The sequence below is a fragment of the Argentina anserina genome, chromosome 1, assembly GCF_933775445.1.
Source record: "Argentina anserina chromosome 1, drPotAnse1.1, whole genome shotgun sequence".
NCBI lineage: Eukaryota > Viridiplantae > Streptophyta > Magnoliopsida > Rosales > Rosaceae > Argentina > Argentina anserina.
Window position 1 is genome coordinate 13697331 of NC_065872.1, and position 61579 is coordinate 13758909.

At 38.8% G+C, this 61579-nt stretch overlaps 8 protein-coding genes across 13 annotated transcripts; 3 read left to right on the forward strand and 5 right to left on the reverse strand.

Moving 5' to 3' along the window:
* Positions 1-14263: 14263 nt before the first annotated feature.
* LOC126797613 (DNA topoisomerase 6 subunit A) lies at positions 14264-15795 on the reverse strand. The gene has a single exon (XM_050524279.1). It carries the CDS (start codon positions 15745-15747, stop codon positions 14479-14481), a length of 1269 nt encoding a protein of 422 aa, XP_050380236.1. The 5' UTR covers positions 15748-15795; the 3' UTR covers positions 14264-14478.
* Positions 15796-21107: 5312 nt separating this feature from the next.
* LOC126802279 (uncharacterized) lies at positions 21108-23524 on the forward strand. Its single transcript, XM_050529889.1, has 3 exons — positions 21108-21239; positions 21282-22807; positions 22897-23524. The coding sequence occupies exons 1-3, from the start codon at positions 21108-21110 to the stop codon at positions 23522-23524; spliced, it is 2286 nt and encodes a 761-aa protein (XP_050385846.1).
* Positions 23525-37377: 13853 nt separating this feature from the next.
* Positions 37378-39260, reverse strand: LOC126797648 (nudix hydrolase 26, chloroplastic-like). Of its 2 annotated transcripts, XM_050524338.1 has the most exons (4): positions 39182-39260; positions 38087-38839; positions 37664-37778; positions 37378-37553 (listed from the first exon to the last, which is right to left on the reverse strand). In XM_050524338.1, exons 2-4 carry the CDS (start codon positions 38599-38601, stop codon positions 37488-37490), a joined length of 696 nt encoding a protein of 231 aa, XP_050380295.1. In that variant the 5' UTR covers positions 38602-38839; positions 39182-39260; the 3' UTR covers positions 37378-37487. The 2 variants fall into 2 exon arrangements, with proteins under 2 accessions (XP_050380295.1, XP_050380289.1); XM_050524332.1 differs by lacking the exon at positions 39182-39260 and having other exon boundaries at positions 38087-39167.
* A 582-nt stretch (positions 39261-39842) lies between these two features.
* LOC126797599 (DNA polymerase alpha catalytic subunit) lies at positions 39843-49917 on the reverse strand. 2 transcript variants are annotated; one of them, XM_050524268.1, is made up of 31 exons: positions 48749-49917; positions 48457-48627; positions 48271-48354; positions 48058-48132; positions 47786-47850; positions 47502-47592; positions 47211-47399; positions 46846-47009; positions 46617-46731; positions 45532-45711; positions 45300-45413; positions 44668-44787; positions 44247-44564; positions 44047-44139; positions 43785-43903; positions 43597-43669; positions 43414-43470; positions 43196-43288; positions 42722-42844; positions 42549-42646; positions 42393-42438; positions 42139-42252; positions 41954-42037; positions 41729-41839; positions 41541-41630; positions 41384-41457; positions 40821-41040; positions 40603-40656; positions 40395-40514; positions 40228-40302; positions 39843-40127 (listed from the first exon to the last, which is right to left on the reverse strand). In XM_050524268.1, the coding sequence occupies exons 1-31, from the start codon at positions 49880-49882 to the stop codon at positions 39981-39983; spliced, it is 4611 nt and encodes a 1536-aa protein (XP_050380225.1). In that variant the 5' UTR covers positions 49883-49917; the 3' UTR covers positions 39843-39980. The 2 variants fall into 2 exon arrangements, with proteins under 2 accessions (XP_050380225.1, XP_050380215.1); XM_050524258.1 differs by having other exon boundaries at positions 42115-42252.
* A 241-nt stretch (positions 49918-50158) lies between these two features.
* On the forward strand, positions 50159-53846 carry LOC126797621 (uncharacterized). 3 transcript variants are annotated; one of them, XM_050524291.1, is made up of 8 exons: positions 50159-50225; positions 51029-51132; positions 51221-51304; positions 51393-51490; positions 51589-51881; positions 52469-52703; positions 52884-53088; positions 53224-53846. In XM_050524291.1, exons 2-8 carry the CDS (start codon positions 51040-51042, stop codon positions 53329-53331), a joined length of 1116 nt encoding a protein of 371 aa, XP_050380248.1. In that variant the 5' UTR covers positions 50159-50225; positions 51029-51039; the 3' UTR covers positions 53332-53846. The 3 variants fall into 3 exon arrangements, with proteins under 3 accessions (XP_050380248.1, XP_050380257.1, XP_050380265.1); XM_050524300.1 differs by having other exon boundaries at positions 50169-50225; positions 51032-51132; XM_050524308.1 differs by having other exon boundaries at positions 50181-50225; positions 51008-51132.
* A 298-nt stretch (positions 53847-54144) lies between these two features.
* On the reverse strand, positions 54145-56103 carry LOC126797664 (DNA-directed RNA polymerase II subunit 4). The gene is made up of 6 exons (XM_050524350.1): positions 55941-56103; positions 55744-55846; positions 55495-55572; positions 54989-55022; positions 54838-54906; positions 54145-54406 (listed from the first exon to the last, which is right to left on the reverse strand). Exons 1-6 carry the CDS (start codon positions 55987-55989, stop codon positions 54329-54331), a joined length of 411 nt encoding a protein of 136 aa, XP_050380307.1. The 5' UTR covers positions 55990-56103; the 3' UTR covers positions 54145-54328.
* Positions 56104-57520: 1417 nt separating this feature from the next.
* LOC126802288 (uncharacterized) lies at positions 57521-58260 on the forward strand. The gene is made up of 2 exons (XM_050529899.1): positions 57521-57765; positions 58071-58260. Exons 1-2 carry the CDS (start codon positions 57521-57523, stop codon positions 58258-58260), a joined length of 435 nt encoding a protein of 144 aa, XP_050385856.1.
* Positions 58261-58591: 331 nt separating this feature from the next.
* LOC126797673 (uncharacterized protein At5g64816) lies at positions 58592-60108 on the reverse strand. Of its 2 annotated transcripts, none has more exons than XM_050524366.1 (2): positions 60033-60108; positions 58592-59132 (listed from the first exon to the last, which is right to left on the reverse strand). In XM_050524366.1, exon 2 carries the CDS (start codon positions 59073-59075, stop codon positions 58698-58700), a length of 378 nt encoding a protein of 125 aa, XP_050380323.1. In that variant the 5' UTR covers positions 59076-59132; positions 60033-60108; the 3' UTR covers positions 58592-58697. The 2 variants fall into 2 exon arrangements, with proteins under 2 accessions (XP_050380323.1, XP_050380315.1); XM_050524358.1 differs by having other exon boundaries at positions 58592-59154; positions 60033-60088.
* Positions 60109-61579: the final 1471 nt, after the last annotated feature.

The following is a 61579-nucleotide window of genomic DNA, read 5'->3' on the forward strand; positions in this document are numbered from 1 at the left end:
GCTCTCAACATATCTTCAATTACCTGATTCACCATTTATGTATGTCCATCAATTTGAGGATGAAATGTTGTACTCATATCCAAGGTAGTACCCAAAGCCTTTTGTAAACTACCCCAGAACTTCGAAGTGAAACGTGCATCTTGATCAGAAACAGGTGCACCATGTAGTCTTACTATCGCATGCACATATAACTTCCCTAACACATCCACTGAGTACTTCATCGATACCGGAAAAAAGTGTGCTGACTTTGTTAGTCGATTAACAATCACCCATATTGCGTCGTGACCCTTCTTGAACTTAGGCAGTCCTGCCACAAAGTCCATTGAAATTTGCTCCCACTTCCAAAGAGGAATAGGCAATGGGTTCAACATGCCAACGGGTCGCTGATACTCTGCCTTCACTAGCTGACAAGTAAGACACTTTGATACGAACTCTGCCACGTCTTTCTTCATCTCATTCCACCAGAATTGCCTACGGAGGTCTTCATACATCTTGATGCTCCTTAGGGGCACTGTATAACAAGATCGGTGTGTTGCACGAAGGATCTCCTCTTTGAGATCTGCATAATCTAGAACACACAATCTTTTCCCAAACCTCAAACCTCCCTCAGATCTAACTCTCCACTCAGATGGACATTCATCAAGCGAATCTACCACGAGATCTGCCAACTTAGCTCGTGAGAATCTATCTTGTGCCTAACCCTGAATGATCATTGTGATTAGTGTAGGTTGCATTGCGACACTACCAAGAAAAACCGTTGGTTCTTTTCCTGATTGCACAAGATCGAACTTAGATGCCATCTCGAGCATAAGCCATTTTTGAATCATAAGAGAAGCTATCATACCCCTCGGTTTCCTACTCAGTGCATCGGCAACCACATTACTTTTCCAAAATGATACTCCAAGGTGAAGTCATAATCCTTAAGGAGTTTCATCCATCTCTTCTGTCTCATATTCAATTCCTTCTGTGAGAACAGATACTTCAAACTCTTATGATAAAAAAAAGAGTTGAAATTTCTTACCATACAAGTAATGCCTCCAAATTTTGAAGGCAAAAACAACTACAGCAAGCTCTAAATCGTGAGTAGGGTAGTTCTTCTCATGAACCTTTAACTGTCTAGAGCCATAAGCAACCACACCTCCATGCTGCACCAACACGCACCCTAAGCCTTGATGCGAAACATCACTATAAATGACATAACCACCCCCACTAGTGGGAATTGTCAACACTGGAGCCGTAGTCAATCTAGTCTTTAGTTTGTTGAATGCCTCCTCACATGTTTCTATCCACACAAACTGAACATCCTTCTTGGTCAACTTGGTCAAAGGCGATGCAATACTAGAAAACCCTTCAATGAATCTCTGGTAGTAACATGCCAACCCAAGAAAACTACGAATCTCTGTAACAGTCTTTGGACGACTCCAACTCTTCACTCCATCCACCTTTGATGGATCTACTAACACGCCATCATTCGAGACCGCATTACCAATGAACTCAACTTCTTCCTTCCAAAACTCACACTTCTCAAGCTTTGCATACAATCTTGCTTCCTTTAGAGTTTGCAGCACAATTCTCAGATGTACCACATGCTCCTCTTGGGACTTGGCGTATATCAGGATGTCATCAACAAACACTACTATAAACTCATCCAAGTATTGACTAAAGATTGGTTCATCAAACTCATAAAAACGGCAGGTGCATTTTTCAGACCAAAGGGCATGACAACAAACTCATAGTGTCCATACCTGGTCCTGAAAGTCGTCTTTGAGATATTTTCCTCTTTCACCTTGAGTTGATGGTAACCGGTTCTCAGATCAATCTTAGAGAATACTGTAGCCCCTCTAAGCTGATCGAACAAGTCATCAATCCTAGGCAAATGATACATATTCTTAATGGTCACCTTATTCAATTCCCTATAGTCCACACACAACCGCAGGGAACGATCCTTCTTTTTTACGAACAACACCGGTGCACCCCAAGGTGAGACACTAGGTCTAATGAACCCTTGGTCCAATAACCCATTTATCTGCACTTTCAACTCCTTAAACTCGTTCTATCCCATCCTATAAGGCGCCTTCGACATAGGTGTTGTACCGGGTATAACATCAATGCAGAAATCAACAACTCTCTGAGGAAGTAAACCCGGTATCTCTTGAAACACCTTACTATACTCGGATACCACAACAATGTCTGCGATATCTACTTCCCTATCCACAAACTCCACATGTGCCAAGACTCCTGCTCTTATGGGATTATCTCAGTTGAGACAACGATAATAAAAAACTGGCTCCCCGGGATGATGGAATAACACTACCATGTCAAAACAATCTATCAAAACATGTTGTGGCATCAACCAATCAATTCCTAAGATCACATCATAGGTGTGGTCCAGAATCACTATCAAGGAAGCAGAGAATTCTCTACCTCCGATCACAATAGGATAAGCCTTGCATATTGTCTCAAGCTCGAGAGACACTCCCAGAGGTGAAGTGACACATAAAGAGCTTCCAAGAGATGTAGGAATTAAACATAACACCTCCACTATCGAACTAGCAATAAAAGAGTGTGATGCTCCTGTATCAAACAATACTCTAGCAAGGTAGTCAAAATAAGATAAGGTACATTCCACTATTGTGTCCCGCTACCCACCGCAAACACTCTAGCTTGGCCCGCAAATAACTGCCTCTACTGATGTTCATGTCTACCCTGCTGAGGTCGGGTGCAGTCTCTAGCCATATGTCCCATTTACCCACACCTGAAACAGCCTGCCTTCCTCGGCTTCAGGCAAGCTGTGGCATAGTGACTTATTTCACCGTAAACGAAACACTTTACTGATGTTAACTGCTTGACAGGTGCAGCCCTAGCATATGGAGATGCCACCTTAGCTGGAGTCTGGTAATAGGTCCTCGGCCTCTTCCAAGATCCACTCTTCGGTCCCGCAGACCCACTGCCTGAACTGATTGCCTTCCCTTTACCTCGAGCATACCTAGACTCCACATCGCCTCCTCAAGTCTTATTCGTCTGTTCCAAATTCAGGGCACTCTCACACACCAGCTCATTGGTAAACATACAAAGTGTCGATATGATAGTCTTGTACTCTTGCCTAAGTCCCCGTAGGAACTTCTGAACCAAGCAGGTCACACTCATTGGCCTAACAAACTGATACAACTGTGTAAAATGGGACTCATACTCCCTGACGGTCATACCCCCCCCCCCCCCCCCGCACCAGATCAAGGAACTCAAGTTCCAGTTCCTCCTGCACCGTAGATGGAAAGTACTTTTCTCGAAAGAGTGTCACAAAACCCTCCCAAGTCAGAGTTAACACATCCACAGTCCGTCTTGTGCTCTTCCACCAATCCATAACATCATCCTTTATGAAGAATGTGGTTATCATCCTCTTCTCGATCTTCGAGCACATCACCATCTCAAAGTAGGTCTCCATACTCTCGATGCAATGATCCGCCACCATATGATCCAGACTCCCATGAAATGATGGCCCTGACAGACTACTGATGTCCTTAATCAGCTTAAGCACACGACCCTCGTCTCTAACGACAGCCTCGTGGTCAACCTGCTCGACCGGTGGTGCCTCTTCTTCATAGAGGTTCTCCACATTGTGGACTCGACGTCCACCCCTAGCTCGGCCTCAGCCTCTCGCACGGCCATTCTCTAAATTCATCACCTTGAAACATTTAAACACTTAGTCAATACATGTAAAATCTTGGACCCAAATAAAATAGATCCAACATATATTAACCAAGATATTTGGAGGGAAGATGAATCATTGAAGTATTATCACAACACTTTTTTTAGAGGACCAAACCTTAAGGTGTGCCTCCTAACACTCTTGCGTACCCAGTGTCATATCAAACCGAAGAGCATGTGACGGGGATCCGCTGCAGTCGGGCCATCGCTCCTGGATGATATTGATAGATCACCAAATACGCAACCTACGCTCTGAAACCAACTGACACGATCCCGAAATTTCGAATGATAAAAATTCGAATTCGAAGCCGAAGCCATGATAACTCTAAAACAATCTCAAATATAATGAAATCATCTTACATTAATAGTGTATCGAAACTAAGTTCACAATACGACTCAGTTGACTTGAATAATACATTACCAGTTTATACACTCAAGTATTAAAACAAATAAAAATGTAAAATTCACTCAATCCTCACCACAAACTGACTAAAGAAATCTTCAGAAATCTACAGAGTAAGCCCTCCGAATCTGCTAACCCGGTAAGCTTTTCAGCCTGTATGAGTAAACTAACATTATAACATACATCGCATACAAAGGAAATATGACAGATAACATTTAAAGATAAGCGTACTCATGAGACACTGGACGGCACATCTGATTGTCCAATATTGTTTAAAATATGTATACTCATGAGATATTGGGCAACCCATATGTTACCCAATATCATTTAAAAACATGGGTACTCATGAGACCCAAGTACCCATATGTTACCCCTCATGCAGTACACCGACAGACACTGGGCACCCCATCTGTTACCCAGTATCACTGAAAATATGGGTACTCATGAGACCCAGACAACCCATCTGTTACCCCTCATGCAGTACACCGACAGACATACTAAATCTCTAACTGATCGTAACTGATACCCGGCCAAGGCTTGGTTCCAATTTAATGCCAACAACGTTCGAAGACCAGAAAACGTTTTAATAAGACTCAATGTTAAAACCACGTACAATATAACAATCCACACATGTTATTGTACTATAACTAAGCGACTCTTGCACAATAATATATATATATTGACACTCCAATAATCCATTATACCGGTAGGTACGTTATCTCCCTTCCAGTCTCATCCGCCACAATTAATTGAAAACAATACAATCTCATAATTTAAATAAAAACGGTAACATTATATAATATAGCAACTCATATATATGTATCGTATTTACCATTTTCGTACACATACACAATCCACTATATTATATAAAGGTCACAGTTCACTCTTTTTAATAAATCAAACATATAAGTCACCTCCAAGGGTAGACTTGTCATAGTGAGATTTACTGACATTCACCATAGTCCATAATCACTAAAACCTTTTAAATTCATTTATTAAAATATCGTTTCACTTGCTCATGAACTGTAGATGATCAAGTTCACGTAATTTAAACCAAAACATATTTTTAGAACAATTTATATAAGCTAGTGATGCAATGATTATGTTAACAACCCAAACTAAATTCAATAATTATAACACTACATCGATCATGATGATCATTGTGAGGTTTACTCAACTTAATCTCAAGTGACGATTCATTACAGCTAAAAAAACACTATTCATAAATTTTTGTTCATGAAACGATGTTCATGAAAAATTGTTCAGAAACACTGTTCACATGGGACTCACGCGCCGCCCAAACAGGCGCGCGTGACCTCACACGCAGCCCCCCCCCCAAAACTCCGTCATTTCTCTTCCTACACCGTCCTAGATCGATAGCCGATCCCCTGCCACCCTCACCTACTCCCACGCGCCGCCACAGACGGCGGCACGCGTGCCACCATCACCTCTGCCCAAACCTCCTCCAATCAACGTACTCGCAACATAAAAAATGTAGATCACAAAGAGAGAGAGACACAACCATACCTTTAGTTCGTCCCAAACCGGTCGGAAAATGCTGGAATCGCCATCGTAAGATCCCGAATTGGGATTTGAAGATCGGAGCTGAAGCGACTCGATTTGAGCCTCACCGCCGGTGCAATCGCGCCTAGTAGGAGGAAGGAGGACTCGTTGTCGTAGCCTCGAGCTCCAGCGTTGCCGGCGACGTCTTTTTCGTCGGTGCCACAGCTGCTCTCTCACGACGTCAACTGAGACACAGCTCGGGGTGGGTCGCCGCTACCACAGATCGACGTGGCTCGGCCGTGCGGTCCCAACGACACCGGCAGTGTCGTGCACGGTGGTCGGAAGAGGGAGATCGCCTATGGAGAAGTCGCGGAGGATGTGAGGGTCGGGGGAGAAGAGAGAGAAAGCTGCGGGAAAAAATTTCTTGTTTTGGAAAGTTTCCAAAATGTCATTTTATAACCTTTCAAGATCGGAAACCAACTTCCGTTGATAATAACTTCTGCATATGACATCCGATTAAAGTGTGTTGCATGTCCACGAACTTGTATCGACGAACTCTACAACTTTCATGAGGGAAGTTTTCAAAGACGAGCGACGGAATAAAAGTCAACTCTCGAGCCACAGAAAACGTAACGTTTTTCAACTTAAATTTCTGAAATCAATTTCGTTCCGCCTGACATCGATGAGAATGCGATTTACTCAAATGACCAAACTTAATAATTTACCAGAATTATACAAATTTGAAACCCGAAAATTCGGGGTATTACAGATAGTATGAATCATTTTTATTCCTTAGTTGTCATCGCTCTTTCAGCAAAATTATTACCGGCGATTGGGACTCAGATAGATCATAGATGACCAACGAAATCGCTCTTTCAGGAACTTGCAACGCACACTACTAGCGAAAGGGTTAAATGGCACAGCACCAGAAAACCATATGTGCCCAAGGAAGGAATAATAGCTAAATAGGGACATACACTAGTTTTTAGTAGCAAACATGAGGTGATCATTGAAAATGACTCTGATATTACTTTGTCCGTGCCTAAAGAAGGCTTCAGGAACATAAAAGGGACAGACGTCTGTTCCCAAAGTTACGAATAACCATTTCAGATGGTATCAATCCGTCTCCAAATGGTCACAAAGTCTCTCATTATATATTTTCTTACTTTTTTTTTCATTTTCTTCATTTTGTTTGTGCCCAAATAGGACTTGTGGAATAAGAAAGGGACGAATGAAATTATAGTTTGTCCCAAGGTGAGTAGTAAAATTTTAAATGTGATATTGATTCGTTCCCAAATGGGTACAAACTCTCTCCTCTTTTTTTTTGCAATTAAGCCTTTTTTGCTGCTTAATTGACCTTAATTAAGGAACCTTTATTGCATTAGGCCATGGTGGGGTGTTGAATGCTAGGTTTAGTCATGGATGTCGATCTGAACATTTGGTACTAAGTACGTAGAGCGTTATTAAACAATTCCTCGCTTAATTAGTCGACGACTTCGGCCCTCTTTCTTAGTCTTCTTCTATCTGTTTATTAAAGGTCGGAACCTTGCTATAAATACACATATACATTCAGGAATAGAATTCATTATGCACTGCCCAGGTCAGTCATTTCATTAGAGCTAGGCAGATATATATTATATACATTCAGTGATTGAGATACCGAGCTAGATATATGGAGGTGGGCAGCATCATCGGAGCAGTCATCGGGGCTATTGCTGTAGCTTTTGCTTGTTTCGCGTGAGTATATTTTTTTCCTTGTGAATTCAAAACTAGTTATTTCGAGTGTCATCCTCTTAGTTCTTATTTGCGAATGTTGGCGTACGTGCAGTTGCTGGGTTACCTGTTGCGATAAATCACCAAACCGCAGAAGGGAATCTAAGATGGCTTATTATCAGCGAAGGGGAATAAGATTGTTCTAGTGAAGTTGGACGAATTCGAATGTCGTCGATCGATGATCTCTTTTCGTACTTGCAATAAATAAAAACTATCTTTTGATTCTCTGATGATCTTTCATTTGAGTTTGGCTTGGTGTTAGTGTTTCGACTTTTTTCCTTAATGTATGATGTTGTCAGTTTGTCACAATAAACTTTGATCGTTGCATCAGGCTTTTCAGGCATTTTTCGTTTGGCAATTTTTTATCACTGCATGTTAAATTTCTATTTTTCTTTCATTATAAGAAAAATCTCTAAACAACAAAGGAGACTCTAGCAGGCCAGTTCCTTGCTCCAATATCGATCCTAATTATGATAATAGCACAGTGGCGATAGAATCTAGCAGACTACAACATAATATAGTGATCAGTAATCTGCCGGCAAGATAGTCAGGACTCAGGACTATTGACCCTGCAATCAGATAGAAAGCTTACGCGAAGCATGCGTAATTTTCACTCCCAACTCCGTGAAAGTAATTGATCACATCATTTAACCTTTGCCTAAAATTTTGTACAACATTATCACTCATGCTTGAGATACTCATGAGTCGTAAGTTACTGTTTCTCATATAATAAGGAATACACTTTTTTTTTCAAGAATGGGTTTTTGCGGCAAATTAATTTTTGAGTTGAGGTTGTGAGTATGCTCTAGCGATATTAGTGTAGCGTAACTAAGCTCTCACCAAAACTTTTTGTAACAAAATTTTTTTTTAAATACCGGAAGGAGAAGAAGAATATTGAGTCTAAATCCTTAATTAAAATATACATAAAAAGAGCGTCTTGAAATATGAAGTCTGTACATATCAAATAAATTATTCCAATATCAATTTCGTCGTTCCAATAATTGTTTTTAATTGGTATTGTACTCATATTCGAGGAAGATAAAGCTGTGGTTTATTTGCTTTGATATAGTGATGGCATGATCCAAAAAAAGTCAATATGCAACTCGACTTCAACGTAATAGTTACCAAACACACGCATTCCTACTTCCTATGTTGCGAATCTTGCCCGCAAGGATAAACAAGAACTTTACTTTGCCAGTAGGGCGTACCAACCATCTTATGAAGCAATAACTCGATCAACGCCTAAGCGCACGTTGAATGCACATTAATTTTAATACAACGCAAAATTATGGCATATATATATACACATATATTTTAGTTAGTTCGCTTCGAAAGTCTTAAGAGACAAGCCATGTGAACCAAATATATACTGTATGTGAGCTCTTAATTTTTTTTATATATTCACATTTATGTTAGATGTGAATTCACATCTATCAATTTAGTTCTCAATAATATTGTTAGGAAGCGCGAAGCCCCCATGTGATGACAGTAAAATTATAAGTGTACAACTTGCTATCTTGATCGATAGAATGGGCAAAAACTATATTTCTTTCCCTGGGAGAACATGCAGTAGCTTATAAAACTAGTTTGACATTCTTTCTCTTTCTGATTAAGAAAGACTAGACTGAGCTCTCGGACAGTCAGTCAAGTAATGACTATTGGACTGAGCTTCCTATTATCAGCCAGGTTCAATTACAAAAGGTGTTGCCCAGGAGCAAAGTTTAAAGAAGTAACCAAATAGTAAATCTTCTAGAAGAAGGGAGATATCAAAGAACAAGCAGTTGTCCACCTATGAACAAACTCAATATCTTGGTTTATCATCCTCTCAGATCAGGTACAGTATACAGTTTTTTGTAACCTATAAAATCAGAAATCAAATGATTACCCTGAAACATAGCCGAAAATCGTTGACTGATTATACCAAACTGGGTACTTGCACAAATAATGCAGATATAGACCAAAAATAAGAGAGAAACTCAAAATAAATGCATACAACTGGGTGTGAATTAGTCTTCAGAAATGCAATAGTAAGGGCATTTGTACAACAGTGCAATGGCACATTACACAGCCAAAATAAACTACATTCTCTCATAAAACAAAGGAAAATGAAATGCAGTATATAGGCACGAATACATAATCCACGACGGCTTAGTTGGAAACCTTCATACTTTATCCCTACAGACTACCTTTTGGCCTTCAACGTATTTATACATGTTGTAATAACCCGAATTTTTAGAAACTAAATGTCGAGTATTTTCAAAGTGTTAAACTTGTGAAATTAATTCAAGACGACAATTGGAGGTTTGCGACATTTCGAAACGGAAACGTTCTCGGATCGTTTAATTAGAAAACGTAACGTATAGATCGACTTTTATTCCGTCGCTCGGTTGCGAAAACTTCCTTCACGAAAGTCGTAGAGCTCATCGATACGAGTTCGTGGACACATCACGCGTTCGAATCGGACGTCGAACGCGAAAGTTATTAACGTCGGAAGTTTGTTTCCGATTTTGGAAATAGTATAAAAAGAAGGAAAAGAGATTAAAAATTAGTTTTTTTTCCAAAAATCAGCTCGGGGTACTGTTCACCCGAGCTCGGGTACTGTTCACCCGACCCAAAAACCTTCTCCGGCCGATTTCTCCACCATCTGACGTCGGCTCGTGTCGTCCCACCTATCAAACTGACGGGCTCGACGAGCTCCATCTTTTGGGCTACGCCTTGCACTCCGGCGACAACCACACACAGTGTAGCAACCGCCGGAAGTTACTGCTGTGGCGGTGCCGCCTCCTCCGGCTACCATGGCTCGAGATTCTTGGGGGGTTTTGCTTGTCTCAGTCCCAGCAACATTCCCACAAAAGGAATCGAGCCAAATCGAAATGTAAGTACCCGAATCAAAATTTCAATTTCTAGGGTTTGTGAATAGTGCCGAATATATGTTCTTCGTTGTTTGGACTGTTTAGGCTCGGATTTAGAACTTGGTGTCAACTAGGAAGTTGTTGGAAATGTTGTTTAGGTTGTGGTGGTGAAATTTGGTGATGATTGGTGGCGGTCGGTGAACAGTAACGCCGCATGAATAGTGACTGTGAATAGTACCAACGCATGAATAGTACCTGTGAATAGTAACTCCGCATGAATAGTGATATGTAACAGTAACTGTGAATAGTGAACTGTAACAGTAATTTGAACAGTGGCATGGTAAAACAGTAACTATGAACAGTGTTTTGGTAAAACAGTAACTGTGAACAGTGATTAGTAACATGAATAGTGTTCAGTGAACAATGTTTTTATGAACAACACTTAGCTGTGCTGAACTCGTTACCTGATATTTTAAGTATCATTTTCTAAGCATTTATCGTGCTATTAGGTGACTGACGAAACGAGTGAGGAAATTACTTTCATGGTCGTGGAAGTTGCACGCAGGAAAGAAGGTGAGTAAAATCTCACTTATTTACGAATCTACCCTTGCGGTGATTCCAAGATTTTTGCAAGAGTTTTTAATATTGAATTACGACACGTATACAATATAGTGGATTACGTATATATCGTATAAATGGTAATAAGTACATATATATATAGTTTGCTATATTATATACTGTTATGAATTCATTGGAATTGGTCATTTCGAATGACGAGAATTAAATGTTGAGCATGTGATGTGATTTTTGTACAATATGAGGTGTGATTATTGTACGTGGTTTTAACATGAGTTTGTTAAAATGTTTTGTCTTCGGACGAGTTTTGTCTTCGGACGAGTTTTTGTCTTCGGACGTGTTTATGAAATATGACATGTATACGATATAATGGATTATATATATATTGTATAAATGGTAAATATGTACATATATATATATATAGTTTGCTATATAATATACTGTTATGATTTTATCGTGATTTATGTCATTTTGATGACGAGATTTAAATATCGAGCATGTGATTTTGATTTGTACAATATGATGTGAGATTATTGTACGTGATTTTAACATTGAGTTTGTTAAAATGTTGATTTGTCTTCGGACATGATTTTTGGTACAATATGATGTGAGATTATTGTACGTGATTTTAACATTGAGATTGTTAAAATGTTGATTTGTCTTCGGACATGATTTTTGGTACAATATGATGTGAGATTATTGTACGTGATTTTTAACATTGAGATTGTTAAAATGTTGATTTGTCTTCAGACGTGATTGGTACAATATGATGTGAGATTATTGTACGTGTTTGGCAAGTCGGAACCTAGCCTTTGGCCGGGCGAAAGTTACGATACAGTTAGAGCTCTAGTCTGTCTGCCTTAGTACTGCATGTGAGGTAACGGGTGGTTATCTGCTCATGGGTACTCAGATTGTTTTGGATGTTGGGTAGCGGGTGGCTATCCAATATCAGCGGTGTATTACGAGAGGGGTAACAGATGTGTACCAGCGTTCTTGGTACCCGTATTATAAATGCATTTGGGTAACCAGAAGGGTTACTTAATTTCTCATGAGCGCTTCTTTTTCTTTGGGATAACCAGATGGGCCGTCCACTGACTCATGAGTGCATTTATATTTGTTTGATTTGTGGATTTTCGTATATATTGATATGCGAGTTATATATTTTCATTTTACTCATACGAGCTGTAAAGCTTACCGGGTTTGTGTTTACAACCCCGGTGCACCAATTCGATGGTGTAGTGGATAACTCTGCAGGTGTGGATTAACGGGAATTGACGGACCGCTCAGAGGACTTGAAGTTATTTATCTCCAGCTTGTGTGAGGACTTTGTGTGACTATCTTGTGAGGTTGTTGTGAGGATTATACATTTCCATTTGTTATAATGTTGAATTATAATTTGGTTGTAATAATCAGTTTGACTGAATTGTATTTTGAACTCAGAGATGATCCGCTGTGGCATTTTAAATGATTTCGATTTCATCGAGATTGTTTGGTGTTTAACGACTTTGAAATTTTGAGTTTTTATACTCGAAATTTTGGGGTCGTTACACATGTACTTTCATTATGTAATCCTTGACGCATTTTCACATTTTCAACGAATGCCCCACCAATTATGACGAATAACAGTCAAAGATATCAAAGAAGGAGGAATCTCATTCAACTGCTGGACTTCTCCTAATCCCCACACCCCCAAAAACACCACCCATATAGAGGGCAAAAGTACAGAGCACCAAAGGGCAAAGGCTAATAGCTTCCTGAGTCTCTTCTTTTCTCCCCACACCGAAAATAGAACTTCATCAAGAGGTAAGTTACAAGTATTCGATAAGAAATTAACAGAATGAACTTCGAAGAACATGGTTAGTATCATCAAGGTAACAACCTCTAAACCATGTTCAGGGAAATTATCATCATCAAAGTCAATAAATTGCATGCAAGCATGAAAATAATTCTGTCAATATCTACAGCCATTAAGTTGGATAACTTATCATTGCCGTCCCGTACTGATACTACGTACTCTATTTATTTAATTCTAGTGAACTTTCACAAATACCAACTGGAAGTTAATGTGACCTACATGTATACAGCTAATAACAATCCAGGAAATCTAAATTATAAATTTGGAAACAGCCAGCTTCGAGTACCCAAGTCTCAATAATTGCTGACTTGTGCTTTCTGCAAACCTTATTTAGGGCCAGAAAACACTAGCGTTATTCTTTGTTAGATACATAATTTGAGGAGCAAAGAGCTACAGTTCATTGTAATGGTAACAGCAAAAAATACAAGAATTCTGTCATGTATACAAACTTTGACTTCTCAACATCCACACACCACATAGGATGTCAATCAGTAAAACCAGACCAATGCTACAGACATAGCAATGAAAATAGATGATTGTTTTGATAGTTATTTAGAGACTCCCTATAGATACAATCAAAACCAAACTTTAAGGTTTCTAAGTGCATGATTTAGAGATAGGGGAAAATAAGATTCCAAGTACATAAGGAACAGCATATGAATGAATGAAGTACATGGATTTGAGATAGGTACATGAGAAAACAAGATATGAATAAATGATGAAATAAATCCTAAATCTCACTTCAAGGTTCATAACTCTCGGGACATTGATGTTAGAGCTTATTTATGGTTAGAGAAATTCAACATTCAGTAAAAGAGAGTCTCTTGATCATTATGAGAGTTTGCGAAATTGATGGAAGTTCACTAACAGTTAAAGGTTAAGGCTCAGTAACCAAATTTCTGCAGGTGAAATGGGGCTCAAGGCTTCCAATAGAACCTAAAGTTGCAGTTGACACTGGAGAGAATTAGAGAAAACTTCAATGTAAATCAAACTGAAAACAAACGTCAAGTAGAAATGAACTACCCGCAGAGTTGATATATCCCACTGAAAGACCCGTGGTTCTAGAATGGTTAAAGATAAAATCATTGCAACAATGGCAGGGAAAAAAAGCAACCTTGCCCTTTGCTTAGTGTCTTTCTTCTAGTTTTACAACATCTATCTAGTTAAGCATATATTGGTTTGTTGTTGCAACTGATGACATTATCTAGATCCCTGTTGAAAGCTGATACCAGAAGCTATATTTTTAGCAAAATATTAGAAACACCATTTACTGAGAGTAAACTTCACTCTATTTTATCGGAGTGCTAAGCAGTAGGGTTCACACACACGACTTAAGGTTTCTTAAAACCAAACTAAACAAACTGCATCAAATGAGATGCTAATATCTTACTACAACCAAGAAAAAAGCAACATGCAAGTATCTAATGCAAAATCAGTGCATTTCATATCCTTCCAAGTGAACAATCTATATAACAAATACCAGCAACTGCAAACTAAGGTCAACAGTTTCACCAACAAAAAAAAGAACTGATACAGATTTAACTATCACCAGAAGATACATATCACACAACAAACAACATCAAATGGGGTGTTAATATGCTCTTACTATAACATCAACCTGTTCATCTCCATTCATGCAAACATATAATAGTAAAACACATTGCATTTCATTACCTCTCTACTGAATAATTTATAACAAAATGCAGCACTTACAAACTAATGTCAACAGTTTCACCCCCAGCAAAGTAAAAAGATTGACACAAATTTAACTATTACCGTAGCAGAACGGCCTCCAAGCTAACCAAGACCATTCATATCCAGTCCTCCTCTTGAAGTTTGAGGGGCAAATACACCTCGGACAAGTACTGAAACCCGAAATTGCTCAAAGCCTGAATTTCCGCCTTCTGCTTACTCTTCACCATCAGAGTCAGCTCCTCAACCCACTTGGGATTCTTCTTCACGAAATCCTCCTCCAACATATCCTTCCCTGTCTTAATATCCTGATCAGTCATCGGCAACCTACATTGCTCCGGTATCTTATACTTATCCAAATCACTAGGCCTAATTCCCAGCCACTTAATATCCGGCGTGGTCAAATTCGCACTGTCATACGACATATTCTTCGAACCACATCCATAAACAGACAGAATCTTCAGCCCATAAGGATCACTATCCACCAATGCCAGCACAGGGAGCTTCAATTCCATCTTCATCTTCCTCAAGAACAGCCTCGTCGCCACGTCCGGCTGGCCCTTAGCTGTCACAATGATGCAGGGGAACCGATTATAGAATCGATCCTCGGCCAATCGCATATAAGCAGCATCCTTCTCCACAAGCAGGATGAACAATGCGTCACTCTGCATATCACCGACTCTGTTGATGTTCGGAGGGATGGCTTTACCTCCCATCCCCATCTTAGTACAGTCGATGACGTCACCGTCGTCGCTGAAGATGAGGCGGCCGACGACGACGCCTTTCTCGGCGGCGACGACGTTCAGGCTGGACCTGGTGCAGCCGATCATGCACGACACGTCGTCCAGGACGGTGTCGGACTGGGACTGGTCCTGGAAGAGCTTGACGTCGGTGTAGAAGAGGTCACGCTTGGTGACGTGGATGTCCTTGATGGTGAGCTCGTGGATGAGCTGGAGGATGCGGGCGGTGACGGTGGCTTTGCGGACGGTGGAGACGTTGGCGTAGGGGCGGAGGGAGGATTTGTCTCGGAGGACGATGCGGTCGAGCTCGGGGACGTAGAGCTGGTTGGCGGCGGCGCGTGAGGGGACGTCGAAGGCGAAGCCGCGGCCGTCGAGGATGGAGTGGAGGACTCCGAGCATGAGGGACTCGATCTCGGACTGGACGGAGGAGATCGGGAGCTCGCGGACTTCGCGGCAGGAGGAGATGGAGAGGTCGGCGAGGGTTAGGGATCCGGAGGAGGACGCGGCGGAGGAGCGGAGGGAGTCGGTGAGGTTTTGGATGGAGCGGAGGATTGAGGCGTCGGGTTTGAGGATGTTCTTGAAAGGGAGAGAGTCTTCGTCGTCGGAGGCTGGGTCGGCGCGGCGGCGCTTCTTCTTCTTGTCGGCCATGGTTCTGAGATTTGGGGAAAATGAGAGAGAGAAAGAGATTAGGGTGAAAGAGGCGGGAAGACTCTCTGTCTTGTGTACGTATGTATATCAATACATAATCTAAAGACGGTATATTAGTGTATTGTTACCAGTATCCAAGTCTAATTTATATAATCGTAATCGAAACTTATCGAGTCCCAAACGGTTCTCATACACTCATACAAGCTAAATCTAAACATCATTGTAGGATTTGCAGCCAACTTTAAACTTGTTCAACTAGATTGATTGTGTTTTTCTGAAATATTATGCACAAAAGTCAGCTACAAACTCACATAGATGGACGTAGTAATTGTACAAGCATTTTACTAGTAAAGTTTATTTCGTACGAAGTCTATGTTTGTATCTTGTTTAAGTAACAAAATATCACCGTGAAATTCGTTTTTGTAACACAACAATAAACAATTAGAGCTAGTATGTAACAAGCTCATCCTGGTTCCACCGCCGATCCACACATTCTTGACCTACATTATACTGTGAAGTTTTTGATAATGTCCCTATTTTATTTTATGATATCAAATTGTATAGAACGTGGACATTTTTGATCATTTTACATTTAAATTTAAAAGTGTGGTTTACTAAAATACTTCACATTTGACGTGCTTAATTGGGTTAGAGTCGTGTAGTCTAATAAGGGTTTAAGAACAAAAGTAAAGATATAATGACTATACTAATGCTCAAGGTTTAAGCTAAAAAAATAGTGAAGGAAAGGTATTTAATATTCTGCAAACGTATTCGATGGAGTATTTGTTTTCTTGAATATGTTTCGAATGAAAGCACACTTGCGATTTATTAGTAGCTTTTTTCAGTACAAAATGACTGATAATTTTTAGGCCTTGCTTCATTTTTATTGGATAAAATGAGCCAACTTTGTGACATAAGCCTCATATTCACTTGTTTCTGAGCTAAACAAGCTCTGATACCAGCTATGGCGGATCTAACCGATGCTCAGGATATTTAGAGGTTTTTGGTCCTCTATTAGAGTTTCTTAGAGAGTTTCAATATCTCTTCTGACATAATATATTCTTCTCTGTACTTGATAAATAATATCCCAGTATCCTGCAATAGTTCTAGTAAGCTTATTTATAAAATTCTCTAGCTTTCTTAATTTTTTCTTTTCTTCTTGCAATTCTTTATAAGTTATTTTTCAAAATGCTAAATAGTCCAGTCGAGTATAAACTGATTCAATAATTTCCGATAAAAATAACTGTTTACCTTTGAGTACAGAGGTTAGATCTTAGTTGCATAATATCAAAATAAACAAACATAATTATAAGCCCACTACGCTCCGTCAGTAAAACTTAACGGTGTTAACGATTCCATATACCAAAGTGATATAAGGTTTCAAACTTGAGATACCCTTTTAATATTTATGAAACTTTAGATATTAAAGTTTAGAACGAGGAAAACGTGAGACACCATTTGGGAGAAATTTTTAATAATTAGGCTCCTCTTGACTTGATCGGCAATGAATGGCTAGGATTCGTTTATTAGGCAATGTAAGGAACACTCTCATTAGGAGAGGATCCGGATCCGGTTGGTGGATACTTAGTTTTTGAAGTAAAAATTGAAGCGCAGGTGTAGGCGGCAGATGGAGTATTACACGTTGCCAAAAAAAAAACGCACATGGTTTCCTGATCCTTAAAGGATACATAAATCTCACAATCCTGTTCCTGAACTCCATCTGTTCGCCGTACCACCCTTTGCACCAAAAACAGTTGGGAGTACTTGAAACTGTTCTTCTCCTCGTTCTCCTTCAGTCAGTCAGTTATGGCTGCAGGTATGTTCTCTTGCAGATCTGTATTGTTATTATTATTTTCCATGGCTTTTGTAAGACTTATGCGTGTTCTTCGATCTGTTGCTATCTCTGCAGAGCGATTATAGTTGATTTTCTTATTCAGTTCTTTTGAGTCTCTTGGATTATAACTGCTACACATCGAAATACATTGCTTGTAAAAACAAACGAGATTTGAGAACCAGCCATATTGTTTTGTGAGTCGTTCGCTGCAGTTGTTTTAACTCTGTTTTCAGTCGTAATTTAGGGTTTTGGTTGATTTAATGTTTGGTAATCTTCATAATATATGGGTTTTCTAATGCAGCTTGTCTTGTTGTTGGGATGTAACAAAACATAGTACACGAGCATACCAAGGATCCATCTACTTTAGATTTTATTGCTTACAACTCTTCACTTGGAATGGAATACATCCTTCTAATTGTATTTTTTTTGTTGCTTCCTCAGACTGGGCATCAATGCCTAAGGACATTTTGGATTCAGTCTTAGAGCGATTGGTGTCACTATCAGACTACATGCGCTTTAGTGTTGTTTGTATGCCATGGTACTATGTAGCAAAGGGTCAACAAAGTCGACGTCGAGCTATCATGCCTAAATGTTTCAATGCTCATGATTTCCACAGGCAAAGATGATATATGGAATGTCTATAATGTCATGGATAACAAGATTCTTGATTTGCAAGTACAATTGCCATATGTGCGATTCTGTGGGTCTTCCAAAGGATGGTTAGTAACCATTGATGTGAATTTTGTAGTAACCCTAATGAATCCATTCTATAGGGTGAAAGGAAGAGAGAGAGAGAAGATTCAGTTATCTGCCTTCCTCCACTGACTCCTCCGAATTTGGATGAGGAAAGGAAACGCTATGTTGAAAAATGGTCAAATTGTGATTATTTTATCTCCAAAGTGACAATTTCTGCTGACCCGATATTGAATGCAAATGATTGTGTTGTTGCGGTCATATACAAGGGAGTCCGTGGATTAGCCTTCATAAGAATCGGCAATGACAAAGAATGGACATATACTGAAGAAAGGTACATTCAGCCAATTACTGAAGTTATTTCTGTTGAAGATAAATTTTATGCTCTCAGTACAATGGGTGAACTCTTATCTTTTGACATTAAGCCGGAGTCCTACTCGGATGTAAAATTTATTGCACATGGCATTAAGACCGGGGAATTTGTTACCCCGAAAAGTTATTTAGTGCATTCAAGTGAGAAAGACTTGTTGATGGTTCAAAGATTTCTGTCTTTTGATGATAATGGTGAGAACCGCCGAACCAGGAAGGTTATAGTGTGCAGATTTGATTTTGTCAAGTGCAAGTGGACCGAGATAAACACCTTAGGTGATATTTCTCTTTTTTTTGGGCGATAACTCTTCTGAATCAGTGTTGGCTTCAAGTAGATCTGGATGTCTACCCAATTGCATTTACTTCACCCATGATCGTGACTCCATAATGCGCTACCACGGAGTACCTCATTGTGATTTTGGTGTTTATAACGTTGAATGCCGAAGTTTCTTACCGTTTGACGACATACATGTTGCAACCCTAGTGAAGAACACCGGACGTGGACGACCAATCTGGCTCATTCCGACCTTTAAACTATAATGCTCTAAATAAACATGTTTTTTCTTATCTGATTTAGGTTCAGGGTCTCTCTCTGTTGAGATGTACTCAGGCTGATGTATTTCTAGTTATTTCAATAAACTATGCAGTCACTTGTGTTTTTTCTTCTTTCTGTAAGGATATTGTAATTGAAAAGATGACCAATAAGTTGGGAACATTAGGTCACTTGGTCACTGCTGAGGACATTCATTAGCTCCCAGAGACAGTACTGTAACAGAGTTGATTACGAAATTTTATTTTGTATGATTTAACCTATTACTGCCGGTTAAGAAGCTGTTGAACGACTTATTTCAACTCACCATATCGATCCTATGTATGTCAATCCATCCTAGTCGAACCAAGACAAAATCGTTTGAAGGGATTGTGATGTAAAATCTAGTCAGATATCCTTCTGAGTTTTGAATCAAAAAAGATTGGGATGCATTTTCGGTCAACAAAAAATTGATTCTCCGAACAGGTCTGGGACATTACACAGTCCATACAATGGGAAAACATTGAACAAGCAAAGGCCATAATTGATTAATTGAGAGCCAGCTCTGTGTGTCGAAGTCTGTAATAGCACACAGCGAGATTTCACTGACGCTTCATGCTGTCTGGATGTCAAGCCTTTTGCGGACAGATTGTAGCCTTTTCGCCATCTTTCTTTGGTTCTTATCAAATGTAGCATTTCAAATATCGATTGCTTACTCTTCCGCAGCATATATATGGTGTACATCATATATTAGAATAAAAGTACATTATAAACTCCTTTCCATTATGCAGTTGATTCTATGCAAGTACTCGGTACTATATGCTTTAAGATTCAGAAGGGCACTAAAGGTGGGTTGACACTTTAACCTATTTTCTCATCCAAATGATAATATCGATCAATTGGCTGCTGATTTTCTTAGTGTGCAATTCATAGACGGATGTCTGATGATCAAATCAGCCAATATGATATACAGTTGCAAACCACAGTAATATAACTCGCTAAATTGAACCATCGATCAATATTGATACGATATTGAGGTATTCATCAGTATTTGGAATGTGTTTTGTGCTATGTTGCACGGACACGCGAAAATGGTCGCGTATCGCGTGTCAGACACGGACACGCGTATTGGACACGCGGACACGCGCAAATACGCTCGGACACGCGTGTCTGATTTTGGACACGCGGTGGACACGTGAGTGTCCGAGTTGGACACGTGCGTGTCTGGACTAGACACGAAAATAACAAGGACACGTAGGGGTATAATTGAGATTTAACATAAAAACCCAAAAAAACATAACATCCAGCCTTCACAGCCGCATTCGTTTTCCACGATCTTCATCAAAGACGCAGAGGAAAGGGGGCAGGGTCGCCATCGCCGAGATGCTCACCTTTTTTCTGAGCCGAGTTGCTTCCCCATTTTCCACGATCTTCATCAAGGACACGCTGAATTGCTTCCTGTTTTCCACGATCTTCATCTAGTCTTCTTCTTCTGTTGGGTATGTTCCTTTTCTCTTCTTCGCTAGTCTGTTTCCTTTTGGGTGTTTGTTAAGCATATTGTGTTGTTTGATCCTCAGGATCATGAGTGGAAGATGAACTCCTATTAGTTCCAGCGCCCGAGGCTAGACCAGGGATTGACATTCCAGGACGCTAACTTGAGTACAATTCAAGGTCCATATACTAATCCAATAAACATGAGTTCAAATTTCAACCTTATATAGTATAAATTATATTCTAAATTAATTTCACAAAGTTATATTTTTGCAACAAAACACAATTCAGGAGTACTAGAGCAACGTAATTTTATGCCATATCCTCAAAATTGAATTTGCTTCTGTTCTGTGTTCTGTTGGGTATGTTCCTTTTCTCTTCTTCGCTAGTATGTTTCCTTTTGGGTGTTTGTTAAGCATATTGTGTTGTTTGATCCTCATGATCATGAGTGGAAGATCAACTCCTATTAGTTCCAGCGCCGGGTCTGTTAATGCCGGGTCTGCTAATGCCGAGTCTGCTAATGCCGGTTCTAATACTGGAGGGTCTGGAGGTGGAGATGCTGAAAATGAACAAAGGGTAGTGGATGATAAAGCTCCTTGATGGATGTTTGTTAAGAAGATTAGCAAACCTCCAACTGGAGGTAACTGGAGGTGGCAATGCAATTTTTGCAAGCTGTACTTCAATGGCTCACACACTAGAGTTAAGAGTCATTTGCTGAAAGAAGGAACCGCAAGTATTGCTTCTTGTACCAAGGTTAATCCTGAAGCATATGCTAAATTACATAAGTTGGTGAATGAGTGCAAGGAGAGATTAGCAAATGCAGCTAGTAGACAAGTTCCTCTACCATCATCAGGACAACAAAAAGGGAGTACTTCGGCTCCTGCTACTAGTAGCCCTGGGGATACTTATCATGCCTATAGGCCATATACACAAGAATTTAGTCAATTTACAGCATCTGACATGGGAAAGAAGAGGAAAACAAGTGTTGGTGCTCTTGCAAAAGCATGGAATAACTCGGCTAGGGAGGAATGTGATGGTGAGGTTGCGAGGATGTTCTACACTGGTGGCCTATCATTCAATCTTGCAAGAAATCCACACTACCGGATGTCTTATGTTCGTGCTTCTACTCTTCCTGGCTATGTTCCACCAGGTTACAATGCTTTGAGGACCACACTACTTGCAAAGGAAAGAAGGAACATTGAGAAACATTTAGAGCCAATCAAGCTTACATGGAGGGATAAGGGTGTGAGTATATGTAGCGATGGCTGGTCCGATGCACAAAAAAGGCCTTTGATTAATGTGATGGCTACATGCGAGCGTGGTCCAATGATGTTGAGAGCAAAAAATTGTGAGGGGGAATACAAGGACCATAAATTGATTGCAAAATTCCTTAAAAAAGCCATCAAGGAGATTGGTTATGAAAATGTTGTGCAAGTGGTTACGGACAATGCTCCCGTTTGTTCAAAGGCCGGTGCATTGGTAGAAAGTAAGTATCCTACTATCTTTTGGACACCATGTGTAGTTCATACTTTGAATCTTGCTTTGAAGAACATTTGCACACCTTCTAATATTTCTCAAAATATGGATGTGTATGATGCATGTTGTTGGATACAACCGGTTGCGGAGGATGTAATGTTTATTAAAAACTTCATTATGAATCATGGAATGAGATTGGTTATGTTTAATGATCATTGCAATTTGAAGTTGCTTTCGGTTGCTCCAACAAGGTTTGTTTCTACTGTTATTATGTTTAAGAGGTTCAAGATGATCAAGAATGGTTTGCAACAAATGGTGATTAGTCCAAAGTGGGATCATTATAAGGAGGATGACTATAGGAAGGCGGCTTCGGTGAAGGAAAAGTTGTTGGATGAGTTAATGTGGGATGATATTGACTACATCCTTACTTTTACCGAACCGATATATGAGATGATTAGGAAAGCGGATACAGATAAACCTTGTCTTCATTTAGTATATGAATGGTGGGATAACATAATTGAGAAAGTGAAGAAGGCTATCTATAGGAAGGAAAGAAAGCAATTGGATCAAGAGTCTACATTTTGGAATGCGGTATATGGAGTGTTGATAAATCGTTGGACCAAGAGCAATACTTCCCTTCATTGCTTGGCACATTCTTTGAATCCCAAGTAAGTGTTTATTTCACTTCCATCAATTGCTTTACTTTTTTATTTGATAGAAGTGAAGCATATGAATTTTTATTTACTTATTTAATTAGGTACTATAGTGCGGAATGGCTTAATGAAGATCCTAATCGTGTTGCTCCTCAAAAAGATTTAGAGGTTACAAATGAAAGAAAAACTTGTTTCATGCGGTACTTTGTCAATGAAGATGATAGAAAAAAGTTTAACATAGAATTTGCCAATTTTTCTATGGCCATGGCTCATTTTGGAAGTACAAATGCAATCAGGGATAGGTATTTAATGGAGCCACTTATGTGGTGGGCAGTCCATGGATCTTCGGCACCAACTCTTCAAGGAATAGCCTTCAAGCTTGTAGGTCAACCTTGTTCTTCCTCATGTTGTGAAAGAAATTGGAGTACTTACAATTTTATTCACTCTTTGAAGAGGAATAAGATTAGACCACAAAGAGCGGAAGATTTGGTATTTGTGCATACCAATCTTCGCCTCTTAGCAAGGCAAAGCCAGAACTACAATCAAGGTAGCACTAAAATGTGGGATGTTCGAGGTGATGAGTTTGATTCATTGGAGGACACTAATGTTGGAAGACTTGAGATTGCCGAACTTTCACTTGATGAACCACAATTGGAGGCGGTTTTGTTTGGTGATGATGATGATATTGAAGTGGGAGTCATTGAAGAAGATGGTATTGGTGGAGATGAGTGAAATATAGTTCTCTTCTTTTTATTTATCATGTGTTTTGATTATGAAACTTTGTTTGAATGTGGATTGACTAAGTTTTAATATAAAAATTAATTAACGTGTCTACCACGTGTCCAAGTCGGACACTTGAGATTTTGACGTGTCCGCGTATTGTATCGTGTCGAATACGGACACACGTGTCCGTATCCGTGCAACATAGGTTTTGTGATCCAAGGGTATATTGCAAAAATCTAATTAAACATATACAACTCCTTGAATCGACTTACATTGGATTCAGATAGCAACCGGTCTTGTTTTAAAAATCTATAATTAAGGCAGTTAATGAGAGCATAATTTATTGATTGACTAATCACTAATTTTTATCAGATTTTAATAGTGGTATTTTGTAATTTAGATTTAAACGAATGGTTATAATTCAGTGCATAATGAAAAAAAATATAAATGAGCTTCTTTTAAAATAGCTTTTAAAAATTGAGTATACATTAAAATACCCAAAAAGAAAAGAAAAAGGATGGTTCTTTGTAAAGAAAACAATGTTTCTGATCTGACGTCTGGTCATCACCTGATGTACTAGAAGTCTAGAACTAAGCTGACTATCAGATATCTGAAATGGATTTGGAGACTTTGTATCAAAATCTCATGGAACCATCTCAATGCCCACCTATTATCGGGAAAGCGAGACAAATTGTCAGCTTTCTTATTTAGAACTACACTGTATTAGTGGACAAGTAACCTTCAATCAAATATGACATAAAGATATTATATTTGTATGACTTAAATTATAGAGATCTCCGCATTAAATGAAAAACTAAGTCAGAAAGGAGAACGCTTAATGGAAATATGTGACTGTAAGTATGAGCCTTAAAGATTTACACAGTAATTTCCAAGCCATTGTTAATGTATGCAGGCTATATACCTGATGATACAGTCCGCGTAGAATTGTAAATCGGCTCACATCATTGTGGTTGAAGTTGTTAATGATAAATATGTGACTATTATTGTGTTAATTATTCTTTTTACTTAGCTATTGTTATGTTTTTTATATTTTTAATTAACTTTATTTGTTTTTAGGTATTTTGAAGTGGAATAAAAAAGAAGAGAAAAATGTGAAATTACGGTAATTTTCCGAGCGTGGTGCCATGCATTTTCGGGATAATTTTATGGAGGAGCAATGAATGAACAACACATTGTTCTGTCACAACTAGATCTTATCTTTTTAGTTGAGATTTAACTACACCATTTTTCTCTCTTTCTCACAAAATCATGGCTCTTCAATCTTCATTATCCAAAAATCTACACCTATATTATGCAAAAATCTGATTTTATTTTGGGTGTAATCATCACCTCTAGGTCCATCACTTCCCCCACGATCAGTCACTTCTTTTATGATCACCCACTTCCTTCCATTTCATTCCATGATCACCCACTTCCTTTCATGATCACTCACTTTCTTCTTTATCACTCACTTCCTCCATGATCATTCACTTCTTTCATGATCACTCACTTCCTTCCACTTCATTCCATGATCACTCAGTCACTCATCTCACTCACTACATCATTATCTCTCACTTTTCTCTACTTTTTCCACAATCAACCAAGAGAGAGAGAGAGAGAGAGGGGGGGAATAGAGAGAAAAAGAGAAGAGAAATTGGAGAAGACGGACATGAAGAGCCGAAACGAAGTTACCTTCAATCTCCTCAAGATACAACCCACATCTCCTTAAGGTGTTAAAATTTCATCAAGCCTCCACAAAAAAAAGGAAGTTTGGTCTCTTCTCCTTTAATTCATCTCTCATGTATTCTTTGATGCTTTTATTTAAAATTATGTGTAACTAAATTCCTTGATAGTTATAGGCTAATCAAAGCTCTAGATATGTCTTCGATTTCAAACTCCAATTGATTTATATAATTTTAGATGAGAATTTCTTCACTGATTGTTCATTGATAATTCTATTGCATGTCTCATTGGGTCAATATTTTGATGCATGTTTTAGGGTTTTATTATCTTGAATATGTATATGACCGACATATCGTTGCATATTCTGTGAGAGATAACAAGTTCTTTGCATGTACTTGTATGAAGTGATTCCTTAGTAATCTAACGCTACCGACATTGACCTGAGATTCTTTGTTGTTACTCAAACGTTCTTAGAACTTTATGATTTTAATTATTTTTGGTCTAGATACAAACATTTCATAGATCAATTAATTGAGAATATAGTTAAGTCGATACTGACATTTCGCTTAACATGACAAGTAAGAGAACATAATACGGTTAATGACCTAACGACATTAGCTTAACTGTGAGTGCATTCATCTATAATTTTTGACATTGTTAGGGGTGATTGAAGTATATCTAGTGGTGGAGAGAAGTTACTAGCTATTGTTTTTCTCATATTTACATCCATATTTACTTTTTAATATTCTGTTATCAACAATACTTCTGTCTTATTATTATTTTTCACCGATCAAACCAATTCCGAATATCCTCAAATTTTATGTGGTAGTCCGCCACTATGTCTAGTTAGTGTCTATTTTTCATAATTTTTAGTTGAGTCTAGATTAGTTAATTAGTTAGGTTTCACTCCTAGGTCGAATCTGCCAGATTTTTGGTTTACGCGTCTGTTTGTGTTTTCAAATCTTAGTTTTACCAATTTTCTACGGGTAATGACTCATATTTACCATTTACTACATTGATATAATTAATTTGATAATAGAGTATTTTTCTAGGTGCTTTTGCGCCTATCAGCTAACATCCCATCCAAAATCTCTTTCGCAAGTCCACATCCAGCCATGTCACACAAGAGAATGCACATTGCAAGACCTTTTTCATTTTTTTTCATTTTTCTGGAGTCCACAACATAAGATTCAATGCAGCAGCAATCGAGCCAGCCAACTTTTCCAGTGTAACAGCAGCAATCACTGCCTACAGTATTTGCTTAAAATTACAGCCATCTCATGAATGAAAACAGACTGCACACTTGATAGCTTCACCGACAGCTTGACCAATTTCGACAACAAAATCTCATTCAATAATCAAAATTTCTATACAGTAGTTTTAAATGTCAATGAAACATGTTCAACCTTCTGGAGAATTCCCTATTGGATGTAGGCCTCATCATTTAGCCCGCGGACCCGAAAAGCCCGCGGAGGCCCGCAAGCCCGACGGGTTTTTACCCGGCCCGGCCCGCGAGAAAGCCCGCCAAAGCCCGCTTCCGTGGGTAGAGGGCCGGGCTTAAATTAGAGGTGTGAAACCCGGCCCGCCAAAAGCCCGCAAGGCCCGGCTCGTAAAAGCCCGCCAAATAATAAAATATTATACATACATATTTTATTAGGTTTAGAATAAAACTATTGCATTATGAAGCAACTATATTAAGGAAACTTCTTGGGATCGATCGACACCAGTAGATATGATCGGTATATATATTTAGTGACCCTGTAAAAATTTCATCCAATTCGGAACTCGTTTGACCGTCGAAATTTCCGGTAAACCGAAAGCAACACTAATATGTCATAAGTGAAGACCCATTACCAACATGCGAACACCAAAAGTCGTTTGCATATCTGAAATCATCTAATTTTTGTCACCGATTGTGTGTGGTCGCACCAAGGAAACCAATTTGGCAAAGCCCCGGTCAAAGAGGATTTTAATATGTCAAAACGTCTTTTTCTTTGTTAACCGTAGGTACGGACGGTCAAACAATATCCAAAACGGACGAAATTTTTACGGGTTCCCTAAATATATATACCGATCACATCTACTGGTGTCGATCGACCATATTTTGAATTTGAGTTGTCGATCGCCGTAGTGTCCACTAATTTATTATAACCTTATATTAGGTTTATAATAAAACTATCACATTATGAAGCGACTATATGAAGGAAACTTCTCGGAATCGATCGACACCATCCGATGTGATCAATATATATATTTAATGATCATTTTAAAATTTCATGCAATTCGGACCTCGTTTAACCGTCGGAATTTCCGGTAAACCAAAAACAACACTAATATGCCCTAAGGGGGGACCAATTACCAAGATGCGAATGTGGAATTTTGTTTACATATTTGAAATCACCTAATTTTTGTTACCTATCATGCACGGTCGAACTGAAGAAATCTAGTTGGCAAATCCCCGGTCAATGAGGTTTAAATATGTCAAAACGCCTCTTTTTTAGTTGACCGTTGGTACGAACTGTCAAACCATGTCCAAAACGGACGAAATTTTTACGGGTTCCCTAAATATATATACCGATCACATCTAATGGTGTCGATCGACCATATTTTGAATTTGAGTTGTCGATCGCCGAAGTGTCCACTAATGTATTATAACCTTATATTAGGTTTATAATAAAACTATCACATTATGAAGCGACTATATGAAGGAAACGTCTCGGACTCGATCGACACCATCCGATGTGATCAATATATATATTTAATGATCATTGTAAAATTTCATGCAATTCGGACCTCGTTTAACCGTCGGAATTTCCGGTAAACCAAAAACAACACTAATATGCCCTAAGGGGGGACCAATTACCAAGATGCGAATGTGGAAATTTGTTTACATATTTGAAATCACCTAATTCTTGTTACCTATCGTGCGCGGTCGAACTGAAGAAATCTAGTTGGCAAATCCCCGGTCAATGAGGTTTAAATATGTCAAAACGCCTATTTTTTAGTTGACCGTTCGTACGAACGGTCAAACCATGTCCAAAACGAACGAAATTTTTACGGGTTCCCTAAATATATATACCAATCACATCTACTGGTGTCGATCGACCATATTTTGAATTTGAGTTGTCGATCCCCGAAGTGTCCACTAATGTATTATAACATTATATTAGGTTTATAATAAAACTATCACATTATGAAGCGACTATATGAAGAAAACTTCTCGGAATCGATCGACACCATCCGATGTGATCAATATATATATTTAATGATCATTTTAAAATTTCATGCAATTCGGACCTCGTTTAACCGTCAGAATTTCCGGTAAACCAAAAACAACACTAATATGCCCTAAGGGAGGACCAATTACCAAGATGCGAATGTGGAAATTTGTTTACATATTTGAAATCACCTAATTTTTGTTACCTATCGTGCGCGGTCGAATTGAAGAAATCTATTTGGTAAAGCCCCGGTCAATGAGATTTTATTATGTGAAAACGCCACTTTTTGTTGTTAACCGAAAATTCCGACGGTTAAACGAGGTCCGAATTGGATGAAATTTTTACACGGTCCCTATATATATATATCGATCACATCTATTGGTGTCGATCGACAATATTTCGAAACTAGAATTTATTTGTGACTTTTATTTTAGAATGTTTTCTAACAATTCTTTTATTATTTCAAACCCTTAAATTAGAGTATTATATTGTTTTTCTAATACAAGCCCGTAAGGCCCGGCCCGTAAAAGCCCGCAAGGCCCGGCCCGCAAAAGCCCGCAAGGCCCGCCTTAGGTGGGCGGGCTTGGATCTTCGTATTTTTAAAAATACCCGGCCCGCCACTTATTTAAATTTATTAAGGCCCGGCCCGGCCCGGCCCGGGCCCGTCACTCATGGGCCGGGCCGGGCCGAACCCGGCCCGTTGACGAGCCCTAATTGGATGTGACAGCTTGACATATTTAGGCAACAAATTCTCATTCAATATAAAAAATTCTAAGCAGAATATTAATATTAATGAAAAATATTCGAACTTTTGCAGAATTCCCGTTTGGATGTGAGAGGCAATGCAAGTTTATGGCTCCTAAAGTGAAATACCCATATTTTAAAATTCAATTTTTGGAAGCACCTGAAGCTTGTTAACATCGTCCAACAGTCACAAATCCATAATAGACAGGGTACTGAACTAGCATATCTTGAAATCTATTATTCCCTCTGTTTTTCTTTTAATTTGCTACATACATGCAATATATATTTAAAGAATCACAAGAAGTTTAAGAGCATTGGACCATACAACCCAAGTTTAAGGACACGAGAAGAAGTTATATACAACTCTATACAACATACGGAGAAGAAAAACATGAAGTTAAAAATATAAGCCAGGAAAATGAAGAAATGAAGGTAGAAATAAACTTACAACTTGCCCCAAGGAACACATTTGATTGAAGAACTCTAGTATGCCTGAAATCAGTCAAAGTTTCACAATCAACTGGTGAAAGTTCCATTGAACCAAAATCTGCTAACTGCGTTTTAGAAATTCTAGAAACGTTTTTTTCTTTTGTCAATTAAATTCATTAAAGGAGGCAAAACCCAAACAGAGAAGCAAACATTGGAAAGAAGAAAGAAAAGCAACCAAGCTAGGAAACCAACAGAGAACAACAGAAAGCAAAACTTAACAGACAAAAAGAGCTGCAGGCATTAGGGAGGACCCATCAGCCCATCATTTCTGAGCGCAAGAGAGAGGAAGTTGGGGGCGTCTTTGCAAACGCCAACATGCTTTGCAAGAAGGGCTACATTATAAGCTTGCAGATTCTTGAACCCAGGCCACCATCAAATTTCCCTTTACAAAGATTATCTCATTTCTTCCAGTGCATTTTCTCTTTTGACTCATTGAAATCCCACCAAAACTTGGACAGATCCGAGTTAATGGACTTACATAACGTCTTGGGAAGCAGAAAAATAGACATTGGATAGGCCGGGACAGCCATGGTCACGGCTTTGATGAGCACTTCTCTTCCAGCTTGAGAGAGGATATTAGCCTTCCAACATTGTATCTTTCTTTCGGGTAATCCTCTCACGAATGTAAGCCATCACACTCTTCTTATAAATAACTCAAACAGTGGGAAGACCAAGATAGACCCCTGGCTGCGAACTGATTGGAATCTGCAACTCTGCAGCTACCATCTCGCGAACCTCAAGAGGAGAGTTAGCAGAGAAATAACCTGAGGACTTACCAAGATTAACAGCTTGACCCGAAGCAACACAATACGAGTCCAGGATTGACTTTAACACTGTAATTTGAAACTGTAACCTTGGTGAACAAAATAGTAGCGTCAGCGAACATTAGGTGAGAAATACCCGGACATTGAGGACTGACCTCAACACTTGGAAGATTGCTTTAAATGATATTGGGTTCGATATTTCTGGATAAAACTTCCCCCACAAGCAAAAAGAGATATGGCGACAGGGGTCCCCCTGCCTAAGGCCTCTTGAAGGGTTGAAAGAGCTTCCCTGCTTGCCATTGATCATGATTGAAAAAGAAACCGAAGTGACAACCCTCATAATCAACCTCGCCCATGTCAAATTGAAGACAAATTTCAATAAACACCATCTGCTTGCGACTATGAGCTATGCCCTTTATTATTGGCTCTCTCTGGTTTCTTCTTTGTGTTCAAAAGGGTTCTAAGAGGTGTCCCGATTCTCCCGACCTTCATTCTTAGGAAGCTCACCCAATGGTTTCTTATCCTTGTCTGTATCTTTTTGGTCTTGCAACTGTTGCATCGAATTGTCCTTATCCCAAAAATCTCAAACCCTGAAAAGACCTCTCAGTTCCGTCCCATTAGCCTATGTAACAATGCCTACAAAATCTTGTCCAAGCTATTGGCTAATAGGTTGAAGCCTATCTTATCTCAGATCATATCCCCAAATCAAAATGCCTTTGTTCAGGAAAGTAATATACATGACAATATCCTTCTTGCTCATGAGGGATTTCACTATTTAAGATTAAAGCGATCGGGGGAGAGACATGATTTTGGCCTAAAACTTGACATGAACAAGGCTTATGATCGAGTGGAATGAGACTTTCTTGAAGCGGTGCTTATCCGATTTGGTTTTTGTTTGGAGTGGACTAAATTGATTATGGCCTGTGTTACTACTGTGTCATTTTCAATTGTATTGAATGGCTCTCCTGACAACTCCTTTTTTCCTAGTAGGGGTCTTAGACAAGGAGATCTTTTATCCCCATATTTATTCATTTTGGTCAGTGAAGCTCTTTCTCTGAGATTAACCAAGGAGGTCTACATGAGGAATATTGTTGGTGTTAAACTTGCCCCTACTTGCCCCCCAATATCTCATTCATTTTTTCCTAATGACTCTCTTTTCTTTATGAAGGCCACTTTGCTTAATTGCTCTAGGATCTTAATGGTGTTTATGGAGTATTGTTTGGCTTCAGGGCAGATGATCAACACAGAGAAATCTAGTATCTTGTTCTCTCCGAATACTCCTACCCAAATGCAGAGGCTTATGTGTCTTATTTTGGGGATTAGAGGAATGGATCAGCCGGGAAATTATCTGGGTGTTCCTACCTTTTGGGGTAGATCAAAAAATAGGGCTTTGGCTTATTTCAGAGAGAGAATGATGGGGAAGGTTGAAGATTGGAAGCATAAATTCCTTTCTTAGGCAGGTAAGGAGACATTGATTAAGTCAGTGGCTCTTGCTATACCATCTTTTCCTATGTCTTGTTTCTGATTCCCTCTTGGTATTTGTGATGGCTTAAACTCCTTATTGGGGAATTTTTGGTGGGGGAAGAGTTGGAATTTTTTATGTTTGCCTAAGGAGGAGGGTGGCATGAGGTTTAGGGATTTACACCAGTTTAACCTTGCTTTGGTGGCAAAGCAGGCTTAGAGGCTCATCACTGAACCTGACTCTCTATGGGCACAAGTGATGAAAGCAAGGTACTTTCCTAAATGTTCATTTGCTTTGGCTAAGAAGGGTTATAGAGCTTCATGGGGTTGGTCCAGTTTGTTAGAGGCAAGGGATTTTGTTGTTTTAAATGGTCACTGGCAAGTTGTTACTGGGGATAATGTGAATATATGGAGTGATCGTTGGATACCTAATCCTATTCAAGCTAATAGTCCACATGTGATTAGTACTATTGGTCATATTCCCATTGATTCTCCTACTTTGGTTAAAGATTTAATTGTTGGTAGTACGTGGAATTTGGAGCCCATTTTTACCTTTTATCCGAGCTGAGATTGCTTCAAGTATTTCTTCTATTCCTATTGGAAGAGGGGGTGGGAATGACAGGTACATTTGGCCATATACTAAATCTGGTGACTACTCGGTCAAGAGTGCTTATCATTTGATCCATTCATCTTGTCCTAACATCAATGGCACTAGAAGTAACTCTTCTCATGTTATTACATCACTTTGTTGGAAGGCTCTATGGAATTTGGTCACTCTACCTAAGATCAAACAGTTCTTATGGAGGGCTTTCAATAAGGTTGTGCCTACATTCCTTGCTCTGTCCAAAAAAGTGAAATCCAAGCCTACTTGTCCTATATGTGGCTCTACTGATGAATCAATCGAGCATGCATTACTCTTATGTCTGTGGGTTGAAGTTGTTTGGTTTGGCTCACTTATTGGTCTCAAGATTGACAAACAAGCTATCACTACTCTTGAAAGATGGTTCTCCGGATTAATCAACAATTATAAGAGCAAGAAAGATAGGAGTTGGGCTCTTACCATCGTCAGTTTTTATTGTTGGACTATCTGAAAAGCTCGCTGTAAGTTTGTTTTTCAAGCTATTCCATTGAATCTAAATCTGACTATCAGTTTGGGATCGGCGGCCGCTTTTCGAGTTCTTGGCAAACAAGACTCCTCCAATGACTTCAATTAGTAGTCGGTCCTATTCTTTATGGCATCCAGTTCCGCCAGGGACTTGCTGTAAGTACAGATGCTTGTTGGACCTCATCGAATAGTGGAAGTGGTGGTATGATCGTTCGGGACCATCAATGTGAGCATATTGGTGGCTCAGCCTTTCAGATGGTGGTGGATAATGTGGAGTTGGCTGAGGCAAGAGCTCTACTTGCTGGTGTCAATTTGGCAATACAAATGGGACACAAAAACAATTATTTCGATCTGATTCCCAATCAATCATCAAAGACCTTAACACCAACGGGAAAAGGAGTAATTGGAGAACTAACCTGATCTTGGATGAGATTATTTGGCGCAATCACTTTTCTGATCGGGTTACCTGGGAATGGATTCCCATATTGGCTAATAGGGCCGCTCATGAAGCTGGTCAATGGATGTTGGATCTCTGTAATTGGTCAGAGACACCCCCACCGTCTCTTACTCTTGTACTTCGCAATGATGGTTTTCCATGTCCTTATGGAGCTTGATTAGGAGGTTTGTTTCCTCCACTCCTTTTTGCTCCCAGTGCAGTTCTTATTTCTCCTTCTCTTTGATTGAGATTGAGCTGTTTGGGTTTCTTTTGTAATATGGGCTTGATTTTTTCAGCCTTTTTGGGCTTCGTCCCGTTTATCAATTATTCATTAACCAAAAAAAAAGTAGATTCAATTTTAGTGTTGTAGAAACGATGTGGCAGATAGCTTCTAAATTTACCTGAACCTTTAGAGTATTTGAGGTGTTGGACATCAAATATAGCCCCAGAAGCACAATAGACATGCCTTTTGAATTTCTAATAAGTTGATACTCGCAACTAGCGTCCTAGTATCCTTCACTCAAGAACAGTTTGATATGCCTTGCACCCAATGTCTGCAAATAGATAATAGAACTTGGCTTGCTAAAAGCTATTATCCATATAAAGGCACAGAGAAAGAGACAGGTCAATCTCTAAAAATGATACTGAATCAAAGTCAAACTGTTAGTATTTTACTATTCTGCCTTTATATGTTCACTGCAACTTGTGATATTGATTGGTGATCAATGTGTGACTGTGTGCCTAAATAAGGTAAAGTTAGCCACGCCACCTTGACAGTCGGAAATCAATCTGCCAATAAAGCGCTCTAAGACACAAAAATAGGGTTCTCGTCCTTGTCCGGCGGCGTGCCCTTTGCCGTCGTCGGACTGGACTTGTTGGCACTGTGCGGGTCTGAGGAGATGTGTCGAGGCTCTTTGATCACGATATTTGGTTGTTTCAGGGAGTCTTCACGTGTTGGCAGGCTAGGGACGACGCGTTTCTATGGATTGGCCTGGCTATCGCTTCTAGGCTGGAGGTGTTCCGGCGAGTGGTGAGGATTGATGCAATGGGTGGACCGATGGCATGGGCTGCAGTGTGGCTTGGCAGGGTTTGGCCGACGTCATGTTGTTTTCTGGCACCCTTGAATAAGGTTTCAGTTTGGGCTTTGACGTTGGGCCCAAACCAAAGTATTTTGCTATTGTTTGGTTTTTGTTTGTGTTTTATTGTTATGTTAATAAGTTCATACCTTAGTTGTGTAGGATTAGTCGGGCTTCGTGTCTGTAAATGAACTTTTTGTGCCTTGTCTGCTTTAGGTAGACGGTGACTTTCTTGCTCTGTCAAATAGTCGTTGCCACCTAGTGGCATGGTGAAGTTGAGTGTCGTCGGATTTATTTTACCGGCGGCAATATAGTGGGAAAACTGTGTTATTAGTAATTATTCTTCGCAGTAGTCGAGTTATCTTTTCAGTATGTCACCACTATTTTAAAGCAAATAGAGTAGCCGCTAGTGCACTCTTTGCTAGTTGATGCTTAGTTAAATATAAGTTTATAGAGATGTCTGATATTATTTCAGGTATTTGTAATCAAGAGTTTAGACTTCATGTCCCCCTTAGATTCGTCAGTTTCATTAATCAAAGTTTGAGGGTAGTGTCACAAGCCCTCCTTTCAAAAAAAAAAACAATCTGCCATTTCTATCTAACATAATTGCAGTTGCAGAGACTATAACTGAGTCTATGTGCAAATTTCATATGCCCCTCAAGTTGTTTTGTTTATATTTCAGAACTTCCTCAATCCTCCTCGTTTTGCCGACATCTTCGGTTCAACCTGGGAACCTCCCATATATAGTCCCATTCACTATATGGTAATAATCTCTCAAACTTTTTTCATAGACCTTAATTTCAAATCAACATATACGTACACACGCATAATGAAATCTTATTTTCAGAACCAGCAAAATAAGTTGTAATATAAATTTTTTTTTGAGAAAATAATACCAAACTCATGATGAGACATGACTGAAAAATAGACAATTAGTGAATGCAAGAACCAACTAGATATTATTTTTCCTTGTTTGTGTTAGTTAATTTTTCTCTATAATTATAGAAGATACTTTACTACTATATTAGTTTTGCACTCGTACATCCTATCGTGGAGAAATTTTTTATTGAAGCATTACATACTGGATTATTATTATTTTTTAATCAGAACAGTAATATTATTATGACTTTTCTTGAAGAATAAAGTATACAATTTATTCAAGATACAACCGGAATTGACACAAGGCTAATCAGCAGACCATCAATGTTGAGAATGGATAATAGAGGTTGGGGGCTAGCAGCTCCTTCTTGCGAGCACAACCCTAAATTGAGAGTTTTGCCGCAACATCAGTTGGCGTGGTTAGCTATTATTGAAATCCAGCAGAATCTTGCTTCAAAAAAAGAAGGTAACAGTTGCATGATAGTCGAGAAATTTCTATTGATAGACGCTATTTCCAACTATAAACAATCATTAGCCACATGAAAAAACGGTGCACATGAGCTGCTCAAAATGCTCGTATAAATCTACGGTTAATTTGCCAAGAGAATCAATACTGATTTAATCTAATGTTCTATTAATTTACGCCAATACCTTAGACACACAATTCTATTATAGAACCAAAGAAATTCAAATGATTGCCTGACTAAGGGTCATCTATGTTACTACTTCATGGGCATTATCCAATTCTATTGTTGCTTAGTATCATAGATTCATGCAACTTATATGCTGCAGTGTCACCACATTCTTGTGAGAAAATACTGTCCTAAATCCTTATCAATCTTCACATAATTTTCACTCTTCTGAATCTCACGTTTATACACCGATCTTACTGAACAACCTACTTAACCATAGTAAACTTGTTATAGTTCCATTCTGATTGATTTCCTCGTGTGACACTCTTACTTGGGCCAGGAGAAGTACAGTTATTTCAAAAATGACAACACATATTATCAAATCCCACCGGTTCGGAATACACATTTCTCCCGCCCTCCCCTCATATTTGGTAATCATACTCATTCCCCAAATGGTAGTCTATACAGACTGGAGTGTCTGAAGATCCTTTATCGCTTATCTGCCGGACGGCCCTCTCCTGACCGATACTACCTCTGAACTTCCTCTACTCCGAATTGGTCTCAGGTCTCCCTCACACAACTGGCGTTGTCTACGACCCCATTAGGAAATGCAGAGAAACATACACGAAAGAATCCCCGGTGCTAGGGACAAGTGCCTCAGTATCTGGAGGAAGACGCTAAAATTTAAAGCTGACATGCATGAGTCTGAAAGACAAACCTATTCTCTCTGTTCCCTGCGCTAACTCTTCTATAAGATGCACGCACAATTATAGAACAGAGATCCAGAGACAAGAGAATAACACATAATTTCTTGCAGAAAAACAACAGTAATTACTTTATTCACTGATTATATATACTTCTCTTAGATCTAGTGACCAAGAGCATTTCAAAGTCTGAACATCTGATATTATGGCTGCAGTAGAAGCTTACATATGAGTTAGTGAATGAGACCTCAGATGGAAGTTACAAGGGTAGTGGTTTCCTGGTCTTTGTAATGCAAAGCCCGTCTAACAAAACAAGTCCGCAAATCAGTGTGTCTGCATTATGAAACTTGCTCCCAACGGTTGGAGTACTTGCAACATGGACGCAAGCCACTTATTGTACACATATCAAGAGATTGCCAACACTCACTCAAATCAAATCTTAGATGTTGATGACACTAGGCTTATGTTTAGTATGATGAGTCAAATTCTTTCGAATTTAGATACAAGCAACAAGGATCAGTGCAGCCAGCAGAAAAGTGGTTTATCATGATTAATATGACCAACAATTATTAAAAGGGGCATAACATCTATATGAAGGAATACCACAAGTAAAATATATGTAGATAAAACGTGATTCAAACAAAACAAAGGCATAATTCTAGTCCAAGAAATGAATGAAAGTAAGAGTACGCCATTTAATTTCTGCACAAAGTGTGTAACATGGATGTCATAATGTCATATCCGGTAGGAACAAGCCTTCTGATATTGCAGAACCTAATGTTTATTGAAAATAGGGTGCGAAAACCGCAAAAACTTCCTTGTAAACAGGCTTCTTAAAATCCACAGCCTGCAGAAAAAGAAGATCAAAGAGTGAATGTTATATTATAGAGCACATACTAGATTTGTTCACAATCTATAGTAGGCATTAAAAAAAAGAGTTAAGTAAGGTTAACCCACAAGATCAACTACTTGTTCTGGTGATATCCATGACCACTCGCCAAACTCAGGTTTTTCACTGCCATCACCAAGAAGATTGACTTCTTCATCCTTCCCAGTGAACTTAAAAAGAAACCTGTGAATTCCACATACATGTATGAAAGATTTAGCATAACATCCTTTGCTGCTGAATGAAGCAGAAATTTTGACATGGTTAACTTTTACACACAAAAGCTACTTTCATAAATTGACAGTATGCTTTCTTTAAAAAGAGAAAAAGAAAAGAAATGACAGTATGCTTATATGGTTAAACTACCATCAATGATTAAAGCTGACAACAGGTGTTTTTTGTAGCTAAAACCAGCATCTAAGTTTGTCCCAGGGTAACGTATAAACAATTACAGGCTAGACAACATGAAATAAATTCTGAATCCTGTGACTTACCACTTTTGTGCTTGGCCCTTCCAATCTGATCCCCACAGTCTCTGAAGTTTTGCTCTAACTTCTGGCGGGAAATCATAGGTCAACCAATGAGGTGTCTCTGCAAGAATTTCTGCTGACTGAACTCCTGTCTCTTCTCTCAATTCCCTGATTGCTGCATTTCTTGGATCTTCACCCTCATCAATGCCACCCTGTGGCATTTGCCAGGAATCAGGTATGTCCAACCTCGTAGCAGCAAAAATCTTCTTCGAATCATTGATGAGGCAGATACCAACATTCCTTCTATAACCTTCGGGAGGGGCTTCCATTGACGAGGATGCTGATGAAGAATAGGAGGCGGCACAGCTCACTCTAGTATTAGTAGTTGGATTTGAGTAATTGTGTGACAGTTGTGCCAACTTAGCTAGTCTAGGACGGCAGCTTGAAGAGGATGACAACACAATAGCAGGCTTGATGAGATTTGATAAAGGTGGGAGATAATGCGGGTAACTATGCAAGGCAAATCGACATATATCCATTCAATTCACGAGACTCATCTCCAAACTCCTAATTAGCACAAGCCCGACTGAAAAGATGTATCTTTTAAATCGTACCGCCTGATCCCCACCAGCCAGTAATGTTCCCTTATCAGAACACCTTATCCGGCATTCGATATACACACATGTTTCAAACACTGTCTCTATCCATGCATATTGAATCCAGACAGAATTATGAACGCGAATACGAAGGTTCTTATCACCAATATGCAACAAAATCCTACACAACGTGCATATAAATAAAGCACCAATCCATAAAGCTTCAGCAAATAAATAACGGCAGAAACACAAAGAAACAGAACATAAAAGTAGTCCCATTGTAAGTCCATCAACAAATATACAATAACAGATTGACAGAGCATAACAATGAATCGCAACAAATCAAATCAAAGACAGGAACGGGGTAACCCAAAACGCACTCATTTTACAACCAATGTTAAGATAACACGACCCAGAAGACGATCATTCAGAAACGCAACAAAAACATGAGACCATCTCAAACCAAAAAGAAAACCCAGATACAGAAGCGAACAAAAGAAGCCTGGGGAGCGATGAAACTGACCTTTATGCGAATCTTGAAAGAGAAGAATGAGAGAAGGCTATGGAACAAATGAGAGAAGCTTTTTGTTTTTGGAGATAGCGTTCGAGTGCGTCAATTAATTGATATTGAAGGGTGGTAACAAGTAAAATGTAAACACTGTCCAAAAGGAGAGTAAAACTTTATTTTTTAATATTATTTTTATTTGATTAAATCAATTAATATTGTTGTCTTTTTATTCGAGTCGGGTGCTTGTAACATTGTTGTTACCAGGACAAAAAAAAAAGACAATAGGCTCCATCAGCTCCAAATCCTAGAGTTTGATTTGGAAGATTCTCTAAATCTATGAACTAATCGAGCAACTCATATTACACTATTCCTCAAGCGAAGTCAGGGTAAGATTACCGCTTGGGTAGCGTATGTTTACAATATGATTATCATATGGAATGGTCCAAAAGAGATGGAGGTTCTAGTGTGTAGAGAATGCAAGTCTTCTTGCCGAATAGGCCTATAGCTCTACATCTTCCCATTCCCTTGATCAGCAATACATTTATATACATATATCAAAGAAATACCCAACAAATCAAGTGGCAGTGTCACAATCTGAATGGTTGTGGTGATCGAGGTTAATCAACCATGCCATATGATTAGAGAGGATGGAGCAAAACTTATTAAATCTAACATAAATAATGAGACTGATAAACTACTTTACTAGTTGAAAACTTGTAATGCTGATGGATACATCTGTGTACGATATATACAGAACTTGATTGTATATTCAACCTGCTGATGCTGAGATCTAGACAGCTTAATAGTTTAAAGTTTAAACCGTAACAAAAAGATCTTGCAGCTGTATCCACCCAAACGCACAGCGGTCTCGAATCCTTTCAACTGTTGAGGCGGCCAAAGCCACAATTGGGCGAATTTTGGACAACTCTAACTCTACCGGCAGTCTGGTCTTAGGTTCCATCTGCCAATCCAGTTTGCATTTGAAAATATAAGTAAATTTCTAAACACACAGGACACAAGCTCATAACAGAGATGGTTTCAGAAGCAAGTAATAAGTTTACCTTTTCTATGCAGCGTACTGTATCCAAGATGTGACAGAAGAACGAGAGCTGTTTGTACAGATCAGCTTCCGTGTACTAGTAAATGGTACATTCATAACCAAGATAATTAGTTGAGTGAAACACAAATCTGAGAAAAATACATTCATAACCAGGTTAGTTATGCGCACCCTTCTTACAAGACGCCCATTGCAGTGAGGATAATTTGGACAGACTGTTCCTCTCTCAGAATCACCAACAAGCCGGAGGTTGAGACTTCGTGTGGTGTATTTGCAAGTTTCATCATCACACTGCAAGATGATTTAACATTTTCACATAATCCGGCTATAAATACAAAACACACAACTAGTACCAAGAATGCTACACGAGGTAGATTACCGTCATTACGCCCCTGTAGTACGTTGAAACAAACCCCTCTGCTTGCCTCTTGACCTGAAAGATTATTGCAAGTACTAGTTGTCAGAAAGGCTAAAGAATGTTTTTTTAACTGAGCTAAAGAATGTTTGATAATCAAAACCATAAGCATTTTGAGATCTAAAGTACTTTTTACAGTGAGAAGTTGTGGTAATTGGACAAACAGATGAGTTAAAGGATACCTGATTGGCTATCATTGCAGGAGATAGTCTAGCTACATCACCTTCCTCTGGGCATTTTGGACAGCGCAATCTGCACCAAAAATTGCTGGAAGATTCCTCTCCTTGTGGCTTTGTTGGCTTTTCATTGATTGACTTGGCAATGGAGTTGAAGATGGCTGGACAATCAAAAGTACCAGAGCAGCTAGGACATGTTAAGATCAAGGACTTGCACTCCCGATATCTGCAATCATCAGATCAATTATTTTTTTAGAGACCTAGGCTAGCTTACTCAGATTTGGAACTTGTAGTTTAAGAATCAGTGTACAAAATGATGAAAGATTGTGGAAAACTGTACTTATATTTAAAGAACCTGTAAGTTCAAAATTAAAAGCGTATGTGCATTAGGGAAAAGTAACCATCCTTTAATGTATTTGAAACTATACTTTATTGTTTAGGTGACTTGCAGTAGCTTTAATAACGAGTATATGGAACATAATAATAACCACACCAGACAAATAATATAGAGTAAACAGATTTCCCATGATAACTGGTTAATCATTGCCATCAGACACCGACAGTGTTACCTCTCTTCATCGTCAACAGAAAAGAACAAGCTGGAAGATTCATTTGTGACACCTTCACTTGAATGAACTTTGTACTGAAATTTTCCATTGAAAAAAGTACATTAGAGTGAAAATCCTGCTAAGTACTTCCAGCACCGACCGGAAGAGATAATTTTACCTTAGATGAGTCGATCCCTAAACAATCAGCCAAACGTTGGGGGCTGGTACCCTGAATTGAAGCACAAAGTCGTGATACAACGGGATGAATCTGCAAATAAAAGAAAATATCAAGAAAAACACATAATGTACTGTGCAAATGTTATGACTTATGAAGTTTTCAAACATAGCTAATGAATAAGGAAATACCTGCTGGGACAAGTAGTAATCAATGTCAATCATCCATTTTCCATCTTGTTTTAGTTCATCAGGATGTCTAGCACGTTGAGCAATCCCAGTTGAATTATCTGAATTCACGCCCTGTCCAAAAGAAAGTGAGAATGAGGCATTACATGATGAACAACACCAGTCAAAATTCAGAAAGAGGCTTAATAAATTCTCATTCCAAAGAGAACAGACTACAGCATCCCAAACCTGCTCACAGCAGATAATATAAGGGACTGTATCACCAACAGAGCAACCAGTAGAGTAACCACTTTGCCTCAATCTTTGTGCCACCTAGATGTTTCCGAAAATGTGGAAAAGATCAGACAGATGAAAAAAAAAACGCTCGATGGACTTGTATCAATGACTACTGGGCATAAGCTTCCTGAACTCACTTGAACATGTGGCTGGTTTTTGCCATCTGGGTAGGCTTCTGGTGGTTTAGTTAATGTCTTGGTGATGATATATTTCTCAAGGGCAATTTGTCCTTTTCTCATGTCCTCTTGCACCTGTAGAACATTTAAAAGAAATTACTAACTTAAAAAATGGTTCAAATTGATATGAACAGTACCAAAATAATGATGTAGTGCACTAATAAGATTTTTTTTTTCTTTAAGGATGATGAAGATGAAAGGAACCAGGGAATCACCTTGGTAAGAGAGTTATGAATTGATTCAACAACATCCTCAGATGACCTGTGAACATAAGAGCGTGGAATGAGTCAGACTATCAACTTAAGCACCAAATCAGATGGCTGACATGGCAACATCAACAAAACAAAAAGAAGAAAAAAATTGAGACATACCCTCCTGACAAAATTTGACTTAGGCAGAAATCTCCTACTTCCTTTGAAAGTAAACTCCAGTCCCGACGTACCATATCAAGGCCCTTACACTCAATAACCTGCAATAAAGTATATTATTTTTGTATTCCCAAAGAAAGCATGAGATCAAACAAATTTGGAAGATTTTCCTTTACCTCATATTTTTTGTCATTTTTCGTCAGCTCCTTCACAGCTGCATATTTCTTTTTCTTGAGAAGCAGCATTCTCTTGTACAAGCCGTCAAGATCAATTTCTAAACATCTATATTTCTTGTTAACCTAGATCCAAAGAGTACAAATCAAACCTCATACAGTAGATAAGCAATGTACCTATGAAAAAGAATATAGTTGCACTCTTGATGAGGTAGCTTTATTGGAGCTAAAGTATCCACTTGAAAAGTTTTAGCTTTTAGTTGTCTTGAAAGTTATCGCAATTGTCTGTAAGAATGGATTTCAAGCACTCTCGGCTTCCAAGCATAATTAGGAATAGACTTCTCCAAGGGAATATTCCCGAATTTTAATGGAATATAATTCTTCTTAATTGAAATCCTCAAATAGAGAAATTTCTTGGATTAAACATTAAGGACCACATTTCATTTAGATAATACTCCAACATAATTTTAAACTTACCTCTTGAATTACTTTCACAGCAATTGCTTTTGCTTTCGCACTATCATCCAGCCCACTATAAATCATTATTGAGTCCGTATCACCATAAATTACCTGCAAGATGAAATAAAACGAATGGCACATCTTTTAAAAGCTAAATCTTAAACAGCCAATTGAATAAAGCAGATGTTGATTTCTAAGATAATACACTACTTGTAGTATGATACACAGGAAACGACCTCTAAGTTCAAATTGTTCTGAACAAGATCCACGGTACTTTGTAGAATCTCCCTTCCCTGAATAAAAGTTATGAATCCTCAGTACTGAATCAATCCACTAAATCAGTGCAAAAGCCAACATCTTTCTTTGTTAACAGCCAGATACAGTTTCTTTTGAAGCGAAGCCACACTTTACTTTCTTACCCGTAGTGTTATAAGCTCTGCCAGAGGCTTTGCATAAAATCTTGAGTTTGAAAATCCTAAGCATCCATACATACTGCAATACCAGCCATTTAGATCCATGATATTCTAGTTATTGTCGGGAGAAAAAGAAAACAAGTATGTAATCAATGGGCAAGGACATTAAGTGGCCCATAAGAACAAACACTAACCTATTTGCAGTCAGCTTCAGAGCTTGCTGTTGAATGTCAAGTTGCTGGAACTTCAGACCAGATGCTTTCTTCATCCATGATTTTACATTTCTCCTCCTTTCGACTAGATTTTTTAGCAACTAAAAGGCAGTGAAAAAAGACGTTATACACATGCAACTACTTCCAACAGGAAATGGAAACAAACATGAGGCACACAGCTCCAAATGTTCGAGCTGAGATCTAAACGATAAACTAGAATTGATCATATCCAAGGATGATATACCTCAGGTAAAAGTCCAGGTCTTTGACTAGAAGGTAAATGAGAAACCAATTCTTCTGAATTTCTTTCCACAGTTGTGAAGCATATATTGTATTCCTGTAAAATTATATAATTATATGATAATAAAAATCCGATAAGCTCTTGCATCACTTTACAAAGAAATTATTGCGGAATGGTGATATCAGAAGTGAAATGTTTCCAACCTGAATAATAGACGGGTAGAGACTATTGAAGTCCAGGAGTAATATATACTTGTCATATAAACCTCTTTTTGGCTCCAAAACCAATCCACCAGCATAGGCAGGACCTTTCTTGCCTTTCCCATGACCACTCTGCGCATCATTATCAACAGTGACATCATTTACATCCAACTCATCAGCAGCTTTTTCCTCAATACCCTTATTTGTTTTCCGTTTTGGCAATTTGGTATCCTTTATATGAGGAATCTTATCCGGAACAATATACTTTTTTGCATGAAAAGCATGAAGTAAGAGGTATTCCACTCTCTGTGCCCTTGCACCCTGAAATAAAGAAGGAAAAATTACGTTAGACCACTAAAACTTTTAGGCCTTCCACATATTAAAGTGAGGTACTAAATGGAATAGAAAAGAAACTTGGACTCACTTGGAGAGTTTTCCCCCAAAGATTACCACTTATATTAGTCAGCTGACGTGTGAGAGGAAGAACACTTAAATGAAACATGAGTCCCATAGACAACCATGCATCTGTCTCACCATATTCAATCTGAACATATAAAAAGAACTATAAGGACAACAAATATGCAAACACAGCATAGATTTCCATTAGAGAGATTGAATTGCTTAGACTTTTAGCCACGTTCTAAACAATGTCATAGCACTAAGTCTTAATTGAAATTTAAAACCTCAACTTAAAAAGAGGATTTATTTTATTCGACTCCTGGAATATAAACATGTTTTTAGGAGGAAGAAAAGCTGACCTAGCTGGTGAATGTGATGTTCCATCATTACATTTCTTATTAGGACCAGTCAAACATGATTAGAGATTTCGACAACCATGCATACTCGCAACTAAAGAACTAAAAAAACTGACCTACCGATGCTCAAATGGGACTCCAACTAGTTTTCTAGGGCATCTATTGATGATAAAATGATTAAGCCACCATCCATGCACAACAAAGCTACGATAACACTCATTTCCAAAAGTATATATCCAATGACATTTTCTTGTTACACATAGAACCCTAAACAGTAATCAAAGCAAGCATGCAGACATACAAGTTCCATGAGAAACTCAGATTTTTGGAACATTCTAGGAACATCCTGTGGTGTGATCTCCTTCCGGTTTTGGCCCAGCTGAGTCTGTGCAAGTTGTGTCAAAGAATAGCTGACCTGGAAGAGCAACAAAATGTATCTGAGAATCCCTTTCATATTATTATTTTGTGAACTGTGGGAAAAAAACCCACACATATTCATTTATGTGCATAGGCGTCCAACACAAGTACCTTACCTCCTTTAATAAGTCACGGGAACACAAGTATGTATCACACAACAGCCTACCAGCAATGCAGGACATGATCCCTGGACTTGCTCCAGAGCCAAAAATGCTGCTTCCTTTTGCAAGCTTAGGCATCACAGAACGCTTGAGGCGGCCTATTTTGGACCACATGCTGCTTGGCACTCTGCAAACCTGCAAAACATGAACATCTTATATCTCTATCGGAAATGGCAGCTCATTGTGTGCATACAAAGTACGATAATGACAACATATTTAATAGTAAATCAGTTAATTCGGGACCAGGGTTACTACGATAATGGAATTGGCAGATAATCGGATACATATCTAATCAACAATTCAGCAGATTCTTATTTATTATCAAAGGACAACCCATACAACAACCATATAAAAAAAACATAATATGAGAATTGGACATTTAATAAAGTGGAAGGTCATAAATTGTTACAAAAAGTTGCATTACGAATTTTTCCAACTTGTTTACAACAATGTACGAAAAAGGTGATACAGATGAGCAAAAACTGCTTCCAGCCAACGGTATTTGCTATGACTCCAGGTGCTAATGATATTGCAGCTATGTATGATACAATTAATCATAATTCATAAACTAGCAACGAAAACACCCTCTAGGTGTGAAATACAATAGCCACTAGTTACAAAAACGCTGCATTAACTGCTTCACTATTTTATTTAAATTCCAATGTGAACAGATAGACGAATGTGAGAGAAAAGTGGGGGTGGGGGAAGAGAAAAGTGTGGGAAAACTACCTACGAGTTGCAGGTAGGATTGTTTTCTTTATTCTTTTTCTTTTTATCTAAGTTTTTCAAATGTAATTTGATATATTTATCCCAGAACATTAAAAGGTACTAAATGTTTTTTGATATTTGGGGGTAAAAAAGTTTTTTTTTTAAATCAGATTTGGCAAACAAAGCCTGTTTGCTTGATAATTCATATAGTATAGATATATGAATAATATGATTATGCAATGCTTTCATAATTCTCCTTGTTTATCATGCTTACAGATCATTAATATGAAATGCATGTTAAGTACTTGGAATAAAGCCAAAAGTGTTCCCACCTGAGCTCTGTGGAGAAGAACATCCAAATCAAATCCAGATATATTATGTCCAACAAGAACATCACTATCCAACTTGTATAATTCAATGAACAAACGGTTTAGCAGAGCCCTTTCACTGCAAAAAAAAATTAAATATACTTAATTGCAGGACCAAAAACCGGATAATTATAAATTTTCAAGATTGGAATGGAAATGGTTTACTGATAACAACGTAAGCAAGTGTTACCACCTGCCCTCAATGCTCAAGACATTTGATCCAGCTTTAGAATTCTTATCTCCAGCTGATTTAGTAAATCCCATGGGAAATATGCCTCCATCAAGCTTACGGACAACAGTAAAGTGGCTCAGCATACCAGGGCTCTTCCATTCTGAGTCCTTCACGGGAGCGTCAATCTAGAAAGACCAGACAGCACTGTATTAGAAATCAAATTAAAATATGTATTATGTAAATTAGCAAAATAGAAGCAATGAATAAGAATTTATGAGATGATGTGTTATAAAAGTCGGGTACACAGTACAAATACATGTGAATACCAACAAGTCAACTAAATAATCGCCAAAACAAACAGCAGTGTAAATTATTTTAGGTCTAACCTTGGCCTTGTTACAGCAGACGACAGATGCAGAGACAATTTCGTTAACATTCTGCTTCTCATTGATAATAGTTTTCAAACTTATTGCAGCAACGACCACTAGAGGGATATCTACAGTTTTCTTTGTGGAAGCTGAGACCCTTATATCTTTCGGAGCATTGATAATCACCTCAAATTTGCACCAGCTCACCTGCAAAGTAAAACAACATAACCTTAACAAAGGAACCAGAAAGAATGCATATATGGATTTCACAAAATCACTTTGTTGCATGCTGAGAATTGAAGATCTCACCCGTTGTGGAGCTGGGCAGACGGAAAAGTTTGAAACTGACAGCCAAGAAGGTCCTTTTATCTTCCTTTTAACAAGAAAAAGTTCCAACGCACTGCATGATGCAAGGTGTTAAGTTTTTTGTTATTTTTTTCTAAAGAATAATTTATAGTACGATAACTATTCCTAAAATCAGAATCCACCTACATGTAGAATACAAGCCAAGAATTATTACATGAACACAAAAGGAAGAACCTACGAGTTATACATTGGATATTAAGAACGAAAAGCAACTTGATTCTTTATACCTGCTATGAGTTCCCAGAAGAGCAGAAAAAGTTTCTCCTTTTAGATCGGCTGATAGTGGGGGATCCTGCCACAATTCAAATAGCGTAAGAAACTGAGCCAAAAAGGTTTTGCGAATAAATTATCAACTAATTCTGCCTTATGCGTCTCTGCTTCACTATGAAACTTTAAATATCTATGAGCAAAACACTGTGATACAGTTGGTTTGTGATTTAAAGGTCACTTTAATGCTACCTAATAAACCTGCCGATTTCATACTGATTGAGTGACATACCCGGAATGGATAATTGATTTTCAGCACATAGTTTTCCCCTGTAGGAATGTCAGATCGCTCAAAAGCATAGTTCCTCTGCAAAATCCACATAACAGGAAGTGAGCAACAGCTTAAGAAAGCACACAATAGTACTATGGACCTTGAACAAAGTTCATTTTCTCATAGCTGAATCAACGTGCAATTGGAAATATCAGAACTATTGAGTATGCCAACCTTGACAGGTGCCATGCTGAAACCTGTTACATTGATATCCAACAACTTCTTGGCTATTTCATTCTTTAATTCTGAAGCCGCGTCCTGATGATGTAGAGAAAAGCATGAACACTGGCAAAAGAAACAATGACAAGGACAAACTAAATTTTATGTATATTCACGCTTAAACAGGAGAAAAACACCTACATGCAGCTTCTTTCGAAAATCTGTAGGTGAAATCCTTGACTCTTCAACATCCTTTTCGAGCTTCATCAATTCGTCAGTTGGAAGAAGAGGACTGTTCGGAATTGCATAAACACATCTCTGCATGCTCTTTACAACCGCACAACAACTCTGATAAGAAGTTCCCACTTTAACCTACATCACAACAATAACTCAACTATGAAATAGTCTGAATGATTAAGCTTGCAAGATAATAACTATTCAGAAATGAAATGTACAACATAACTGTTGAGACATCAAACTCATTCATGTTTACCTTCCCAAATAGATAAACAGTGCCCATATTAGGTCCATAGAACTCTTCATGGGCATCTAGCATGTAAAAGGGCAGTGACCCATCCGATTCCAGATCAAAATCCGAACTCCTTTCACTAATTGAGTCACTGTTAACCTCCACATTGTGGCCGCTTCCCCCACTAGTCATGGCGGCCTTCCATCCTGCCGTAGCACTCAATGCCGGATCCTCAGCTTCCTTAATCTTTGCATTCAAAGTAAAAACCTCTTCCTTCTTCACCACAGACTCCGCCTTCAACACCTCAACTGAATCCTCACTCTTCTTCTTCTCAGGCACCACCACATTCTCCGAAAAATCATCGAGTTGCTCATCTTGCGGCGCACAATCTCCGAAATCCAACTCCTTCTCACCCTCCAAATCATTAGTCATTTCCTCATCATGCACAGAACCACTCCAATTTCCAACAATTCGATCCGATTCAAGCCTCCTTGACAAATCAACACCACTATTGTTCACTCTATCGCTCTTTACACCGGTTTTCGGCATGAAACTCTTCGCTGGCTGCGCCCTCCGCCGCCTCTCCCTATCAGCCTCGTCCGGCGCAAACTCGGCAATCACCTCATCCACAATGCTATCACAAGACAATCCTTTACCCTTATCACCATCCCTACTCTTATTAAACGCCGACGACGTAAACATCGACGAAAGCCTCTGCTTCCCCATCATCGCTGCCGCCGCCGTCAGCGACGCGGTCGCCTTTGTCGGCCTAGGCTCCTTCTCCTTCTCCTTCTTCTCCGCCTTCTTCCTCTTCGGCCTCGCGTCGCCACCGTCCGATTCATCCGACGACGTCGGCAGCCCGCGGCGGGTCCAGTCCTCCTCCTCGCCGTCGTCGCGGTACCCCAAACCGTCGTCGTCCTCGATGAAGTCGCCGAACTCCTCCCGGCGCTTGGCGGCAATCGCGTCGTACTCGTCGTCGTCGACCACGTCGTAGATCGGCTTCTCCATCTTGATCTGGAACCGGTCGTCGGGGTTTTCCGAACGGCGGCCGCCCTGCCGGCGAGCCCGTAGACGCTCCAGGGCGCTGGCCCGCGCCTCCGCCTCGGCTCCTCGGCCCCGCCGCCTCCCGGTCCCGATCGGCTGCTCGTCGTCGGCCATGGCTTTCTCTCTCTTCTGGATCTGAAAGTGTTTCTCTCTCTAGGTTTTTGGTGGCTCTCGTTTTGATATATAGAATGAAATCTTGGCGGGAACTTTATCTGATTTAGGCGGGAGGGGTTGTTGACTCCTTTATGGACTCAGTGAGCTGACTCGGCCTGCCATCCGCCACGTGGTTTTATACCAAAAGACGAAAATGACACTGACTCAATGCGAGAAATGACTAGAGTCTCCTTGTGGAGTTTAGGTTTATGTTCATCCTCTCTGAAACTAACTAAAGCAAAAGCTCCAAGTGCAAGAAGTTACAGTAGTATTGTAGCCGTTGTTGTTCGGCAAAGCTAAGTTGGTAAGCCCCTCTTTTACTTTTTGTTTTTTTTTGTATTAGTACAGATTCTGCTGATTAATATTGGTCTTACTGTAATCAAAAGAATAATTTCTGGGATTAGTTTCTGTTAAATAGTTGCTGATTACACCCAATCTGCAAGGTGTATAGTTTTTTTGTTCTTTTCTTGAAAGCAGAGGAAGCCTGGTTTGGGTTTATGTGATGCCCATTTAGAGTAATTGGACATATGTCCAGTTTCAGAGTTGTAATAATCAGTTTATTTCACCAGGAGAATACAAGGAGTTTATTATCCTAATGGTTTTATTTGTGTGTATTGCTTTGGCATTTGTTTTTATGAACTTTGTCTTGTTTCTGAGGAAACCAAGGAGAATGAATAAACATGTTTCCTCCTTTTTCTTTGAAAGGAAAAAAGAAGAAGTAGTTTTGTTGTTAATTGGGTGGTGATTAGCCTAGAGAGACTAATTGTTGGCTCATTTGAGTCAATGTTACTGTAAATGAAAGATCATGGACAGTGGAAATAAGTATAATCTTTTTACAGATTTCGTATAAATTGGGAGGAAGTGGGGATTATGAAGGGTATGATACTTATGTGGATTCAGTAATTCTGTTGTGTATTTCAAATAATGTCTGAAATCGGGTTCACATCTTATAATGCTCTTAATTTATCATTAGTGATTGCTATTACTGTTCAGCTGGTTGTTATTTGCTTGTGTCGTAGCTACATATGATGGAATTTGAATTTATTTGTTGGTTCGTTGTTTAATACACTATGCTTATTTGTGCAGGTTTTTGTTTTTGAGTTCTAGTAGTTTGAGTGATGGCGAAAGTTCTATTAGGCATGCCAGGACCATGGGCTGATGATTTTCATGAATCAGCTGATCATTATACAACAAAAATCGGTGGAGTACCTGTGAGCAATTGCAGATTATCTCTACTTCAGGTTCTGCTAGCGGATATGCTTTTGAGTTTTTGATCCCTGTTTTATTTCTATGTAACAGGATTGGCCACTTCCTAAGGAATCCTTGCCACCGAACCTGCTAGAGTGTGGTGCTTGTGGAAGTAAACTATCTCTTGTTGCGCAGGTTTTACTTCTAGACACTAATAAATCAATGATCATATGAGAAGAATTCATTTGAAATGAACAGATACTTGTTATGTTTTTCATATCAGGTTTATGCTCCAGTTTCAAGTAAAGACTTACAAGTTGAAGAGCGTACTCTTTTTGTTTTTGGCTGTCTGATGGCAAAGTGTGGGAGCACTCCTCTAAGGTCCTTTCAGGAATCTCTTCAATTTTGCATCTGACATATCTAGTGTGTTATGCTGGTGCAAATGTTTGTAACTTTATACTTGCGATCATGACATGTAGCTGGCGAGCTCTTCGTCTTCAAAAACCAGGCGATGTAGAGCAATCAAGTACCAAATCTCAGGAACTGAGACCTATGGCTTCACCATCTGTATCGGTTTCAAACAAAAGCTGGTGGGAGGATTTGGATGATGAAGATGAAGATATTGATTTGGATGAGTTGAGTAAAGCACTTAACGATGCTGCGAGCTGCACATCTCATACCAAAAAACCACATGCAAATGAATGTAGTAAGCCTGTGACAAAACTGTCACCTTCAAGTCAGTTGGAAAAAGTAGCAGACGCAAATATACATGGTATGAATGCATTCTAGAAGTATCGATCTCATCATATGTTCCCTGTACTGCCACTGGGTTTCAGCTCTTATAGTTGCATGTATTCCCTTGGCCTCTCAACTAATGTCCCGCAGCTTCTTTGTTCCCTGTACTGTTCTCTTTCTGTGGTAGTGTCTTTTCTTTGCCAAAAGTCACCACATCATGGTTTCTTTGGGTTGTAAATTCTTCTTGGCTGTTGAACATAATATAGTGACAGTGGAGAAATTGCACAAAGTAGAAGAAACCGAACTTGCTACAAATATTAAGATGTGGCACTATGAAACTTAAGTAAATAAAAAGGATATGTAGATTGGCTATAATACTTCCTTCAAAGTATAAAGAAAAGGTAACAGTAATTAAACTTGGATATTCTTCACCTAGTATTTTGTTAATTTGAACAACCATGTGTCTTGGTGTTCGTCAGCACGATGTATTTATACACTTTCAAACTTAATATATGTGTGAGGCATCTGATTTTCTTTTATTAATTATGTGATTTTTATTTTATATATATATATATATATATATATATATATATTAGCTTTAACTTGCTTATGTGCTTGTTGTAGTGCTGCCATGTTTTTATCTATACACTCAAGAAGAGCCATCTTCAAAGGATCTTACTTCCATGTGTTCAAACTACTCATCACTTTCCATGAAAAATAACTCAAATGATGAGGATGACCATGTACAGAGTGAAACATGGGCAGAGGAAGCGTATGAATATGATAAAGCTTTAACAGCAGACAGGACATACCTTAAGTTTAAGAAACGGTTGGATGCAAACCCAGAACAATGTTTCAGGTACCACTTGCGTCATTTGATGGAATTTAATAAATATTGTATAACCTATAATGTTTCCTACTGTACATTTGGTTTGGGGGGGGGGGGGGGGAGGAAATTGGTCTAACCTATTACAGCTGGTGTTCTGCTTTTTTATTCCCAATTGCCTTCCTATCACTTATATTGTGTTCTATCCTTCAGATATTCATATGGTGGAAACCCCCTCCTAGCTACACAGGCCGAAGGCGACCCTGAGAGATGTACATTGTGTGGTGGACCAAGGCATTACGAAATGCAGCTAATGCCTCCATTATTATATTTTCTTCAAGGAGCTGCTGATGATTGCCAAAGACAGTCCCTGGAGAACTGGAACTGGATGACACTTGCAGTATATACTTGTTCCCAGGTAAGTCAACCGTGCTTATCAGTTTGAACATAAAAGCTTGTGAAGTTGTTTATACTATGCTCAGATGCTTTTCATTAGGTGGTAGGGAAGTCCTTTTCTTCGAAAGTAATTGTCTAAACATCTTACCTCTTTCAGAGCTGTTCTCAATATATTGATCAAGGAAATTCCCCGGCGAACTGGCTCGTGACAGAGGAAGCTATTTTTGTACAACTGGAGCAATCCTTTGCCCAGGTAGCCGAATAAAGCTATAAATCATAATCCGCCATTCTTCTGGGATACAAGACAGTGAAGACACAGTACACTCCATAGAGTAATACATGTGAGAGGGCAGTGGGGGGCAGCCTTCTTAACTTTGCTACTGATGCGGTTGTTGTGTAGCATTGGCATGCAACTGATGGTAGACTAAAGTTTTGCTTGTTGATTAGAATAGTTTCGGTTGTTGAAGAGCTCAAAGAATTTGGATATACCTGTAGAACATATTGAATGTAGGTAATGTCGATGAGTTTACAAGTCTGTCGTGTCATGAACAGTGTTTGTGAAACTGTTACAAAGCTGTATATGTTGTGTGAAGGGGACATGGCAATGCCCTTAAAAGTGCAAGATGAGCAGTGTTAGGATCAACTGAAGCTGGCAGCTAGCTTAGAGTTTATATGAGATAATAAGCCCTCATCATTGCACGCGATGGAGGCTTGGATTTGGCAACTGCCCTGACGGAAGGATTCTAATCCTTTCAATAGACAGCCGAAAACATTTATCGGTGGTACCGAAACATAATGCCGTATGAGCAAACTGTAATGGTTAGGGGAGCTGGTAATGATGGTTTGAGTTTACAGGTAATAAGTTGATAGGATACATCTCATAAACAGTCTTCTTTAATTGTATAGTGCTGCAGATGCGTAAAACTTTCTATACTTTAGGAGTGAATTAAGTTAGGAGTATTCTATGTTAGAGAATCTGACACCAAGCCTCCTACAAGGAAATTTGTTTCGGATAGGATGTATTGATAGTGATGATTACCATTCACATTCTCGTGGAAGGTAAGAATAATGCCAGAAAGAAAGAAGATTCACAATTTAAGTATTAATAAAGCACCACTTGACATGTTTAACAATAGGTAGAAGTTATACTAAAGTTCAGTGAGGTAAGATCCTCAATAAGGGCTCGAATATCAGTGTTCAAACTTTGCTACACTGGCAGATTACAAGAGCAACAACCAAATATCTGACAGCAGTATCAGGCTCTACTCAAATTTCTTGATTAGTGCCAGGTCACACAACATTTTATCAATTGCGTCATCATCGTGCACCCGTCCTCTTGCCTGCATGAGGAATGCATTGTTAATAGATATTAAATTTGCTCACCAAAAAAGTCCAGAAGAAACGGCAAATTCTCCTTTCAACTAGAACAAAAACTGAAAATCATATCAACCTGTCTACATTATCCTCCCCAACTCACAATTTTTCTTTTAAAACTTTTAACCAAATTTTCAATATTCATTCTGTAGTATAAGAAACCGAAATACCATACTATTTGCCTTACTATCCAAAACAATCAAATCTTCAGATTTGTTCTTTTTCAACATGAACGCTAGTAATATGTTCTAACCATTTGCAGCTAACAACCAGATCCTACATCATTCCCTAACATGAAAAAGTACCAAGTATGCCAACTATCATATTTGATATATCCCGAGATCCCTATTAACAATATAAGAAATACCATACTAGAGGTGCTAGGAGTAAGTCATACCTTAATAGATGGTACCATGGCAATAGCCTCCTCAACAGTTTCAGGGCAGAGATTCCCAAGGACACAAAGCTGCACAGCAGAGAGCAACCCAACATTTATAATATTCGTGTTACAAAAGGAAGATAGTGAACTGTATATGATTAACAACTACCTCAAACTCAGTCAGCTGATATTTACTGAGGATTCTGAATTTCGAATTTCAGTTAAGGCTCAACTCATGCAGCAGATGGAGTAGCAAAATTTCCAACAGACGTTCGAGATTATCGTATCAAAAATTAACCAACATAAGCCACCCTATCATAATCACTAGTGATATTGATGTTTCCCAATCAAGTACTTATGTGACTTAACAGATACAATGCAGACCACACCATGCCATCTCTACCAATCGACTTAAAAAAGAAGTAACAAATTCCTCAGTTTTAATCTCATATTAGAAATCCTATATCTTATCGGCCAGATACACTAAACAAATGAATCAACTACTAAGCTCTACATTCCATCTCCTAAACATCAAAGCAAGCCCAACTCCGTACACACATGCTTCAAAGAAGGCAACTGCAACTCATCAAAATACAAGTTACAACAATGCACACATGCATTAACATTCAAGTGTACATATCTATAAAAAAGCAACATCCAACTCGAAAAGGATACTCTCTCACTTGCTTCACGGCACCAGGATTCTTGTATCGGCTGAATCGCTTCACATACTGCATAGACTTCTCAAACACCCTAACAAAACAAAACACGAAAACAATAAAAACACAATTCAATTTTCTCAAACATAAAACACTTCTTAGCATCATAGGGTTTAACAATGCACAATCTTCGCCATCAAATTCTGACATAGCTCGCAAGTTTCCTACGATTTCGAATTAAAAAAGAAGGGCATGAATGACTCACTGGGAGACTTGGTTCCTGGGATCATCCTGCTGATACTGCTCGAACTTGTGGTCAAGAATCAGAGAAACTTCGCAGTTCATCAAACACTTGGCCTTGAGAAACTCTGCCCAAAAAGCCCAAACCTTTTCTCAACAATAACCCAACCTAAACCAAACAGTGGATACGATTATCTGGAATTAGAGGAGAGGGGTGGTTACCGTCTCCGATTTTGAGCTCGGCGGCGTTCTCTTCCTCTTCGCCGGACATGTTTGACAGACGGTGACGGAAACCTAGAAGAATAGAGAGAGAGAGAGAGAGAGAGAGAGAGATGGGAGCACTCGTTTTTTTGGGGTCAAATTCAATTTCTGATTCCTTCGGACGATTTGGGGTATTAGTGAGGTTGGGGCACCGACCTGTGATTGGGCCTTTACCCGTTTCGAAAACCCGTATTTAGTCGGATCTCGGGTGAGTCGTCGACTTTTTATATAGCAAAGTATAAAGTATTACAATGGGCAATAGTCGACTTTTAGAAATTGCTATTTGATATTTCTACGATTTGCTGATCATTCAAGAAAGTGTATTGGGTTTGAAACTTGAATCAAAATTCTGGACAGTGGCGGAACTTGAATCAAAATTCTGGATAGTGGGGAACTTGAATCAAAATTCTGGAGGGGCCAAAAAAATATACAATTTTCTTTTTGGGTTTGAAACCTAATCAATCTATTCTCTTTCTATCATTCATTGATAGGATTAAAATAGCATAATAGGTAAGAAAATAAAAGAAAATATTCCCCGAAATAGGCTAATATATATATATATACCAAAATTTTGAACTCAATGTCAATCAAAACCTAATTAAAACATAAATGTTATACCAATTTGAGATCACCGGAGGGGCCATGACCCCCTCTGGCCTCTTTTAAGTTCCACTACTGTGTGTAGATTTGAGTTTGAAGAGATGATCAAATTTGAATCCTGATTACATTTTGCGCCGAGAGGAATTTGTTAATCAAATTGTGTTTGAGTGTAGATATGCATCCGGCTTCCGGCACTGGGACTGCAACTTCGATCAGCTGCAATGATGGCCGAGATTAGATGCACTAAAGGAGCAGGTGTAGCGTGCTAGCTGTGTTTCCTTGCTTGAAGAGGAAAACATAAGGCACTGAAATAGCTCAGTTTACACCAAGGTTTTTTAAAAAACGGCGCCAACTCTTGGTCATTTCACTTACTCATCACCCATTTTGTCCGATTACAGCGTCACCTTCATCGACATTAGGGGCAACGAAAGCTGCTTTTCTTTCCGCTGAGCATCATCAAGTCATCAACATTAGCAGTAATCTTGTTTAAATTTTGACTTCTTCTCAACAAATATTCGTAGTGAAAAGCCTACAGATGAAATTTTGTTGACAAAAGTCTTTGTTTAAAATTGTTTAAAAAAAAAAAAACAAAGTGCATAAAAAGAATTAAAAAGACAACTAATTTGTCAAGAAAGTTATAAATCTGAAATTGCAAGAGATTGTGTGAGATTAACATGCTACAGATCCACATGATTAGTTACTGCACTTGGTCAAAATAATTTGCAAGCCATAAATCATTATGCCTTCAATTCCAATTTGATCTCAGCCATGATTGACATATTCAAATTCTGAATCCTACATACAAGAAGCACATCCCACGTTACCTTACATATGTAACAATCTACAAGCCTACAAAGTGTTCAAATTTCAGACAACTCCCTGACATTTGATATTGATATGACCCATTTGAGCTCCTATTTTAAATCTCCAATTTTCGTAGCATGGACAAATTTAGCAGAAGAACTGCACTTCTCCTCTTCTGGTTCATCATCGTCTCGCTTCAGATACCAAAAACAATTGCAGAAGAAGGACAACAGAATGAGGAAGAGCAAACGTATATTACGAGGACATTGTCTGTGCTGCAAGACACAGTCTCCATGCTGCAGAAGTCTCATCAAGCTGCCTGGGATAAGATGAAAACCACCATATCAGATATGCAAATGCAGTTTATGCCTCCATCTTTAGAGTAAGTATGATTATTGATGGGGTAGACCAATTGTTTCATTAGATAAACCAATTTTGCATAAGTACATGACAATTTTGTCCAAAACAATCGCTTTATCTTAGTACTCCATAGAGTGTGGGATGAAAAAGTGGGAACGTTTGAGAACATTTAACAATGGGTATTCCCTCTTTTGACACTACTTGAAAACTTCTGCATTTTGATCCTTAGGAATCCCAGCTTTTGTTTGGTTTTTGAAATGAGGATAAACTTTGCTGAGTTATAATGATTTTCCAAAGCCAAACTTCTAAACATTGAATCAGTTTCAGGGCAGATGATAAAAAAGACGAAACTGAAGAAGGCGCAGGCGAGAAGATGAAAGATGCAGCGCAGAAGAGTTTCGAAACAAGCAAACATACAGTGGAGGAATCAGCTAAAACAGCCGCTGATGCTGTACACAAGACTGCGGAGAAGGTAAAGGAAGTTGTTACCAATGATGAGAGTAGCGCAGAGCTTTAATCATTTTAGAACTGAATTAGTGAAGGGTGAACGTATCAACAAAAAAAAGGTTTTAGCAGCAAGATCGCCTTTACATTGTAACATCGCAACTTCTCTTTGAAATGGATGATTTTGCTACTTACCAATAAGCAACCAATGATAATTGATATTTGATAGGACGATCTTGATCGTTAAATAAAAGCAGAAAATGACAGTTTCTTTTTAAGCAGATGGGTGATACTTTCACCAAAAAGACTAATATTTAAGCACCAACCAAGTGCAACAAAGAAGCCTCATAGCAAAGCCAGATCAAATAGGCAAATATCAAATTCATACTTGTAAGCTTAATATTATTCAACATCCACAATCAGGGCACGCATATCAGAAATGGGAGTAGCTGACACTATGACAACTCAACTTGTTATACACACCTCTCTATCGAAACAAAAAGGAATGTCCTACGAAGAACTGGAGGAAGAGAGTTTTAGACATTCACTCTGGCATCTCCGAAGACAGATGTCATTCCAGTTGGGTACTTGGTGTTGGTTCACGCAAACTGTGCGTGCGCATGCATCAGCGCATGCATCCAGCTCAGAGACACCACATACAGTAACACACGTATCAGGAATAGGATCCTTTGAGAATGCACCTACCTTTTTTAGCATTCTCTTTGATGTGCATACCCTCTCACAGACAAAAATCTCATCAGAACTCTTCTCCCTTCCCCTAGCGCTCTTTAATCTTTCCTCTTCAGCACGCCTCTTCTTGACCCGATATGCTTGTCCTGCAACCACTGCAGGGATAGCAGCTAACAGAGACCACCAAGCATCCACCATCGCAATTCAAGGTCAGCCTCTTCTTCAGCAGTTATAACAGACGGAAACACAATGAACCTGGATAGTCATTTAGTCCTCACTACAATGTTACGACATGCATTACTTTATAGATTTCAATAGGTCATTGTGGCATATTAAATAGACCATATCATAAAAGTCGGAAACTAGTATTACAGACTCACAGAAGGGTGCATGAAAATCTCAACAGAGCTACATGAACTCTGATGAGGAAAACCTGTTAAATGTATTCATTACCAGTCTAATACAGTGCAAAGTTCTTTAGTGTCAAGTGTAGAAACATCATAACTTTGATGGTGAGCAGCTTTATAAATTTTCATTCTAAAAGAAGGATCTTCCTCATGTCCTCATGATTAAACTCACAACACTAATTTGCACAGATTTTAGTCCTACTGCCAAAATATCTTTGACTTGTTTTTTTTAATGAAACCAAAATCACTGGAGCAACCAAGAACAACGACACAATCACTATAACCACCACAGTTACTCGTACAGAATCTAAACCCAAATCCACTCCCACATAAAAATTATCTAGAAATCATACCCCGACTTTTTTACAACAAATTTGCACAATTAACAATAATCACACCAAATCTAACTCAATTTAAAACAACAAGCTCTTTGTAACTTAACACACCACTTAACAAGAAAAGGCACTACAAAATTAACCCAGCACTAAGCAGAACTAAGATGACTAAACCTCAGAGACCCAAAGCTTAAACCCAATTTCCAATTTTCTCCATTACATACTTGGATTTCTCTCGGAAAATAATAATCATAATACTAATGCCAATACTGAATCTTGGTTAACAATCGTTGAAGATTTCAACAATTATGAATGCACAAGAAAAATTAAAACCCTAAAGACTTGAACTAAAGCAGACGTGTGCGAGAATCGTGTTCTAGGGTTCAGGGAATTGGGGATTTTGAATAGCATACCTGGAAATCACAAGGTGATTCGTCAGATCCACTCGCCAAAAGGGTTTAGGGAATTATAGAGCTTGAGAAGAGAGAGACTGAGACTGAGGGGAGTACCGAAGTAGTGATTTTTTCTCTACTGAAGGTGGGCCGGGTCGGGTTAGGTCTCAACACCCGGTTGATTCAATTGGTTTTTTGTTTTTTGTTACCAGCTCGTACATATGCTAACTATCACCTATAGTTAAAATTCAACTATCGAAATTGAGGACAACATCGATAAATTTTACCTTTAAGTGTACACGTCCACCCTTATTGTCTTAACTTGCAATCTTGCATCAACTAATAAACTTGGGAGTTCTAATTCCAAAGTCTAGATATGGTCACGTTTTAACTGTCAATTCCATACAATCCATTTCAAAATGGAAATGTAAGTACTTTCCAAATAAAAAAAATCTTACTCCAAATCCAAAACCTACGTTGAATAGGATAACGATGACCCTCTTCTTTTATATATACAAATGGCCAAACCAAACTGAGAAAGCACACCACAAAATACGCATAAACAAGAAGAAGCTAACAAGTAGCATAAAACGTTTGGCAAACAAGTAATCTTTATTAGATATGCCAAGGGGGAAAAGAGGGAAGTCAACCAAGGCAATCAACAACGCCAAGTTTGTGGCACGATCGCAGCCTCTACCCATACCGCATTCTAATTCTCAGAAGAAACCGACTAGAGTAGCAGCCCTTTCACAACCTCCACTACACATACTGCCTTCAAATGCACAAAATAAACCGACGGCCGCTACTCTAGTTTCGCAACCTCCACCAAACATACCGCCTTCAAATGCACAAAAGAAACCAACGGCCGATACGTCTAAACTAGAATGGACTTCATCGATGGATCACATTATATCAGAGAAAGATGAGGAGTGCGAAAAGCTATGCAAACACTACTTCGGTGGCACAAGCAGAAACAAAAGGTTGTCGGTTTTTGAAGAGGTCGAGTTGAACACATTCAAAGACGTCACCTGTGAAGAATCCTCCAAAAGGAAAACTTGTATACCAGGGAGAAACTACTTGTATTCGAGCCATAATTAGAAAAATATGCTATTTTAATTTTGTTTCCTATCAAGTTTATCATTCTTTACCCTCGTTTTAATACTTATTTTTGAACCCATTAAACCCATGCCTATGGTAATCTCAGCTTGATTAGGTGAAAGGTGGTTAAATAATACTAAAACATAGATGCATAGAAAGAACATACGATATCAGTCTGAAAGCCTTGATCTAGTAACCAGATACACTCTTTGGGGAAAACTTTTTTTCCATGTAAAAACCTAAAGCCTCAAAAAAGAAAGACCGATACATACAAATTCATCTAGACAAACACCAATTCATGTTCTAGTGCACCTAAAACATTCACAACTTCACCTAAAAATTTCGCAAAATTCACCTAAAAAAATTTGTCTGCTGCAGGTCACCCTAACAGAATAAACATGTACAGTACGAAACAGAAATTACATATTTACCCAGTAAAAACTATGGTTTCCACTAGTACAAAGCCTACA

Bases quoted from the DNA above. Each gene is read 5' to 3' on its own strand.
- LOC126797613 (XM_050524279.1), bottom strand. From the start codon at position 15,747: ATGGCCGACAAGAAGAAGAAGCGCCGCCGCGCCGACCCAGCCTCCGAC.
- LOC126802279 (XM_050529889.1), top strand. From the start codon at position 21,108: ATGAGTGGAAGATCAACTCCTATTAGTTCCAGCGCCGGGTCTGTTAAT. The intron at 21,240-21,281 runs GTAGTGGATGAT...TTTGTTAAGAAG, and splicing joins ATGCTGAAAATGAACAAAGG to ATTAGCAAACCTCCAACTGG. The intron at 22,808-22,896 runs GTAAGTGTTTAT...TTATTTAATTAG, and splicing joins GCACATTCTTTGAATCCCAA to GTACTATAGTGCGGAATGGC.
- LOC126797648 (XM_050524338.1), bottom strand. From the start codon at position 38,601: ATGGATATATGTCGATTTGCCTTGCATAGTTACCCGCATTATCTCCCA. The intron at 37,779-38,086 runs GTAAGTCACAGG...TGGAATTCACAG, and splicing joins AAGGGCCAAGCACAAAAGTG to GTTTCTTTTTAAGTTCACTG. The intron at 37,554-37,663 runs GTGGGTTAACCT...CTTTTTCTGCAG, and splicing joins CAGAACAAGTAGTTGATCTT to GCTGTGGATTTTAAGAAGCC.
- LOC126797599 (XM_050524258.1), bottom strand. From the start codon at position 49,882: ATGGCCGACGACGAGCAGCCGATCGGGACCGGGAGGCGGCGGGGCCGA. The intron at 46,732-46,845 runs GTGGTAACACTT...TTTTTTTTGCAG, and splicing joins GTCTTGAGCATTGAGGGCAG to TGAAAGGGCTCTGCTAAACC. The intron at 42,439-42,548 runs GTATGTCTCAAT...TTATGTTCACAG, and splicing joins AGTCAAATTTTGTCAGGAGG to GTCATCTGAGGATGTTGTTG.
- LOC126797621 (XM_050524291.1), top strand. From the start codon at position 51,040: ATGGCGAAAGTTCTATTAGGCATGCCAGGACCATGGGCTGATGATTTT. The intron at 51,133-51,220 runs GTGAGCAATTGC...TCTATGTAACAG, and splicing joins CAAAAATCGGTGGAGTACCT to GATTGGCCACTTCCTAAGGA. The intron at 53,089-53,223 runs GTAAGTCAACCG...TACCTCTTTCAG, and splicing joins CAGTATATACTTGTTCCCAG to AGCTGTTCTCAATATATTGA.
- LOC126797664 (XM_050524350.1), bottom strand. From the start codon at position 55,989: ATGTCCGGCGAAGAGGAAGAGAACGCCGCCGAGCTCAAAATCGGAGAC. The intron at 55,847-55,940 runs GTAACCACCCCT...CTTTTTGGGCAG, and splicing joins CGAGCTCAAAATCGGAGACG to AGTTTCTCAAGGCCAAGTGT. The intron at 54,407-54,837 runs GTATGACTTACT...TTCCTCATGCAG, and splicing joins CCATGGTACCATCTATTAAG to GCAAGAGGACGGGTGCACGA.
- LOC126802288 (XM_050529899.1), top strand. From the start codon at position 57,521: ATGGACAAATTTAGCAGAAGAACTGCACTTCTCCTCTTCTGGTTCATC. The intron at 57,766-58,070 runs GTAAGTATGATT...AATCAGTTTCAG, and splicing joins TTTATGCCTCCATCTTTAGA to GGCAGATGATAAAAAAGACG.
- LOC126797673 (XM_050524366.1), bottom strand. From the start codon at position 59,075: ATGGTGGATGCTTGGTGGTCTCTGTTAGCTGCTATCCCTGCAGTGGTT.